The sequence below is a fragment of the Antedon mediterranea genome, chromosome 10, assembly GCF_964355755.1.
Source record: "Antedon mediterranea chromosome 10, ecAntMedi1.1, whole genome shotgun sequence".
Lineage (NCBI taxonomy): Eukaryota > Metazoa > Echinodermata > Crinoidea > Comatulida > Antedonidae > Antedon > Antedon mediterranea.
In genome coordinates this window covers 20,297,053-20,358,000 of record NC_092679.1, presented here as the reverse complement: position 1 = coordinate 20,358,000, position 60,948 = coordinate 20,297,053, and the positions used below count along the sequence as shown (strand labels likewise).

Below are 60,948 nucleotides of genomic sequence, written 5' to 3'. Positions count from 1 at the left end.
CGAGTTACAGTAATGTTGTATTGTATTGCTGGTGGTGGGGAAAACGCGATGCCTCACGACCGAAAACTTAGACCTATATGGGGATGCGGATACAGTTTTTTCTTAAATACCGTGTTTTTGTTTTGTTTTGTTGTTGTTGTGAAACCCATATTAATTAATAATAGTGCCCGATATTTTATCGTTTAAATATCTTTACCTTCTAAAATCATATTTCATTAATTATTTCTACATGCGGTATAACATCAAAGCTAATGTTAATGTTATCTCAGAAGAAACATCTCTTTATTTTGTTTTCGTCTTTCATTTATATCCCTTTCTCGTCTCTAAAGTATCATAGTAATTTTAATATCCGTTTTTCATTAGCTCTGGTATTTTTTTTATTATAGTTCAATGCGTGTCTAAAGAAATGAAATTATTCCGAAGAGTATCTTTTTGTTGGACGAAATGATCGAATCATACATTTCTCTGATCAGAACTCTCCTAAAATAGACGACTGAAAGTTCAATCGAAATGAAGGCCAGAAAAAAATGTAGTCTATAGATTAAACTAATTTAATATAACTGACGTTATATGATATTTTAATCAAATCAAATATGAATGTAGATGTTATTATATATATCACAGAGTGCACTTTGCATAGATTGGGATAAATTAAATTTAAAATGTTTTCCTTAGGACGACGTCAGTGTTTTTAGAACGAAGAAGAGATAATTAATTAATAGTGACGTCATGTGTTCTGTCGTACTTTGTAAAGCTCTGTCTACACTATCAAACTAGTTTGACAATAAAAGTGTGATTTGTCCAAATATAGTAGTGATATGCCCAAATATAGTAGTGATATGATATGACATCAAATACGATAATAATATTCCCAGATATGGTAGTAATATGACATGATCGTGTCCATATATGGGCACATCACGTTTCTTTTATAGTGTAGACAGAGCTTAAGCCTTTGTACAACATGTATGCATTACCCGCACATTAAAACACAGATGAAAAGCTTGCCGTCGCAGTTAATGCACATTTAATACGTGATTATTATTTAACATGTGTGTTGAGACCTATATTTTTACTTTCACATATAATTTGATGAACTTTTGGCATCGTGCTTTTTCTGACCGTGAATTGCGATCCAACCCCATTGTATGAACAATTTGAGTATAAATACTGTATTTTCATCAACCGGACAAACCGTGTGCTGAAGGATCAGAAAAAAATGAATTGAAACGTATCGGTAATGTTATAACGATTCGACCTGGTTTATAATATAAATAAATAATTATAATTTCGTTAAGATATTAGCTTAGTTAGGCCTAAATACAATAACCAGGGTTTTCTGAAATAACGCATCGGAAAACTAGATTTCGATACGGAGATAACATGCATTTCAGACGAAAGTTGTACCGTATTGTATTATGAAAGGTTGAGTAAAAGTGGGCGATTTTATTTGAATGAAACTTTTGTTGATTAAAATAATTATTTCAAATCTACGAGAATTAATTAATCTCTCTTGACTTTTAATTATAAACATAATGTAATGTAATTTTGAATGTCATTTTTTTCTTTAAGAAATTGTTGTAAATGGGTAGATAGACAGAATGAAATGATCTCATTTTCATCTTCTAAATATTGTATACATATATCTACCATCTATGCTCCAGGCGCGGTATCGCCTGCTGGGATAAATAGGTCAAAGGTAACAATCCAACAACAACTGACACAATTCTGAACAAGACAAGTCACGATGATCTTCAATTCCATCTTCTTATTTCCGACACCTTCTAACCAACAAAACCTGTGCAACATACCGAAGTTAATTAAAAACATTGATACAATTAAAGATTGAAATTATACATCGCAGACATGCAGTGCCCCCCCCCCCCCCCCCTTCACCGGGGTGCCCAAGCCTATCAGAATATGATCAAGATAATATGAACAGCCAGGGGAATTAATTACGCACATTACTCGGTGTATATAACTGAGTATAAATTTTATGTGGAACTTTAAATTGTTAATTTATTTTACTAATTATAACTTAATTAGTAAATTAATTATGAAGGATAGTTTGTTTCAAGAAGACATCTGGCAAACTGAACCGATTTTGTTGTGAGAATAAACTTATCTACTGTATCTTGCACTAAACTATACGAGAGCCAATTTTATCTTTTAAAAATCCCTAACCTTAGATGATACAGGCACCACGCGTGTGAACATATGAGATGCTGTATTACGGAATTGTCTATGATACCGGTACTGGGCAAATTATTCAGCTTGTGGAGAGGTACAACACTGACAATCTGGTAAATTAGTGACACAGTGACGACAGAAAGTGTTATTTATAAATCAATAGTTTTCGAAGAATTCATAACGAAAGACCAACGGCTTAAAGTCTCATTCAGTAATCACTGACGTTAACTTCTTAAACTGTATAATGACAACTAATAAACGACAACGATTTTACAAAATAAATGAAATCAGTAGATACAGAGTGTAGCTGCTCGAGTTTTGACATATCCGATGTTGATACATTACTATTTTTTATCTGACGAATCTTCACAAATCATTGCCGGATGAATTTTAATGATTTTATCAAATTTTGAATGTGCTAAACGAAAAATGTATAGTGTAAATTTATTGCCTGAAAACATTTGCAAGAATTATGTTAGGCCTATACTGTTCAAATATAGCTTTATGCAAGAGAAAGCGAAATTAATTTGAAATTTCACTCCTCCTTGCCTTATGTATGCACTTGGATTGTCATATTGAGGCCTTGTTCGACAATAGAATAGAAGAGTAGGCCTAAAGCTCTGTCTACACTATCAAACTAGTTTGACAAAAAGTTTCATGTGCCAAAATATGGTAGTGATATTCCCAAATATGGTAGTGATATGACATCATCATGTCCATATATGGATATATTTTTTGTCAATTAAGGTTTGATAGTGTAGACAAGGCTTAACATTTAGTCTTCCCTGGTTCGTCGCGACGGCCAGTAGGTCTGCATGGGCAGTATTTTCTGGTAGTGATACTTCTGAAGTTCTATTGACAGTACATTTATACAAATTGTCTTACTATCACCATAGTCACGTGTCTATTGTCATTAAAATACAATATTTAACTCATCAGTTTTGTATCATATTCCTTATGAAAAACAAGTGAATTGTGACTAACATATGTTATTTTTTATCAATTTTTTTAGGTCGGAAATTAACCGATCGAATTGAGCGCATAATATTTCAATTTCGGAATCGGTGTGATGAAATATATTCGAGTGAATACCATTATAGATGACATAAAAAAAGAAAAGACCAATTAAATAGTAGGCCTACATCCTCGTACAAAGGGCGTTCCATAGGTCCGTTAGCATTATATTTTAAAAACAAAAGCGTACGAGTTAAAATTAATTAATTTTATTATATAAAATTAAATATTTAAGTATGCTGAATGAGTCACATTGTTTTCAAAAAATTGCATTATTCCATGACAGAGCCTAATTAATCCAAAAACTTTTACTATTTACTTTTACTATTTACTTTTACTATTGTCTCCTACTTTTCAAAATCATTTTATTACTTTTTTATTTATACATAAAAAAAAGTTACCTTACTGCAATTTACCACGAAGGCCGCTGTATACATAATTCACACAAGTTGTCATCACGGAACTTTACATGCAGCTAGTAATGTTCGATTTCAGTTAAAACATCCGATAATTTATAAATTATTACCAACATTTTAATTTTCAATAGCCATGGGTCCTCTTTTGAAAATGACGAAAATGCATTTTTTATGCAAAATAAACACTTTGATAAGGCCGTCATAAGAGTATTAGTGTATTAAAATTTTAAAGGAAAAAAAACCTCTAAACAACCTCGGTAACAATACACAAAAGAAATATTTTTAAGCTTTTTGAAAAGTTTGTATGATGAAGGAAGATATCTTACACACTTAGTTAATGAAATACTACATCAAACTGACAAATTACTCAATTAGACTAAAACAAAACGTTTTGGTTTAAGAGATAATATTGTGGATTGTCATTATATCACTGACATAAGTGACATAAGTTGACACGTGCGTGCAAAAGCTGTATCGTTATCATCACAATTTAAACGCGCGCGTCAAAGTGGTTGTTCCTGTCTTCACTAACATTTGTACGCGCGCGTCGCAGTGGATCCTCCTTTTGACGTCACTAACATTTTAACGCGCGCATCTCGTAAAATGCACGCGCGCGTTTCGTCACTGATGTTAAACAGGAGGAGGAAAATATAAATCCGTCAAGAAGCGACAGAAATGAGAATATAGTATTATAAATGAAAAGTTCATTATTTATTATCGTGTTTGTTAAAATAAATTAACTGTATAGATTAACCTTTTGTGTGATTTTGGAATAATTGGATGATGTCTTTTACCTTATCATTATGAAATGGAAATTGAACCTGAAACATTAACAGGAGAAATATGTAAACCAAATTCCCTTATGCCATTACATTCACACATCCATTCCATGACTATAGTTTTCAATCGCTTCAAATCATTAACCACCGAATTTCTAATACATAACTGTGGTGGCATTCACCTTTGAAGGTGTGTGAAATTATGAGAAGGAGGAGCCGAGGAGGGAAGAGTATAAACACCTTAAAGCTTTGTTCCCACCCGGACGCAACGCAACAGAGTGGACCAATCACAAGCGACAAGTTTGGATGATCCATCGCATTGTGACTGGTCAAATTACGTACTTGCGTTGCGTTCAGGTGGAAACCAAGCTTTGAGCATCGCGACGGTTTATGAAAATACAGTAAAACTCCTATTAAGTGGGAACACTTATTTTTGCCTATCTATTTATCTTTCCGCGCCAGTTTGCGGTAAGCTGTCGTCTGAGCGTGTCAAGCCGCTGGCAGTAATTGTTTAGATATAATAATATATCTATAGTAAAAAGTATGATCTAGTAAAGTTTGTGTCTTGTCGTCGGCAGCCTAAACTTAAGAAATACCTGCAGGCTCGAGACTGTCTCGTTTATTTCGCAGACTATCATTTCACGGGTTCGCGCGCCGAAGAGTGGATATTACCGCGTGTCAGGTTTAGCTATCAAATGTGTTGGTTTTGGACGTGACTTGCACATTGGGATTGAGTGAGGATGAGTTATTGATTTGCAGACAGACGTTTTCAATCATTGGATTATGTTGTATGGTGTTAATTTAATAGAATTCTAGGATGCGTCTGTGATTTATGTAGCATGGGCATCAGTGATTTGAAGTTCTGTTTTCCTTGAAAATGACCAAATTACTTATGATGAAATTTTGTTGTAATTTGTGATGAAACTCTGTTCGAAATAATTTATCCAAAATAAAAAGTATGCAAATTTCAATAAAACATCTTTTTTTTTAATTTTAAAAATAGGAATAGTCTAATTATCTTAAATAACAATAGTACATACAGTCGTCGATCGATCCAAGTTTAACTGAGTTTAATTAATTAAAATAGAGAACTCTGCTTTAATTACCTATAGGCCTAACTGAATGAGTTACGTCAGGAGTTATTATCAGTTTCGTTTTATAATTTCCCTTCTAAAAGTAAGTTCATTAATTGAATGGCTTTCAGAAATATTACTCATATTCATATCTACATAATCTACATTTGTTGTGCCTTTAAAAAGAAATAATTCATTTTGCTTCTGTTTTGTGTATTTAATATGTACTTCGGGCCGCTGGCCTATTTGCTGTGTAAATAAATTTATAGGGAAGAAGAAGAATTTAAAATCAGTTCAAATTACCCAGAAACATTATTATAAAGGGTTTTTTTATATGTTCACATGCAAAAACAGAATTGTAAATTTCTTTATGCATGGATCCCTGCCATCAATTATATACTGTAATTGTAAAAGTTGTAAACAATGACTAATTAAATGTGAATGAATGGATGGACTTTATTTCAAAACAGTCCAAATATTACAAAGCAATTTATTATAAATTTATGAAAATAACAGGGATCGAAATTAGAAGTAGAAAAAGTATATCGTGACAATCGCATAGCAGAAAAAAGCCAAGAATATAAACACATGTCTGAAATACCCCTTAGAATAGAAATTACATTTATATAAGATATAACAATCGTCTCTATTAACTTCAATTTATATTATATTAGTGTCCTCAAAACGTTGTCTCTGGTGTACAAGATGTCGTGTATATAGATGCTCCCGACGGCCGTTGCAATAGAATATTGTAATTTATTTTTCGCTAATTTACAAAAGTATCTTAAAATGTCGGGTTTTTTTTCTTAAAATACTAGGGCCTATACATTTTGTTTTAATTTGTATGGGAGTGTGTTTTGATACATTTAAATAACATGACACATGTGAATTTCTTGGAAATCGAAAATCCATTTTAGGTCCACTTTCAACGAATAATTAAGGAAACCTAACCTAATTTATGTTCATTGGGAACATTTCGTTAACCATTCCTTCAATAAGAACACAACCGGTTATAGTCTGCCACCTTCACCAAGGGTAGGATATTCGCGCTTTTTTAATCGAATACCTTTCTAGAAAAAACATATTAAGATGATATAAAGATGAGTAGTTAGCAGATATTGGAATGCTGGCTATGGGCCTAGGCATTCCTAGCTGAGTGTCAAAATGACCAGCTGGATTGATCATCACTTTTAAAATTCGAGCGAGATTAGACACTTGCAATACAGGCATAATGTGTTGTTGTATGGAAGGCGAATGCTGTCAGAAATAATTAAATGAAAACAACGAAGCTGGGGAAGGAGTAGGCCTAGGTTGTTGGTGAGACTGAGGGAGGATTTTTTTTTTTTTTGTTTATCGGTTCATCAGGTATTGTCGGTATTTAGACGAATTCATGTTTCCAGACCGGAGCGATATCTTCCAATATCGAATCGAACATCCTCTTTTCATTTTAACTATACCTCTGTGGGGTTGTTCAATGTACCAGGGTATACAATATCCGATAACTAACTACTGATCATGGTCGAATGAAAAAGTGCCAAAAACTAAGTTATAGAAAATACAAGCTTCACTTTCGGAGTAGGCCTACGTTCATGTGTTAATATTTTGTCGATTGTGGCATTTCATATCTGATTTATACTTTTAATTCGAAATTATTAAAATGTTCAATTCACTCAATTTACCAGTCAAGCCCCACAAAATATCTTTAAAGTGCATTATTTGTAGACGTATACTCTGAGCTTAGGATCATTAGTTCTTGTTCGAGAAGAATTCTACCGAAAGCGGGCGATAATTGATGGACGCAAGCAAAGATTGAGATGTTAATTATCACCATGCAGCTAATTGTAAAGCGGTGATTGTCTGATTATAGTTGCTCCACATCGACCATAAGATCGCCTCTTCATCTTCCATCTAAACATGTTCAGCGTTTAAGTAATATAACTGTATATATTGAAGAAATATTGTTTCGGGTGGGTGTACTGTGGATGGATGATGAGTTCTTGAGATTGGAGTAGTGCCGTATCACATACCGATGGTACCAAGACCTATATTATTGCCTATACCATTGATTCTGTTAAGCTAGGTAACTTTAGCACATGTGTGATATGGTTGATGTGCCTATTTCCGTCAGTAGCAAAAAAAAACCAGAATTACTTATTTCGTTGTTTCTTCTCAAATCTGTTATTCTCCTCTGCTCATCATTCCTCTCTTTATCTTGTTCTCGTTTATACCTAGTTAATCTATTTTGAATAATATTTACCTCTTATAGGCCTATACTAGTCTGGGTTCTAGAGGGAGTTTTGACTGAATACTAATAAAAAGGTAAATATGTTGGCCCAAATAACGTTTCATACGTAAACTACTTGAGCTTGTAAACTGTATTTGTATTTCAAAGAAACATCGAAAATCCTCGAAATAACTACAGACTTGGGGCAAGTTTACTTTTATACTTACAGTGTATCTAATAGTAGAATTGATTCTACTAGATATAGTAAACAGGAAGAATGTACATTTTGAACATTCTGATCAAATTAAGGCCTAGTTTTGATTTCATCATATCCTTTACTGTATTTAGTTCTACTGTTGGCACAGATTTGTTAAAACTCTAATAATAGGTTTGTCAAATTTGATCAGAAAGTCCAGATATAGATCCTTCCTGTTTACTATATCCAGTGGAAAAAAATCTAGCACATCCAAATTAATCAAACCGTATTTTCAAGAATAATGCAAATCTCAAGCTGAGCTGCAGATTAATGACTGATAGCACAAATGAACGAATTAATAGTTAATTATAGAATCAGTGAGTAGTTTCAACAGATCCAGGTAATTAAATAAAATCCATTGACCTCTAAAATATATATATAATAAAAAGTGTAGAAAATTCGGTAATAAATATACACATCGTAGTAGGCATCAAGGCAATAAAAGTAATAGGACTTCCACACGCAAAATCACAATTCAGCGTGATTTTCTTAATGAAATAGAAAATGACAAGCTTTAAGGATTTTGGTCTAATTCTGCAATTTATCTTCGAGTGACATTTATCACGCCAAATGCCATGGACAAGAAGCACGGAATACAGCGTTTGTTATGGATTACAAATTTCTAATATTCTCGAAATTACTTAGGTGGTCACACTCCAAATAAATGAATACGATTTAGATGGTTTGATTATTAAGGACGTTCGCACGATGCCAAGTATAATAAGAGAAAAACATCGTCCTATTCAAAATAACAAGGCCATATACACCGGGCTGCAGTCGCGTGCTCGAGTTAGTGTTTACCGATCAACCGACAGACCGACCGACCAACCGACAGACCGACCGACATAGTGAGCTGTAAAAATCGTAATTAATAATCTATGCGAGTGAAATATTATGTAGCAAAGGTAACCACCTCCTTAAATACTGTAATTTTTGTTTGAATGGAGGAAAAATAGTCGAAATCTTCACCCACTCATTAACATAACTTATTTGAAAAAAGGAGGAAATGTATACTGTCAGTAAGCCATGTGGGAGAAAGGTTGTAGTGTGTAGAAAAGAAACTTCCCGTGGTGTTTATTGTCGCTAGACATGATACCGTACAGGATGGTAGCATGGTAGGCGTACAATCTTTTGATTGTATAAGCGCTATATAAATCACAACATTACCGTAACCGATCTAATACGGCAAAGAACAAGGAACGGTAGTGTCAAAGCAAACATTGTCTGTTAAAAATCGTCGATAATTTTAGCGCGTAATATGCCACATCGATACCGTTAACGAACGACGCTTCTAGCCTTGTATATAATGTTGTTACGAGTCTCTTTTCTCCCACATACAGTGCTCATAAATGTCATTATTCACATAAATGTCATCTCTTTAAACAATTCACAAGGTAAATGTTTCTGTCAAGAGCAATTGGGAATTTTTTAAATTAAGTTAATTATCCATACCGTTTTTTCGCTTTAACAGACCTTACATGATAATCATATCAGATCATGATATTTATTACAAAAATGTATTGATAACCTGTAAAATATTTCCGTCACTTGAATTCAAAGTTAATTTGTCTATTGGATAGTAAACAGATAGGATGGACCTAACAACAGGAATGAGCTCCGAAGATCAAAGGGTTTATCTGTGGCATCGACATGATCAGTTCGACGTCGCTTAACAGACACCGCGCGCCGCGGAGAATATGTACATTGTAGGCCTACAGTATTGTATTGATGGCATTTGTCGCAACCAGACATAAGGTCAAAGGATTGTTACGAGTTCCTATCTTGACAAGGCGAGCTCGGTGTCTTTGGATAGACTCTCTTCACAGGCACGTGGGGTTCCCCCATTTACGACCCAGCGGACCGCGCCTCACTAGTACTTCAATGTGTTATATTTATGTTCGTTCGAGCAACTACTAACCTAAGCATCTTCCGTTTTTTAACAATCAGCGGTGATTGATTGATGATATATTTCTGTTTATATCTGACTCGAACCACGTAGCGACTTATAACTTTTGCTTATAAAGCAGGTGATAGTATAAAGGAAGAGTTTATATAGAAAAGTATAACAAAAGAAAAAATTACAAAATATGATCTTTTATCTGACATGACCCACAAACGTTGACTTAATTCTTGATCGAATAATAAAGTAATTATAAGAACAGGTGATAATATAAAGCCAGGCTTTGTATAGATTGAACAACAAGGGCTTAATAATATAAAATATAGAATATCAACAATATATCTTTAGGATGCGTTTAATTATCGTTTACAACCTTACAGTTACTCTCATTTATCAAAATATAAACATTCTGAAAAAATGTCATAATAAATTATGGGTGACGTCATCAAGTAGAGACGATGAGTTGATACGTCGCACGACAAAACCATAAAATATTCATATCGTTGGAAAAATAAATCGTAATGTAGTTGACATACGCGCGCGTACAAAACTGTGTTATCCATCAGTATTTAAACGCACGTGTCAGATTTTTGTAAAGCTCTGTCTATCAATCTAGTTTGACAAAAACTGTGATGTGCCCAAATATGGTGGTGATATGCCTATATGACATCATCATGTCCATATATGGGCACAGTTATAGGCAAAGTTTGATAGTGTAGACAGATCTTAACGCAATGGTATATCTATGCTATTTTAAATACGTCAGAACTGTTTGAAATGAAGGCGTTACATGTTTTATAATCTAATCCGTACGTGGACAACGGATTATCCGAATGAGGTTTCGTCACTTTAAACGAGCGCTGGGCATCTTAAAGAGTTGCCATACTAAGTGAAATCAAATCTTTTTACAGCTAGCACATAAACATACACGTCATAGAAACAACGTTAAAAGCATAGAATGGGTGCGCGTAAAACACGTCATAAAACAGCGTTAAAAAGATCGGAATGGGTGCGCGTTAAAGATGTGTGATAGTCACATACGGTGGTGTGATGATACAGTATTATATTTCTCATATAATCTTTCTTAAATAACCATTCTCAGGAATTGGGCCGCATGCAATAGTTCAAATGATCGATATAACATAATTTGTTATAACAAACAGTAACAAAGTTGTTACGCGCGCGTACACAATTCGATATAACACTCCAGATACGCACAAAAGTGACACGCGCGTTCAATTGTGGATGAAAAGTGTACGCGGAAGTACGCGCACGGAAGTCAACTTTGAAATTAGCTCTCAGCCGTTCATGTGTATTGTCAAATGAAGTTCTTTTAACCAAACTCTATTAAAACAGAGATAAATTAATCAACTAAAATAATTCAAACATGTGACCTTTCGCTTAGAAAACGTGTATGTTACCGTAACAACTATTATAATCAATTTGGTCGGCATTTAAATCTGTATAGAAATGAAAAACTTTGCATACATCAGCCACATATAATAAGTTACCTCATAAAGTAAAACGAATTTATATAATCGATTACGATTTTGAATTTTAATGTTCTATTAAATAATAATAAATCATGTTCCCGTATTTTCAGTACGTGTTGGGTGAAAGATTCAACTTCAAATTAATCATAGTTCACGATTTGGACAGTGTGTCAAAGGAAATGTATATGTTTGTATATTATTTTGTATCAACACGATAAGGTGCCGCGCCTTTACATATACATTATATAGAAATACATTTTATAAAAACAAATTGATACTAAAAAGCATACATCCATATTTGTTATATCGTGCAAATATATCCATTACCGTTAGACTCGCGTGTGTGGACAATGTGTAGGCCTCCTACTCCCAGCATGTCACTCACGCGCAACACGATCGTATAGGGCCGGCCTATCCCGCGCGGGTACGGGTATGTATAGTAAACAGGAGTACAACTCACCGTAACAAATAGTACTGTATGCAAATTTAAATAATACAATAACATTTTGAATTTCAATGAAACAATCTAGACTACAACACCTAGGCCCATCACGAGACTGATGGAATAACAGGTTACTACTTACATTTTGTACGGCGTAATGTGTTACCTCCCATAAAGTCCTCCGCAATGACCATCGTATACCAGACGCATTATACGCATGCGTACTGTGACAATGAGCCTTACATTGGAATGCTTTTTATTGGTCATTACGCCATATATGCGTTTATGTCTTTGTCGATCACACGTTACTGCTCTGTTTACTTACGAACAGTCCCAATATGTTACACCTGTAATAATGAATTCGTATTCAAATATTTCTACAGCTTAACGTGTCATTTTGTCCATTCATTTTTTTGATTGTCATGCTATTAGCTTTCCCGTTTTTATATTCAGATCAGACAACTGTATTTTCTTAGTTATATTATATAACAGTTTGGGACCCGTATTAAATGTATGTGCATTGACATAGCGTATTCCCTCCCCACCCCCTCCCTCTTTCTCAAACTTCTGCAATTACATTTCGAACAAGGACTACTTTACTTATAAATATTATTTATTATCAAGTATTAAAATACACACAATGCATAACAATGACGTATGTCATTATGATATACGTATAGTACTATTACATAATTTTTTAAATATCAATGTACATGACACATTACATAAACACTAAAAATGTTCAGAAAAAAATAAATCAACCTACATTCTAATTATGACTCATCGAATTTAGTTTTAATTTTTAATCGAATTTTGTTCCATGAGCTTATAAATCAGGTTGTCAATAGCATGAGCATTAGCCCCACCCATTGACTGATGCCCCGTAGCTTCTGCTTTGGTCCCAGTTGCGATATCAGTAGCGGTCGAGTAATACCAGGGATAACTCAAAACATCATGGCCACCTTCAAACTTGAATTCCCGATCGTATACTTTTACCTGTGATATTAAAATAAACAAATATGTATTCACAAAAACCACCTGAACGAATAGTATATCAGATTAGCATTAGTTATTGTTATAATACCTTCTTTTCGCATGATGCAGGTGTATCCTAGATAATATTGTAAATAAGAAATAAACAAATTTATTTATCATTTATCTTTGCTGGTGTTCTGTTGTACACAATAACCGTTTAAAACATTCATTCTAATATCATTGGTCGGTTTAAGGAATTTCTTCATATCTGTCAAATTTATATATAGGTTGTTACTGGTTTTTTTATCTTCTTTTTACAAATTTATTGTAAATTTATACTTGCAATTCAGTTTTGTAACTGCAATGGTGAAGATAATAAAGTGAAAGGCAAAACATATTAAAAAATATACTAGGCTGGCATTACCAGGCCAGGAAAGAAATCGACTACGCTTCACTATAATGATTAGAATGAAAGGAATTTGGTTAATTTAGATAATACTTCATATTATATATTTTTAATACTAGTAAAAAGGTCTTACCGTTCCACGCATATTTTTCTTAAGATCATTTTCCCTCATTCGTCGGAGCCCTTCCGCCGACCAGTCTCTTGAGGGCGCTGTAGGGGTTAATGGCAATATAAATTTCGTAGGTTCGGTGGTTGCTCCAACTGGTTTTGTGGTTGGTTCCGTAACTGGTTGTGCTACCGGTTCTATGCCATCAGAGTGTGGCTGTGGTGAAGGCGTGGTTACCTGTTCGAATAGGGGAAGTCGTATTTCATCAACTTTATAAGGGTATATATTGGCAACTAACGCCAACAACACAATACTCAGTGCTATCAATGGCCAATATCTGTAGACAGACTAGGAAACAGAAGAAAGAAATAATTACTTGGAATTTGGTCAAGAAATAACCAGATTGATTCGTAGTCAATACCAATGTTACACATGTCAATTAAACCAGGGAAGATTTAAATGTAATTTAACTTTTCCCTGATTAAACTAATTATAATGTCGAGTGGATATCGTATACCGTAACTTAAGAGGCCTTATAAAAATTACAAAATAATTTCACCTTGTTTAAAACAAATCTACACATTGTGTATGAAGAATTGTTTGACGCTTGGACTAGATATTTACGTACAAGTTAATACAATTCATAACAACCTAATTTGTTTGTTTTTCCATACAATTGTTTCAGTTTCGGTATGAGTGACGTCAAACTCTGCTATGCGTTTGATCTATGGTCTAAGCATGATTATAAACAATTTTAAAACTGCCTAAAATGTTGTGAACGTCAGAGAACTTTGAATCGACTGAAGGAAAAGAAAGGCGGTGTTGTTTTTTTTTTGAAAATTATTTAGATGTCAAGACTGATAAACCGATCAAATACATATTATATAGGCTGCATTAGTTAATTAATAATTTAAACAAAACATACTGTTCCACTGACATCACTTTTCTTGGTAATATTATTTTCCTCTCTTTGTCTGAGCTCTTCTTGTTGAAAATCCTGGGAAGGTGCTGCCAAAAGAGGATTTGATTTTGATTGTGAAGCTAGCCGTCCATCCAAGTCTGCTTGAGGTGAAGGTGCAGTTGCTCCTCTAAATTTGGGAAGTTTTTACAATATATTTAACGTTTTTAATACAGTATAATAGTGGTAATTTATTTTCTTATACAGGCCTGATTGGATGAAGACAGTTTACAAAACCGAAATAATAAATAAAATTCCATGTTTTAATAATCATTAATTCTTACCTAATTGCGAGAGTCTTGGAAGCAGCAGCTGTGGAAAACAGAAGAATGATTTAACTTGTGTTTTTCATAATATTTGTTCATTTTTAGAGAAGATACTGTAATATATACGAGAACTTTTTTAAATGTTTCAAACCCGAATGACATCTTCCACCAAAGTGTATTTATGTGCAAGCTATTATATAGCAATGGTTACTGGACTCTAAAACTCACCAACTTCCATTAAAAAAATGATTAATATTTTTTTTAAACTCTCCAAGTTCCCTAAAAACTTACTTTACTAATAACACTAATTTATAAACAGAAATGTATATTATATTAAGTAAGAGTCTGATTTACCTAGTAATTTACTTCCTGTCTTTTTGTTTAGTAGATTTGAAAAAATGTTGATCTTTTCCATGGTATCTTCTAAGAGTTCCTGTTTCTCAAGGTGGAAAACAACATCCCATATATTGTTAAAGCCATGGTCTTTAAGTTTATAAAAACCAATAACCTTTAGTAAATCATCACGCCCAACATTCCTGAGGGCTTCAAAAAGTGCCTTTCGATATGATGTTAAACTGGTTCCTAATGTTTCACTGCATTGTATAGTCCTTTTATAATCGACTATACGATCTTTTGCCGATGTCTGTTCAGTGGTTTCAGCAACTTCTGACAAAAGTGTTACATCAGATTTTGAAATCTTTCCAAGTTCAACAAGTTCATTGAATAATTCAAGTCCTGTAGTGCTAACTTCTAAACATCCAATGGGTATAATACCATGCAGAAGCATTCTTAACCAACGATACTTTAAACCAACATAGTCTTCACTTAGGTCTGTTAAAAATCGCTGATCTATATGATCCTGTAATATAACAATTATCTATATGAAAAAAATGTTTGACTTATATGACATTAGGCAAAGTTCCTATGATATGACGACGAGTCATAAGCATTGGCAGATTAGACATGAATCATGCGATGTACATTTGTAGACCTATGTGTGGGTAATTGGAACACAAATTTAGAGAGAACGGTTAGTGAATGACTTTTAAAATACATACTTACTTTACATTGACTAAAATATCTTAGTTCAGAATCAACTAGCACCACCCTGAATAGCACCCATTTATTTAGACGTAGGCCTACACCGAGGAAATATCATTTTACATTGTAGGCCCACGTCGATGGTAACATAAACTATATGCCTAGTAACATCACTCGAAATAGACGAGAATATAATGGAATATCAGATTCAAATATAGTTGTAAAGATGCTATTTTTTTGCTATTGGTAAACTGTAGGCCTACTTACCATGCTTCAAAGTGTTCCTAACCTGATACTGTATATTGTATTTAATCCACCATTTTAAACACAATTCATTCTGCGTACAATTGAAATGGTCATGCATGAATTAATTTCAATTGATTTTATTCATAAAAGGAAATTCCAAAGAATAAAAATAGAATTTGCTATGAATGGTTTAGCATGCTGGACACGTTTTCAGGTTCGCCCTTTTTAACATGATCTACCATAATTCGTTGATTTGTATCTCCGTCAGTAAGTATTTAAATTTAAGACACGCTTCATTCCATTCGTCTGGTATTTTTAAATAAAACGTATCCCCCACCCTCCCTCTTTCTCAAACATCTGCAATGCAATTCGAACTAGGACTACTTTACTTATAGATATTATTTATTATAAAGTATTAAAATACACAAAATGCCTAACAATGAATTATGCCATTATGATATACGGTAGTACTATTACATAATAATTTTTAAAATATCAATGTACATGAAAGATTACATAAACGATAAAAAGGGTTCTTCAGAAAAACTAAATCAACCTATATATTCTAATTATGATTCATATCAAATTTAGTTTTAATTTTTAATCGATTTTTTTGCCATGAGCTTATAAATGAGGTTTTCAATAGAATGCTCATTGGCCCCACCCATTGACTGATACCCCTTAGCTTCCGCTTTGGTCCCAGTTACAACATCAGTAGCGGTCGAGTAATACTTCCAAAACTCATGGCCACCTTCAAACTTGAATTCCCGATCGTATACTTTCACCTGTGATATTAAAATAAACAAATATGTATTCACAAAAAAAAAAACAGAATAAAAATAAAGAAAGAATAATATAAGATTAGCAGCATTAATCATTGTTATATGCCGCCTTGTCGCATGCGGGTGTATCCAGATAATATTTTAAATAATCAATAAAAAATGTTATTTATTATTTATTATTCCTGGTGTTCCATGGTACACATTAACCGTTTATAAATTACTTAATTAATTCTAATATCATTGGGAGGTTTAAATAATTTCTAAATATAGATTGTTACTGGTTTTTTTTTTCTCTTTTTACCCACTTTATTGTGAATTTTATACTTGCAATTCAGTTTTGTAACTGCAATGACGAAGATAATTGGGCAGCTATCTCAGTTACCAGGCGCATCTCTTCTTATTATTTAATCAGAATGAAGGAATTTAAATAATAATAATTCCTAACATTCAGATATTATACTTCATATAGTATATTTGTAAATTAGTTAAAAAGGTCTTACCGTTCCTCGTTTATTATTCTTAAGATCATTTTCCCTCATTCGTCTGAGCCCTTCCGCTTGCCAATCTCTTGAGGGCGCTTTGGGGGTTAATGGTAAGTTGAATTTTGGAAGTTGAATGGCGACGAACATGATTAATATACTCAGTGCTATCCATGGCCAATATATACGAACAGTCTAGAAAACAGATGAATATCATACAAGAATAATAATTTAGAATATGCGTAACGTAATTGAGACGAGGAAACTCTGATTGTGTCATTTACAATCACGACTTATAATGACCTCAGTACAAAATAAAACAATATAAACATTGTACGAAAAATGAATGTTGACTTCACTAAGCCTATTATACATTTTAAAAAGTTCATACTCTCCTTACTGTATGTATTCCTGCTAAGTACCTCGCCACATTTGGTCTTTTGTCCAGTTTGAGAAAACGCTGAAGGTTTGGTTCGGATTGTGTATCCAGTAGTTGAGGTGAAGTTGTGGTTGCATCTCTAATTTTATAAAGTTTATTATACCGTTATTATAGTTTAAGATAATTGAAGACTCGGTGTCGGTTTCAGACAACGAGATTGGCAAACAAATATGTTGCATTTATTAAATCCAAGTATCAATTATTGGCCTATATATCTTGAAAATCAAACCCCTTTCATCTAGTTCACAAACATTTACACTTTTTTTTTGTTAGTCTGACTAACAAAATTATAAATTGTTGGTAAATTTCATTTTCTTACCTTTTCAGAGTCTTAAGAGCAGCTGTGGAAAAATAATTAATGAGACAGTTAACATCTTTAACACCTCACTCAATTTAGAATCGAAAAAAAAGTTTAGAGATGAAATAAAAACCAGAAATGTATAATTCCAGTAAGAGTGAGTCTGACTTACCTAGAAAAACACTTCTTGTTTTTTTGTTTAGAAGATCTGCGAACAGTTTGAACTTTTCCTGGGTATCATCCAAAAGTTCTTGTTGTTCAAGGTGGAAAACAACATCCCATATATTGTCAAAGTTATAGTCTTTCAGCGAGTAGAAACCAATAACCTTAAGTAAATCGTTAGGCCCAGCATTTCTGAGAGCTTCAAAAAGTGCTTTCCTATATGGTGTTAAACTGGTTCCTAATGTCTCACTGCATTGTATTTTCTTCTTATATTTGGCTATACGCTGTTTTGCCGATTTCTGAGAAGTTGTTTTAGCAAGCTCAGACAAAAGGGTAACATCGGTATTTGAAATTTGTCCAAGTTCAGCCAGTTCGTTAAACAGTTCAAGTCCTGTAGTGCTAACTTCCAAACATTGAATGGGAATAACACCATGTAGAAGCATTCTTAACCAACGGTACTTTAAACCAACATAGTCTTTGCTGAGATCTGTTAGAAACTGCTTAAATTTGATCTGGTCTGTATCCTGTAAAATAATAAATGAAATATCAATGAGAAAAAAGATGGCTACATTTACATTTACATTTAAAAAATGGCTTAGCTTACGACGAGCAATATTGACAAATGTCTGTGTTAAGCTTGTTTTCCAGTAGGCGAACAAAGTAATGTGATTAACTTTGATTTCGAACGTACCAGGCCTATTGTTGTTAAGTGTTGCGGTAATGATTTTAAAACACAATTCACAAAACAACAAACGGCTACATGACTTGGCGTATTGAAGGAGGTATAGAATAATATCAATGTCGTAATAGTTACAACATAAATAGTAATACACTGTTGAAGTGTGTAGCAGATACAGAATTTGAATATCCATTCAAACTTGTATTTTAGCTAAACATCATCCTATCCGTACAGTAGGCGCACAGAAGAAATATGATTGATAATTTTCTGTTGTCCATAACTAGATAGACAACAGCCTACTCGAAGCCTACAGCCTATTTGAAGCCTACAGCCTATTGAATTGAATTGAATTGAAATTTATATTTATACTGGGTAACCTCTTCAGTCAAAGACTGGTCTCCCAGAGGGCCCAATTGGTGATCAGTGGCTGTGATGTACTAATACACCGGGGTAACCCCCTACTCGTCTCGAAAGATGTACTAGGTTCTTTAATTCGAAGCCTACAGCTTATTCTAAGCAGAATAAAAATGGCATCTCATATATCTAGATTAGGTCTACATAAAGTTTGTTTTAAAATGGTATTTTCACTCTCTTAATCCTAAAAGTGTTTACAATTTGTTCAAAATACGTTGTACTTACCATGTTTTACAAGGTGTACGTGTCGATATGATTACGAGGAAGTCATACAACACAACAATGATATTACCTATAATCCACTGAGTGTGCTATGTACACAATTCATATAAAGGGGAATTCCGGAGTATAACAATACAACTTATTAATTATTCAACCAGAAGAATGGTTTGGTATGGTTCCAGTAGACTACAAATCATCGGGTCATTCATTCACTCATGTGCGGTGGTAAACCATTTGAACTGATATTATAAACTATCATTTTGGATATTATAATTGTTATCACTACGGGAAATATACAGTGCAGTAAACCACGTACACAAGTCAAGAGGTTGGAAGCAATCATGGGAAAAATCCAGGGAAAAATCATGGGAAAAATCCAGGGTAAACAAATAAATATTATACATGATTGATTGGTTTTCCCTTTGTATTTATTTTATTGTATGTAGTTGTATTTTATGTTGCTTTGTTTATTTGACACCGTTCCAAAGGTTAAAAGCCAAATAAATAATACTAAATAAAATTTAAATACTTATGGACCGTACGTCATATGTACATTACAAACTCTTTAAATAACAGGATCAATGGGTGGTGTTGCGTATGAATGGGGTTGGGGGACATACGTATTGTAGACGTTTGTATACAATATAAGGTGAGATCAAGCACCCATTTGAAGTCAGTTGAGACTAAGATTTAAGGTGAACGTGTGTTTGATGTTATTGACTATCATGGATAAAATGGACTCACTGATCTACGCGATTTATCAACATCCTAGGTTTATGGAAAGAATAGATAACTTTTAACTTTTATAAAATCAGAATGTTCAGATAGCAAATGTATTTTTAGAAGACTTTTATTAACATTTTATTATAGCATATTTTTCAATGTATTTTTCTATATTTTTCGGTTTTATTGTATCGTCCTGTTGACAGGGGCTGATCAAGCACATCACAAGATATTACTTTTGCTTTTCCGCGACTCCCCTGTTATACTTTATTATGTTTTTTTTTTGTTATGTAGAAAGATTAAACATTTAATTGTAAAAAACAAATTAATCAATGTACAATGTTTCAAAACTGTTATATTCCAGTTAATATGTGAAAATGGTATACAACAACTGTTAGGAATCGAAATTGCAATAGTTTCCGTTTTGTATATAGGCCTATGGAATACGTATTCTGAAATAAAGTGATCAATCAATCAAATACTTACATTTATAGAATATATAGAATAAGACTATATTATTTACATCAATTGATGTTTGATTAAGTTCTAATTTCTTATGATACCCTGCGCCATTAGTTTATAAATGAGGTTTTCGATAGCATGTTCATTTGCCCCGCCCATTGATTTGTAACCCCCAGCTTTCGCTTTAATCCCAGTTGCAATATCGGTAGCTGTTGAAAAAAACTTCCACCATTCATGGCCACCATCAAACTTGAATTCTCGATCATATACTCTCACCTGTAATGTTAAAATAAATAACAAGTTATTTATCTTCTTTTTCTAACGTTGGAACAAAGATCGTTATGAACAGACCTACAATAAAATACCAGGCCAATTAAAAATACATAATTAAGCTACAATGAAAACACGGACATTATTAAACTATCGTTTTGGAGGCCAACGCGTCTTCACAAAACCAGTGTCATGTGAGACGACAGAAATGTTTATTTATTAGTGTCAAATTGGAATATAATGTCAGGGGTTCAGAACAAGGTCCAATAACTACTCCTTTCTATTTCAAAAATTCAGTTATACTTAATAGATAGACAGCCTACCGTCCCAGAATAATTTCTCTTAAGATCATTTTCCTTTATTCGTCTGAGTCCTTCTTTTTGCCAATCCAAAGGAGCATTGACGTGTGGTGAAGAATTGGTTTTCTCTCTATATTTGGACAGTATTATCGCATTAAATAAATATGGACTGATGCTAAAAGCGTTTCAAATATTTTTTAATGGGACTACTTTTCGGACAAAGGGATGAGAATTGTCAATTTAATTAATTTAATCCAATTCCAGCATCATGGTGTAAGCATAAATACATTAACTACATATAATATACAAACAATTTGACCATTACGTCATTGCTGGACAATTATATTTATTTTTCAGAGGTAATTCATTAAGATTACTTTTGGTGAAGTCATTATTCTCACCTTCTTTCCAGAGTCTTGGGAGCGGCTGCTGAAAGGAATAAATGGAAACATTTAACGTGTTCTACAATTTCATAAATACATTTTAAGATTAAAACTCTAATGAAACCTTTCCCCAAGTTTAAATATGCTCAGGCAATAGTTGTTCATAATAATCTATGGTAAGGGTATGCTATCCATTGAGAAATCAATGCACTTATAACTAACTTTCTAGACCAATGATAATGATACTCCCAATTTAGAAAAGATTAACAGTATACTGTCCGAGATCCTCTTAATCTTCTCTAGTCTAATTTACCTAGTAAAATACTTCGTGCCATTTCGTTCAGGAGATCTGCAAATAGTTTTAGCTTGTCCTGTGTATCGTCTAAGAGTTTCTCTTTCTCAAGGTAAAAAACAACATCCCATATATTGTTAAAGCCATAGTCTTTAAGTTTATAAAAACCAATAACCTTAAGTAAATCATCAAGCCCAACATTCCTGAGGGCTTCGAAAAGTGCCTTTCGATATGATGTTAAACTGGTTCCTAATGTTTCACTGCATTGTATAGTCCTTTTATAATCGACTATACGATCTTTTGCCGATGTCTGTTCAGTGGTTTCAGCAACCTCTGACAAAAGGCTTACATCAGTTTTTGAAATTTTTCCAAGTTCAACAAGTTCATTGAATAATTGAAGTCCTATAGTGCTAACTTCTAAACATCCAATAGGTATAATACCATGTAGAAGCATTCTTAACCAACGGTACTTTAAACCGACATAGTCTTTGCTGAGATCTGATAGAAGCTTTCTAAATTCGATATGAGTATCCTGAAAATAATGTAAAATGTATCGATAAAAAAGATAGGCATATAATACCATTAAAAGAACAGGTCAATTTAAAAATAGAATATCAAATATATTACAATGTGCATGCTCAGTTGTTATATTCTTACTTTATGTATGCCTAATATTTGTTTCTGTTTTTCCCTGGAACCACTTCTGACAAATGTTTCTGTTTCGTTATCGAGTGACGTCAGAATCTGCTCCGGATGTGGCCGTTGATCTGGTTGGTTGATCTTTCTAAATTCGATATGATTGTCCTGAAAATAATGTAAAATTTATCGATAAAAAAGATAGGCATATAATACCATTAAAAGAACAGGTCAATATCAAAATCAGAACGCTATCAAATATATTAAAATCTGCATGCTCAGTTGTTACAGTACGTTTTTGTCGAAAAGAAAAAGTCATGACATGCTTACTTTATGTATGCCTGATATTTGTTTCTTTTTTTTCTTGGAACGACTTCTGACAAATGTTTCAGTTCCGTTATCGAGTGACGTCAGAATCTGCTCCGCGTGTGGTCGTTGATCTGGTTGGTAATTCCAGCATTTTAGCATTACATCACGTAACCGTACGTCACATTCAGCATCAATTTCTGGATGACCATAATTAACCACGTGTTGAATGATATTTGGCACATTCAGATCCTCATAGGGCCTTCTCTGGTGATACAATTCCCATAAGACTATTCCTAAAGAGTATACATCTGATTTGAAATGATCAACCCCTTGTGATCCATTCATTACTTCAGGAGACATCCAGATAAATGTACCGCATCCACTATTCGAGGTAGTTGAAGTGACATCATTTGACAATCCGAAATCAATTAGCTTGATATTATCTCCAAAAACTAAAAAATTCTTAGATTTTATATCTCTATGCGATACGGCTCGATCGTGGATATACACGACCGAGCGTACGGCCTGTTTACACCAATCTAAATAGTCATAGTGATTTATAGGCCTAATATTTAAGAAATCATATAGGCTTCCTTTGGGTGCGTATTCAAGCACTAACCCTGTTGACGTGTCACGGTCAATAGTTCCTAACAGTCGGATAACATTTGCGTGCCGTAGCTCTTTCAATATATCCAACTCCCGTTTGTCAACTTTGATATTTTTCACTGCTACTAAATTGCCAGTTTTTTTCACAATTCCTAAAAACACATTGAACTTATAATCACCTCCCAACTGCTGCTTGATCTCGATATCTTCTTGTTTAAATATTTTCAAGTTATCCATTTAGTGCCCCTGATTTGACTATATTGTATACAAACGCGTAATCAATACCACGAATTAAATGCATGGATTGTTTTCAATACAAACTGGAAATACAAAAGAATAAAATAAAATGGAGCCGTAGTGGTATCCTAGATATCTAGATCGATAACTAAGACGACCATATCAAACATAATTATTTTACGTAACTGCAAATCGACAACAAATTCAAAAGTACTTGAAGGTGCGCTCACACCCTCTAGGATGGTACAAGGGATATTTAATAATTGCGGTAAACTTGAGCTTTCCAGAGAACGGTTAAAAACTGCTTAAATTTAATAATTATCCTGTAAATAAATAATTCATCAATAAGAAAAAAACGATGTGCGTATGGCATGCATTATTCTGCATAAGAAGTTGCTATGCTCGTAATCATTATTGAAATTACAGACATGAATCCTGTATTAACATTATAATGTTCTACAGTTTGTAGACCCTCTGTACGTGTGGAGATTATCGAGTTATGTCTAGGAACACGAGTTGTCAACGGTTACTGTTCCTGAATTTTAAAATAATATAGGTTTTTTATGTGGCTAAAATATCTTACTGTTCAGAATCACATTGAAACACACCATTTCAATCCTATGTAGGCCTATATGAATACGAATACGCAATATAATTTTACACTGAAATAAACATGCCTATAGTAACATCACTCGATAAAGAGGATAATGAAATATCAGATTCAATATTAGTTGTACAGATGGTATTATTTTGCTGCTGGAATAATTTGTAAAAAATACGCTGTACACACTTACCGTGCTGATATATTGTATTTAGCCTTGGCCACCATTTTAAACAAAATTATGTTTACATACCACTGTTGATATGCATGATGAATTAATTTCAATACGTTTTACTGACAAAAGAAAATTCCCAAAGTATAAAAATACAATTTGCTATGAATGATTTTGATTCTAACTGCTGGTGCGAGAGAGAGAGAGCCTACTTGTGAGTAACGTAGGAAATTACGACAGTATTTTCATCATTGAAAATGCATATCAGCCAAGTGAACCATGATTGCGTCTTAGGAAATAGTGTAAGGTAGAAGCCATACTAAATATAGATTTGGACGTATTTCTTTTCCTCCCCTCTTATAGTTATACATCTAATCATGGAGGTATAACAATCTATTTTTATCTCCCTGATCTAATATGCAGTATAGACTACATTACCATGCTCATAGCGCAAACATGTGCTTATGTTTTAGAAAGTTGTACTCACTTATCACCTTAATATTTATTTAAATTTAATCAAATGAAACTCCGTCTAATTAACAAATAAATAATAGAATAACAGAGAAATATATATTTATTATACAAAGCTTTACCTTAGAGAAAACAAATAAAAACAAAATCATTCTTCTCAAATCAGACTAAAAGTTTAGTATTATACAAATAATGCAAATTATTAAATATGATTATTATGGTTTAAAAGAATACACAAATATAGATTTTCTTGAAACTAAATATAAAATATAAAATCATAAATTGTAAAAACAAAATAGTAATACTATATAATAGAAAGGAAATAAACCAAAATGAAAAAAAGGAGTGGAGTGAAAGAACATTATAGTTGGTATTCGTATTGTTAAGTCATTGTTGGAATTCATTGAGTATTACATTATATTACACATTATCACACACTGTATCATAAATCCAGAGTAAACTTAGCATTTGCCCTTACTAATCAAAATATTGTCAAGAACAACTAGTTGTTGACCGTCACCAGATGCTAATCCGCCAATCAGATAGTGATAAGTATTGGTATTAACAGGCTTATCGATAGAAAGACGCTTCCATTCCCCTTTGTTATAAGGAATTTGGATGACTTCCTTGTCTTTGTCATTAGTAATACGATATAACTTAATTCGTGAATCATTGTTACTATTGTAAAAATCAAATGCAATACACACATTGTCCCATTCGTCTGGTATTTTTGGACTGTTAAGCCAGCCTTCTTTTATGGATTCTTCATCACTTTTTGCAACATAAATGTAATAGTTACCTGCAAATATAAAGTAGGACTTACATGACACCATTTCATACATCATCAGTTAATTAAAGGATCAATTCATTTGTCGTTATTGGTAAGCAAAAATTGTATGAATTTTCTGATTTACAATGTATGACATCATTTTACCTGATCCTCCTGAGTAATTTTTTCCTAAATCGTAGCCGACATTATATCTTTCATTTCCTAACATCCATTTTTTGGCACCATGATGTGTCCAATTAGCACACGGAAATTTGTTGTGGTTGAAATCATTATGAATACAATCTAAATACAAACAAAAGAATAATAGAGAGGTTTCGCAATCTTACGAATACGATAACGAAAACGGATACGTCAAGCACACGTATTCGTTTTCGTAAGCCATAAAAAAATCTGTTTCGCATGGCAACGAAATATTGAGGCGCGTCCAAAATATGACTGCGGTAAATTTGAGCGAAGCGCAGGTACGTGTTGCTTGGTGCTTGGCTGCCTAGGCCTAGCGTAACATCAAAGCCAGTGAGGACTTTAAAAACTGCTATTTATCAAAATTGACTTGTCTTTTTAGTAAATTACTTTAGTAAATTACTTTCAATAAATCTATAATTATATTATAATCATGAATCATGAATCATTCCTGATTCAAATGCAAAATGTGCAAAATAGATAAAAAAAACTATACTCGTTTTGTAGTTACGAATATGACTGGTGATGTTCGTCAAACAACACGAATACGCTTTACGAATATGAAATGGGGATCAGCTCAAAAGTTTCACAAATGTATGACGTATCCGTTTTCGTTATCGTATTCGTAAGGTTGCGAAACCTCCCTATTAATAACAATATTTTACGAATATTTGTAAAGCTTCAGTCAAATCATCTTCCTCTCTAGTAGGCCTACCACACAAAAACAAATCACAACTGCGCAAACTTATAATTTAGAGATTTAAGATTAAAGAACTGGGATATTTTAAGGATTTGCTTACGATTATTTTCCTTCATATGCCCTGATAAGTGATGTAGTATTGCAAAAGCAACCAATAACAGTGCAGGTATCCAATACCAGTTGTTAGGCTAGAAAACAGATATAAGACAAAATTAATTATTATGGTTTAGAACTTTGTTCAAGCTTATCCAAAAGTCACAAACACGAATCAATGAGTTAAACCTAAAAAAAATAATATAAATATATAAATAAAGATATTTACTCATGTCATCTACTGTATATAACATATAAACTAACTCAAAGACATTGTATAGGACCTGCGATATAAACAGCGGTAGGGTTATTCACATATTATGGCAGTGTCCATTATATAATTATGGTCGAAAAAACAGTTAAAAGATGAAAACAACAAGTATATAAGACTTAAACTTAGTTTATAATATCCTTACTGTAAATATTTGTTTGCTTTTCATTTTCTGAATTATTCTCTTCTGAAGAGGTACTGCTTCTCTAAATTAAGAAAGTTTAGTCATATTTTTAATAATTTAGGACTATAACCAAGCTACTGTATATATTCTTAACGCAACAAGTCATACTTGGATAAGGCAATCCCAACCTGATTCTTTTTTTTAAACGTTATTTTTAGCCATTTTCTTACCTATTATTGACAGCATCTGTGAAAAAAAAAGACAAGGTCGAGTTATCCGTTTTCCATACGAGAATGTTAAAGAATCGAATTAAATATTTCACCAAGTTCAACTCTGTAGAGGCATGTTTTCAAACAATGGCAACGAATATTTTTTACACTCATTGGAAAATTATCCAATTTGAAACTAAAAATGTACTAGAGTACAGTAGTATAATTACATTTGATCAAATAAGATTAAGTCTGACTTACTTAGTAAAATATTTTGTGCTTTCTTGTTTAGTAAATCTGCAAACAGTTTGCACTTTTCCTGGGTATCATCTAAAAGTTCCTGTTGCTCAAGGTGGAAAACAACATCCCATATGTTGTCATAGTTACGATCTATCAGTTTGTAGAAATTGATAACATCATGTAAACCATCACGCCCAACATTCCTGAGGGCTTCAAAAAGTGCCTTTCGATATGGTGTTAATCTTGTTCCTGTTTCACTGCATTGTATTTTCTTCTTATATTTGGCTATACGCTTTTTTGCCGATGTCTGTTCGGTGGTTTCAGCAACCTCGGACAAGAGGGTGACATCAGTATTTGAAATCTTTCCAAGTTTAACAAGTTCATTGAATAACTCAAGTCCTGTTTTGCTATCTTCTAAACATTGAATGGGTATACTATTATGTAATAGCATTCTTAACCAAAGATACTTTACACCACCATAGTCTTTGCTGAGGTCTGATAGAAACTGTTGACATTTGATTTGATCTTTATCCTGTCAATATAAAAGTTATCAATAAGTATTTATATCAATATGAGAAATATAATACAGATGCACAGTGTGTCACGGTAATAAATGTACGCGTAAAATATATAGTTGTAAATACCACAGCACCCATCTTCAAGCTTAGGTTTTAGAAAGTTGTACGCAGCTGCCTCTGCCATACTTTACCAGTTATAGAAAAAACATAACTATAATATAATTGAAAGTCTACAATATAAACATGTGCAGAAAAATAATAGACAAGAATCATTATTGTTTTACACCTATTAATACGTTATTAAGAAACAATAATTATTCATTAGAAATTGTTTCACTTTGGACTGTAAGATTTAGCTTCGTGAAGTCTACAGTACAAGAAAAGTTCATACTATCCTTACTGTATTCTCGTTTTTCCTGGCTCTACGACGAACAACTGTTTTTAGTTTCTGCACCACATTTGGTCTTTGTTCTGGATCGAGAAAAGAAGCAAGAGGAGATATATATATATATATATATAAGATCAAAATTAATTCGTGACATCTGACAAATGTGCTAAATTCTAAAATATCAATTTAGATACAATCTTATTTAAAATATAATAGCTAATGGTCTCAAGAGATAACCATATTTTATATGGTGGTGGTGGTGTAAACAACAAATCAAATGTGTCATTGTTTATTACAAGCTACTAGATTGTTTGGTGTAATTAAGGTAAACATTTTCAAATAGCAGTTGAATTTATGCCAATTAGGTAATTAATAATGGGCTAACGGTAATCACGGATACAATAATACCTACATAAAGCATTTCAGGAGTTTGGCCTCTATGGCCTGGTAAATTTATCCCTTTTTTAGATTATCCAGGTATAAATTAACTTATTCCTCACCTTTTCCGTTTAACTTATTAAGAGCATCGTTGTATATTTGATGGTCAAACTGTGTCTCCCAAGTCTGTTCAAACTCTTTTCGACGTTTCTCTGTAAAAAGTATTTCTGCTATATCTTTCAGAAGCTGCCCACTTTGATGAAGCTTCCATAGTTTTTCAAGGGCACTGGGATCAACTAAAGTTACATGGAATACTATAGATCCTTCTGTGATCGTTACCTCTTTAATGCAACCACGAAAATAGAGGTAATATGCAATTATTTCTCCTTTGTCATTACAGGTAGATAAAATCAGTTTATGTTCGTCAGAATCTTCAGTTGTTCGTTCTCTTAAAGAAAACTGTACTTCAGTGGCTTTAATAAAACATAGATATAACTTTACAGTACACATCTAGTTTTTCAACACAATACATAGGCCTAATTTTAGTTTATACCGTTAATCTAGAAATTAACTTTAACGTATTAGAATACTTGTTAAAAAAACAAAGAAAAATACATACAAATTCCAAGTAGATAATTCTTTGCGGTTTGATTAAGACAATCTGAAAACCTCGATATTTCGTCTGGCCTATCTTGTAAAAGTTTTTGTTTCTCCAGATAAAATACAACATCCCAAATAGTTGAGAATTCGTCATCACTCAAACCATAGTGAGAAATAATTCTACTTAACTCATCTTTTTCGTCGACGTTTCGTGATGCCTCAAACAGTTGTTTCCTGTATTCCGACAATTTTCTTTCCGACTTTTTTTGACCACTTCCCTTCATATACTCATTTACAATGACTTTTGCTTTTTTCAAACGTGAAAGCTCAGCAATTTCTGATAATAGATGAACATCATCAGGTGCAATAACCCCTATATTGTCAAGACAATTTAGTAACTGACTTGTTGATTTTGAAGTGAGGTCACCTATAGGTAGATAGTCAAATAAACAGAATCTCAACCATTTGTAGTTTGATTGAAAATCATAACATTTACTGAAATTAGATTTCAAGGTACTAAACATGATATTGTCATCATATCTTGCCATTTCACTTAAACGTATTTTGTTTGCAAGGATGCTTGAACATTATTTCACGTCACCAATCGTACGCAAAGATGTATTGAAACTTGAATGATATAAGCGTATGGAAATGGTTTGCATAAATATTCATTTTTTTCTGATATTCATCTTTTCTGTAAAGCTACGCTGAGTATTGTCAGAAACTTCTTAAATGTGATACTATTTACATCCATCTATATCCTGTAAATTATAAAAACTGTATCAATAAAAAATTCAAAAATATTAAAAGGCATGGTGAAGGGATTACAATGTACTGGTGTACTGCTTTGATGTTGCACATAATTTTGTGTTATGTTCCTCCTGTGCTTGGAGGATGACTGTTGTTGATGAAGGATTCTGGTGGTGAGAGGATGCATTACCCGTTAAAGCTTTAGTCGTGTACAGCGCCACGTACCGGTGGTTCCGGGGACATTACGTCTAGATACAATTATTATTTAGTTGGAACGATAGTGCTTTACTGATACAATGCTCGGGACATACTGTACGCTACTACGGTTTACAAGTGACGTACCCTCCATGCCCATGGAATTCTATTTTATTTTTAGTAACGAATTAGTTGGTAATCATACACTGTAGATATTTGATTTTGGTCTTGATATTTTTGTTTGTAATGGACCGGATTAGGAATAATGTCTTTGATCTTTTTTTAGATCTATTATTATATCTGCTGGAAGACAGGAAAGAAGTCTCAAAACATGTCACACAAGAATGCTCACGAAGTGAAATATAAACATTAACACGTCTACCTTATAGTCAAGTACTCAATTTATTGGTTCAATCAGCATTCTCTATTTTGACGAACCACAGAATTGTAACATTCTCATTTCGCTGTTCACATGTTTATCCACTGTGCTGCATTTGTAAAATTGTGACAACATTGTACAACAGGTGTCACCATCCAAAAACAAGTAGATGCTGGTAAAGCCACACTACTACAGTATTATGTATTTCAAAATGGTACCAACGGATAGCTTAACAATTGAGCGTCTACTCCTAACAAAAGGTCGAGGTGTTGGTATGGTCGTAGTGCTCAACAAATCTCCATGGGCTCCTTGACTAATAGTCAGAGAATAAGCAATGATACAATATTTAAATGGTTAGCAGATACAAAAGTTATAATTAGAATACCCATCCAAACTTTTCATTTTGAGCTAAACATTATTCTATCCGTAGACGCACAATATAATTTATAGGCCTACTTTTACTGTCGTCGGTTTAAAAGATAGACTAAAACCTAGTCGAAGCTTATTTGAAGCAGGATATATGTCATCTCAGATATCTAGATCATATAGAGTTTGTTTTAGGATGGTACTTTAATTTCTAATTTCCTAAGCTTATATGATTTAAAATACGTTGTACTTACCATGTTTTACAAGGCCTACGTGTCGATGTGATTACGAGGAAGTCATTATTCAACACAACAATGATATTACCCATAATCCACTGAGAGTGTTATGTACACAATTCATACAAAGGTAAATTCCAGAGTATAAAAATTCAACTTATTAAAGTCCCATTCCCTACATTTTTTATATCTAATTTAAGGTCACAAACTACATTTAATGTAAAAATAAATAATATATGGTCATATTGCAATAACTTTAAACAGTTTAAAATGTGAAAAATAAGTCGGCACGCTATAAATCCCAACATGCATTGCGCGCATATTGATATTTTCGGTTTTCTTTTGTGATTCACCCACTTTCTATTGATCGTCTTTCTATTTCACGATTATATAGCACTCTGAATCCAAAACAATCCTATCTATAGCCTATGATTAAGACGTTCGCCGAGGTATTGTAATTACACTGATAGGCCTACGTCGATGGTAAGATAAACTAGGTCTAGTAACATCACTTGATAGAGGAGGATTATAGTGGCATATCAGATCCACTGTAAAATAGTACTGTAACCACGATTTATTGTACTTAGGCCACCATTTTAAACACAAAAAATGTTTACCACTGTAATGCTATGCATCAGTTAATTTCAATCGATTTCATTCACAAAAGGAAATTCCAGTAATAAAAAAACAAACAAATTATAATATGAATGGTTTTGATTCTGACTGCTGGTTCGTTTAGGCTAATTCCTTCATCGTATAAAGAGAGAGCGTACTTTGTAGAGTAGCGCAGTAAATAACGACAATAAAGGTGTCTCAACATCAAAACGCGCAAACGTATTTTTGCAAGGATTAAGAAAGTTGAAAACACTTGTATCGAGTGCAGCCGTACCTCTGTTATCAATTTAATTATATATTCTAATAAAATAATGAAAACGAAGTCTATGAAATTAATAAATAAATTTAGGCAAATAGGCCTATATCAATATAGGACTATATAAATTGTTGCCTTGGAAAAACTATAATTGAAACATTATGGATTGAAACAATTACAAAAACAGATTTCCGTAGCCTAATGTTAATAGTAATATAAGATAAAGGTAAATAATTGTGTAACCTAATACAAAATAGTAATGCATTTTATTTTCTAATAAAAAAGTAAATAAATGCAGATAAAAAAAATTGTTGTATGAATATGATATTTTAAACTATGTATTAGTACTGGTATTTACTATTCAATCATTGTTCAAATTCATGGGAGTCTACCTGATAATAGATATGAGTTTTAGATCTGCGTTGATTAGTTTGGAACTGTGTAGCGTCAAACAACAACAAAATATAAATGAAAGATATGTTAATATTGTTGCTGTAATAAACCAAAAATGAATAGATTATACTAAACGTTGCTATCGTACATCCATTTTCTTATCAAGTTCTGTAATCTAAATAAAGCTAAAAAAAAATTAACAATATTATTATTTAATTATACATCTTAATATCTACAGTATACGTAAGCTTGTTTTTAAGTTCTCTTACTGTAAAAACTGTAATGAACATTTTATTTATTTTGTAGATATTTTAAACCGTATTTTAAAAAATAAATTTGTCATTTTATATGTTACTGAAAGTTTCAAACGAAATAAAAGTGGGTCGTCCCCACGAAAGAGAAACAAAAGTCCAAAAATTATTAAGAACTGTTTTCAGGCGTCGGCATTTAGTTATAAAACCAATACTGTATCAACTACACTGGGTATACGTTTGCAGATCTAAAATATACTATTGCATCTATAATCTTTTCACACTTGTTCGTTTTATCATAAATCCATATTTACTGAGCTGTATGATCAAGGCAAGCACCCTCACTAAGATAAATATCATCAATAGCAACTATCGCTGTATCGTCACCAGATGCTACTCCACCAATAATCAAGTAGGACGTATTTAAATAAGGGAGGAACTCTTCCCAGTTTAAACCGACATTGCTGATAGCATGGAGAACTGATTTCTCCATGCTGATATTAACACTTGCAGATTTCCATCTTTGACTGTAACTAACATGTTCGCTGAACACGTTCTTTGCATTATAAGGGTGCTTAAAATAATCTACAGTAATTCGTAGATCTGGATTTCCGTCACTAATATAGTAATAAAATCTAAGACATGCTTCATCCCATCTGCTTGGTATGTTTGGACTATTAATATAACCCTCTTTTCTGGTTCCACTGTCACCGTAATTTATTGCAACAGAAATGTAATAATCATCTGAAATTATAAAGTAGGTATTTTCAACATCTCAAAACAATTATATTAGGCCTACATATTTACGTATGTTCAGTTTACGAGTCGTCACTGATTGAATTGATTTTCAATATATGAATAAAAAATTATTTACCTGATCTTGAGTAACGGCTTCCTAGATCGACATTGTCATTGTTTCTTTTTTTATAATACCTTTTATAGGATATCTCCCAATTGGCGTTACGATCATGCGTCCAGCCAGAAGGCAACATTCCATGCTTAAAGTTACAACAAAAACCCGCTAGAGAATTTTTAAAAAAAGTTCATGCAGATATTAAAGCATTAATAAGTGACACATTCTCCCACATACGCACAAACGTATCTTTATAAAATACTCTTGTATATTCTTATCTTTCAAAAGTTAAGATTTTAACATATCTTTCATTTATATTTTGTTGGTCTGTTATTGGTACACACTTAATGTTACCTGTTACTTTCACTTAAGATAAAATAAAGGTTTTTAGATATGGATTTAAAACCACAAGAGATGTAGGCCTTCGTTCGAATTATTCTTTAAGAATTAGATATCTAAGATCACGATACTACTGTAGATGATGACGGTTTGAGGGTACGGAACGGAACAAAATATCTGTGACACCGGCGGTCGGATGTCAGTTTTTGGAAACCTTGTTGACGTTGTGCACTCTAAACAAATATAATTCCATGACTCTATACCTACCTGGGGCTTCAGGGTATACAGATACCTCGGCCTTAAATCCTTTGGAATAAATCGCTATTTTGTTATTACTAGATATGATCAGGTCTGATGGGAGACTTGCTGCGGGGTTAACTAGGAACCGATCGTACCCAGTAAACTTGCCAATAATGTTTCCGTCACTGTAAATATTAACATAATCAAAGCGACCCTCTAGATAGAAATCGTATAATTTTACAGAGAGCAAACTTCCAGTGTAAGTAGTGAATGTCCAGTTAATGTACTGGTTGCATTTAAAGTATTGTGGATATGCAGGCAATGTTATATTAGTTCCATTACCACAGATAAATGTTTCGAACATGTTTGACTGTGAAGGACCTAGAAATAAAACAAAAATCGTACATTCAATTGTCAGATATAAATACAATTTAAATTAAATTCTTATAATGTTATATATTACAATAATATTAATCAAACTAAAAAAAATATTAAATATTTCGACCTATATTTTTTCATTTTCATCTTTTCGAAAATATTGACGTTTTCGTAGAGGCTGACATAAAGCAAAAACGTATTTAGAAATAGCCGTCTAGGATACCTATTATAGCTTGTATCATAATTTTATGTAATAACCTTTCGACCGATAGCATATGTTTCATGTGTTTTATCACCAGTGGTTGAATAATACTTCCACTTACCTGACATTTCTTGACCATATACCACCTGTAATATTATTATAAACACGAAATAAGTATACCATAAACAATGCTAAATTAATTATAATCGTTTGTACAAGTAGGTCTATTAGCATACAACAGTTTAAAGGTAACTTACTGGCTCTGTTGTTCCTGCAACTGGGTTTTCTTCAAATTCTATAACAGCTTGTGAAAATGATTTGCTTTTGTCAAGTTGTAATGAATAGGCGGCACACAACGCTACTACGATTACAAAACATGCGGCAAACAATTGTGGAATCTAGGAAAACATAAATAATAATAATAATATTTATTGTTTGGATGAAGAAACATGATAAAACAACCCCAATAAATGAATGATTGAGTGACTATGATTTTGACTTTCTATGCCTTAAATACAAGACTCAGTTCATACTATCCTTACTGTGTTCACTCGTTGCTTTTGTTGATTTGTTTCAATTTCGTTTTCAAGTGACGTTTGATTCATGCTTGGTGTCCGGTCTGGTTCAGATTGTGTATCCAAGTTTAGTTGAAGTAGTAAATGCGTGGTTGCATCTCTAAATTTGCAAAGTATCGATTAGATTTGAATTATTGAAGAAAATGTGTAATTAAGGACCTGTAAGCTTTCTAAACTCAAGATTGATGACCTATGTCCCATGCCACGCTTGGATGAGTTTTCCCATATGCATTTCATCCGTATTTAACCAGGGAAGAGTGAAATCATACTCTTCCATGATTTAACCATCAAACATTACACAAACATTTGTTTATGTCAAACATATTTTCTGAAAAGACATCATATAGTATTATATTAAAGTTCGTTTTCTTACCTTAACTTCAACGTTTTGAGAGATGCTGTGGAAAAATATGACAGATGATTTAAATTACCATTTGTGTCAGAAAATTTAACTCTGGGCAATATTTTTTACCCTGACCATATAGGAGAGAAAGGGGCTACACAAATTCTTTCAATTAATATATTTTAATCAAGTAAGAGTGTTTACCTAGTAATGTACTTCCTGTCTTTTTGTTTAGTAGATCTGCAAACCGTTTGCACTTTTCTTTGGTATCTTCTAAGAGTTGCTGTTGCTCAAGGTGGAAAACAACATCCCATATATTGTCAAATTTATGGGATTTAACATTGTAAAAACCAATAACCGTATGTAAATCATTAGGCCCAACATTCCTAAGGGCTTCAAAAAGTGCCTTCCGATATGGTGTTAATCTTGTTCCTAATGTTTCACTGCATTGTACAGTCCTTTTATATTCGGCTATACGATCTTTTGCCGATGTCTGTTCGGTGGTTTCAGTAACCTCTGACAAAAGGGTCACATCAGTAATTGAAATCTTTCCAATGTCAACAAGTTCATTGAATAAGTCAATTCCTGAAGTGGTAACTTCTAACTCTCCACTATATACATCATGTAGAAGCATTTTTAACCAACGGCATTTTGTACCAAAATAGTCTTTGCTGAGGTTTGTTAACAATTGTTGAAATTCGATCTGCTCATTTTCGTGTAAACATAACATTCATCAATAAGAAAAAAAAGATAAGAATATTACCATTAAGAAAAACCAAGTGATTAAATTGACTCGAATGATGTATTTTGCGAAAAACAGTGGCACAAGTGTCAAACGAGCCCAAGAAGAAGAAGACACTTTAAAACGACAATAAATTACAAAAGTAAATCAAAAGTAATAAAAATAGATCAGATTATGTACAGATTAAACTTAGACTAATACACCGAACTAGTGACAAGAATATTTCCTTAAGATATGGATAATGCATGTTCAATTCGTTAAGATTTTGACGTACCGTCTTCTATACCTTAAATAAAGAAAACAACTACTATCCTTACTTTATGTATATGTTTCTCTTTTTCCTTTGAACTATCTTTCGTTTTGTTAATTAGTGACGTCAGAATCTGCTCCGCATTTGGTCTCTGGTCGGGTTGGTAATTCCAGCATTTTAGCATCACATCACGTAACCGTACGTCACATTCAGCATCAATTACTGGATGACCATCGTTAACCACGTGCTGAATGATACTTGGCACATTCAGATCCTCATAGGGCTTCCTCTGGTGATACAATTCCCATAAGACTATTCCTAAAGAGTATACATCTGATTTGAAATGATCAACCCCTTTTGATCCATTCATTACTTCAGATGAAAGTACCGCGTCCACTATTCGAGGTAGCTTTGCAAACTTGAATAACAAAACTCGTTATGAATTGTTGGTTTTAAATGCAGGTTCATGTATGGTATGGTATTCCTATAAGTCTATAAGAATAGAAAGCGTCAGAATAACACAACGCATTACAACAGAATGGACACTAGAATAATTATATACATCATATTAGAGACAAGGCCTACAGTAATAGTAGTGAACCATACTTACGTCACATGAAATAATCTGTGTAGAAGGTGAGGGGCACTTGTGTGCTAAAAACAGGGTGTCATCGGCGCAGATCCGTGGCAGCAGTGGGGGACGTATAAAAATGAAATACTTTCCACGGCTCTTTGAGTAATTTATATGTCGTTTCAATCGATTTCTGAGCACGCAAGAATACAATTATTTTGGGTTACGCACTTTTTAGGCATTGGTCCTGATGCGCCACTGGGTATATTCACGCAAAATCTATACTTTAGTCTTAGATACTGTATTTTCCAAAATTACATACAATACGTCATACGTGTCATAGAATATAGTAGACTGACACACTGAGTGTACTAACAGCTACAGAATCGGGTGTATTTTCCCGATTTTTGATACAAATCTAACAGGATTTTGAAAATTTAGTAGGCCTATATATTTGGGTAATGTACTACTAGTATGAAATTTCAAGATCGGTGAAGATATTCTGTTAAGATTGATGTTTTTTATCAGTATCTGTGTCATTAAAAGCTAGCACGAACTGTCATTGGGATCACCTTTTGTCCAACCTGTGTGAGCCCATTGTTTTGACCGGTAGCGTCCCCTTGAAATTGGCGCGTAGTGATGGCGTCATCTGAAAGGGGGCTAGCTGGAACCGAAGACAATTACATGGCGATCATGATGATAACTCGATTGCTAATCATGGTGGTGCTGATGAAGATGATGACACCCAATTTGATCATCATGATTCCACTGGAAAAGGTCCAAATGATGTATTACTATTGATTAATGAACTTCTGTGCTTTGTAGTCAATAACATGGGTAGTATGACATTTGATCGGTTACATGCTATCTGTATGGCCAATTTTCCAAATGATGACATAAAGAAGGCCAAGGAGATGTTATGCGTCTGTGTAGGTGATCCTGAAAATGCGATTCCTAAACCTCGACGCAAAGCTGATGGTATACTAAATGATGTGTTGGGCTATCTCATCCAATGTGACCTGTCTAAATTGCCTATTTTTGCTGCAGCAAACCTTAATAAAATACCGGTTGTGCCTGTGGATGCTATTGATGCCCCATTGATTTTCAGAGAACTACAAAGGTTGAGGACAGAATTCCATTGTGTTAAGGCCGACATAGCCTACGCTACTAACCAGCGATGTAAGCTTGCTCAACAAGTGAGGGATGTTATGGATTCCCACAAAAAGTTAGCTGATCGTGATTTGCAACCTATTACAAACACTGTAAGTAACAAACTGTTTTCTAACGTAGTAGCAACCAATACCGGCCCAGTTGCTAATAGTAAGAACAGCAACTCCGCTTCGGTAACACAGTTTGTGAAATCAGCTACCGTACCAGTATTGAAGAGGGGAATTACCCGTCCAGAAGTAAACAAACATGACGTAATGACTCCGCCTTCCAGTGATCCGGACGCTCGTGATTGGATGGATTGTGATGACGGCTTTCAGTACCCAAGACGAAAACGCAAACGGGGTAATTTCAAGCGTGGAACCGGTGTTGATATTGCTTTAAAAGGTAGGGATCCCCCACCTTACAAGATGTATGTAGGAAATCTGAGTCCTGATACTAAAGCGGACGAAATAAAATCGTATCTAAAAAGAGTAAAGAAAATTGACGTTACTGTGGAAGTGTTGCCTAGTAAGCGTTCTGACTATACTTCGTTTATGGTTGAATGCGGTTTTGCACATAATAAGAATAAGAACTGTATTATTAATGAAGCGGAGCTCTGGCCGCGCCTCAATCTGTATAATCAGACGGTATTATGAACCGATAAGGCAAACAATACATCATGATGGATAGTGAATCTAAAATTAATTGTATTAAACTGAAATGTGTTTCTTTTAACTGTAGGTCATTTAAATCTCGCAAAAAATCTTTGTATGAGTAATGATATTATTGCCATTCAGGAGCATTAACTGCTTGATGACGAGTTACCTATATTAAAATCATTACATGAAGAGTTTGATTGTTTTGGGATATCGTCTGTTAAGAGTTCCGATGGCTTACTTGAAGGACGCCCCTATGGAGGCATTACCATATTTTATAGAAAATGTTTGCACGACTACATCAAAACAGTTAATTACAACGACAATAGGATTATTGGTTTGCCACCCGATTCTGCTACTGTCCACAGGTGCTATCTGTAAAACTATAGAAAGTTATACACGTTGCTGTCTGCTGCTGTACTTTTAACACATGGTACACTGTCTGTAGCACAGTGTGTGTTGACAATTTACAATGATGTACAACCATGGAGTAAAGACTTATTCTTTACTCCATGGTACAACCATAGGCAGGTTTTCGTACTGCCATGCAAGAATGGATAGGTGTTTTCCGCCGCTTTTAGGCCTTCTCTAGTCAATTATTGTTATTATTATACGAATTACGTAATTAGTCTAGTAGCTCATCTACCTTTTTAGCAGGGCATAATGAATATTGTAGCTAGGCTAGGCCTACTAGTTTAGCGGGAAATCAACCAATTATTTGGTTGGATAAGAGTTTAGGGAGACGAAGACATAATTACGACCCTTTTATTTAAATTTATTTGGATAGACCTCCATGTAAATTCATTAAAGGCTATATGATTGTTTTATATTTTAATATGTGATAGTAGAAAATCATTGTGTATAATGAGGACTATGAATCTGATATTTACTTGCATTCTCATCTTTTTTAAATTGTATTTATAATGCTGGTAATGAATTTACTATTGAAAAAATCATGTGTCCACTTATCTCAAATTGTGGCACACCTCTAACCTTGGTAATAATAATAATAATAATAAGATTTTTATAGCGCACATACCACTCCAGAGTGCTCAAGAACTGACTGTGTTCTATACGAGTACATTTAATTTACCATATAGTAGTGTTTCCACCATACTTCAACCTGGTAATTTAATACATTTCATCGGGGTAAAATTATCACCTTTAACATAAAGTATCCTCCTGAAACATGTATTTGTACTGTACTGCATCTACTATTCATTTTGTACTGCATCTACTATTCATTTAATTACTTAATACTAATTTGGGTGATTTATGTCTAACTTCAGGAACGAATTTCTGCACATAAATTATAATTTATATAAAAAATAAACCAATGTTTTCCTAAAAATTTAACCCCTAGGTTGATAACTAACAAAGAAATTATTGAAATTGTGTTCTCACAATATATGTGTACTGTATCTACATATGCATACTGCTGTACTTGTTTTTAACCGCATAATGGCATTTAAAAAAAAGAATGTTTTATAATTACAGTATTATGTTATTTCCAAATATTAAAGGTCTGAAACCGAAACTAAATGTTACCAAACTATGTTTTTGAAAATCTCTATGATATAATATAACAATATGAACATAATATTAAATTATATTGACTATTTTTGATAATCATCATGTCCTTATAAATTCATTTATATTTATTTTGTGTAATATAGTTCATATATTATGTATTAAATAAATTGGTAAGGCCCTATACTGTTTATATTTAAGGAAAGTTTATATACACTATTATTTTATGCTTACCAATATTAGTATTAATTGTTTATGTAACTTGTCTAATTGCATTGATTTTTTGTATAGGCCAATGGCATTAATGTTTTCTCAAATCAAATTAGCCTAATAATGCCATATTTAGAAACATAATTCATTGATTTCTGATATTCTGTACTTGTGTATGCATTACTAAAATAGTAGTTATTTTATTTCATTTATAATGTATGTATAAACTTTTATTCATTTTTTTTTTACATTTTTAAGTTTAAAAATTATTAAAATACCTATCTACCTTTCTGTTATTGTTACTATTATAATATTTTTTGCGGCAGATTGATTTCAATAAAAAAAATTGTAAACAATTAATTTGATTTATACTGTACTATGTTAGTTCAGGAGATGAAGTGTGTGTTGGTAGAATCTGGTGTGTTGGAGGTTGGTGATGTGAGGTGTATTTTTGTCACTTTAAGACCTAAATTAGATGTTTTCTGAAGAAAAGAAGTAAGTGGATAGGCTTTAAAACAACTCCAAGAAGATTCACACAAAAATAATTACTTCCCAATAAAATAGTATGTAACAGTGTATATTACACTACATTGAATAAACTCGAGCGGAAAAATAACACACATAAAAAATCATTCATTTCCTTGTCGAAAAACGCCCTCTCTAGTTTTCTATTAATTTATTAATAATTATTATTAATTAATGAGTAATATAAACTTATTTTTAACATTTAATGCTGGAAGCTGATTCTACTCCTAACAAGGTGTCATACCTCCAAATTTCGTCAACGTATTCAAAGCACTTCAATAAATATCACATTGAACATTAAAAATTAGGGTTATGGATAGAATTTTGCTTAAAAACATACAAAAAACATCGATAAAAAATACTTTTCGAATTTAAAAACATTTGAAACTTCTTTTATATGTTCAATATAGGTTGCTCTATTCACAGAAACAAAATTTCATTCATGAACGTTTTTTGTTGGTTGTTTTTTTCAAAATCGTGATTAGGTTTAAAAAATGCATTGGAATTGTATGGTCTTTCATAAGTGTACATTTTGTGAAAACGTAAATTTAAAAAATCAGTAATATGGCTCGATAGTTATTTTTTTTTTGCAATATGGATGGAGCAACCTATATTGAACATTTATACCAAGTATCAACTGTTTTTGAATACGAAAACTATTTTTTATCGATGTTTTTTGTATATGTTTTAAGCAAAATTCTATCCATAACCCTAATTTTTAATGTTCAATGTGATATTTATTGAAGTGCTTTGAATACGTTGATGAAATTTGGAGGTATGAAACTTTGTTTGGAGTAGAATCAGCTTCCATCATCAAATGTTAAAAATATGTTTATATTACTCATTAATTAATAATAATTATTAATAAATTAATAGAAAACTAGAGAGGGCGCTTTTCGACAAGAAAATGAATATTTTTTTATGTGTGTTATTTTTCCGCTCGAATTCATTCAATGTACTTTAATATACACTATTACATACTATTTTATTGGGAAGCCTATTTGCTTCTTTTCTTCAGAAAACATCTAATTTAGGTCTTAAAGTCACAAAAATACACCTCACATCACCAACCTCAAACACACCAGATTCTACCAACACACACTTACTTCATCTCCTGAACTAACATAGTACAGTATAAGTCAAATTAAATGTTTTAAATTTTTTTTATTGAAATCAATCTTCTGCAAAAAATATTATAATAGTAACAATAACAGAAAGGTTGATAGGTATTTTAATATTTTTTAAACTTAAAAAGGTAAAAAAAGAACTGAATAAATGTTTATACATACATTATAAATGAAATAAAATAACTACTATTTTAGTAATGCATACACAAGTACAGAATATCAGAAATCAATGAATTAAGTGTCTAAATATGGCATTATTAGGCTAATTTGCTTTGAGAAAAACATTAATGCCATTGGCCTATACAAAAAATCAATGCAATTAGACAAAATAGTTACATAAACAATTAATACTAATATTGGTAGGCATAAAATAACAGTGTATATAAACTTTTCTTAAATATAAACAGTATAGGGCCTTACCAATTTATTTAATACATAATATATGAACTATATTACACAAAAGAAATATAAATGAATTTATAAGGACATGATTATCAATATAATTTAATATTATGTTCATATTATTATATTATATCTTAGAGATTTTCAAAAACATAGTTTGGTAACATTTGGTTTCTGTTTCAGACCTTTAATATTTGGAAATAACCTATAATAATTATAAAACATTCTTGTTTTCAATGCCATTATGCGGTTAAAAACAAGTACAGCAGCATGCATATGTAGATACAGTACACCTTTATGAGAACATAATTTCAATAATTTCTTTGTTAGTTATCAACCTAGGGGTTAAATTATTAGGAAAACATTGGTTTATTTTTTATATGTGTACAGAAATTCGTTCTTCTAGCCTCAGATCATTCCTGAAGTTAGACATAAATCACATAAATTAGTATTAAGTAATGGATATCAGATGAAGTACAGTACAAATACATGTTTCAGGAGGATACTTTATGTTAAAGGTGATAATTAGTTTAAATGTTACCCCAATGAAATTTATTCAATTACCAGGTTGAAGTAGTCTGGTGGAAACACTACTATATGTACTCATGTAGAACACAGTCAGTTCTACCAAGGTTAGAGGTGGGTGCCAACATTTGAGATAAGTGGAAACATGACCTTTTCAATAGTAAATTCATTACCAGCATTATAAATGAAATGTTAAAAAGATGAGAATGCAAGTAAATATTAGATTCATAGTCCTCATTATGCACAATGGTTTTCTACTATCACATTATTAAAATATAAAACAATCATATAGCCTTTAATGAATTTATATGGAGGTCTATCCAAATAAATTTAAATAAAAGGGTCGTAATATGTCTTTGTCTCCAGTTCGTGGAAAATGAACAAAAAATATTCAAAATATCCTGCCAGTTTGCGTTTAGTACAACCTGCTTAGTTTTTAATACGAGTACTGCTTTCTATACACATAACTTTGATTTCTGCAAAAAAAAAAAATCTCTGTAATAATGTACTTTTTAATTACTGTAATAATCTAGACATAGATTATGTTGACCAGGCCAGTGAGAGGACGATCGACTGTACAGTACTACCATAAGTCCTCTAGGTGGATACAACTTATTTCTTGTCTACAAAGTGTACAGTAGTATGCTAATAGTACTATTATTAGATTAGGTAGTTGGAGTAGTTTGGAGAGATACATCTATTTATAAGAGAGTACCGTACTTTATATTTATAGATATAATACCAATAGGTACCATGTATTGGGATGCAATTCAACAGTTATGAATAAAAAAAACTCTGTATGCTTTTTTCTGGCTGTGAAATATAAAATTGTTAAATGAAAAAGAAATTTAGGGTGATCATCCCAGTATTTACAGTCTAAATTTGATCTTTATGCACAATAGGCATAAACGATTTTTTAATTAACAGGTATAAAAGCAAATTAAAAGCCCTACATACTCTGTATGTTGGAGGAAATAAGCATATTTGAGAAATAAAAATTATTGATTGATTGATTGATTGATAAGTGCAAATAAATCCTTGACCACAGGATGTAATTCACTATTTGGAATCAGTAGTACACGACAGTGTTGGACCATAATGTGGTCCAGGTTGACGGGCCAGGAATGATGGTAGTGCCCAGTATACAGTGTAGTTTAGCCTCAAGGCAATACCATGTAGCTGGATTAGCTTGGAGAAATACACTAGAGACTTCATGAGATTTGGTGTGTGACGATTCAGTTTGATAATTAGCTGTGAAAAAAAAATTGTTGATTGATGAAGAAAATATTGTAAAATATAACAAGGAAGTTATACTATAGTATAGTTAAGGGGTAACCGTAAAATATATTATAATAATAAATGCAATGGGAATTACTATTACTACTAATATTATGTATACAATACAATATTACAGTTAAATTCATAGGTCGATATTATTTTATTATTATAAGGAAATCTGTTTTAGAATGAGAAAAAACCGTCCCAACCTAGATTTGAACCCAGATATCAATAAAGCTATTGGTACGAGTTGACCAATTATTTGGGTACGAGTTAGCCAAGTTTGGTACGAGTTGACATGGGTACGTTACGGGTTGACCAGCACCCTAGAATACGGATAAAGATCAACCCGTACCCCATGCCGACTCGTTCCCATCCCATGGTAGAATACTACTTACATGTTAGTTTAGCCTAGTGTAATATAACGATATACTTTTATATTTAAGAAATTGACCTTTGTATCGGAATTCAAATAGGTTCACAAACTTGACCCAGAAAGTCCAGAGGAGAGTTTGTCCAGATGTTTTAACGACCATTTAGTTTATAATATTAATAGAATCCCTAAAGAAAACACTTAGCTTAATTTTGTGACTGTTCTCATCGTAAAACAATTAGATATTGACAGCTTTTAGCAGAGATTCGACAGGGCCAATTCATCATTGTAACCTCCCCAGATAAGATCAATCATTCCCACTTAAACACCCCTGGATCAACTTAGGACCAATCGTTACCCTCACAGATTACGTAGTGACATATGCAAATGAACCGAGGGCCAATATACTCCCAAGTTTCAGAAGGGCCCAGACACACCTCACAGCCACTTCTTCAGAAGAACATCTACACCTCACAGCCACTTCTTCAGAAGCAGACCTACACACTTCACACCTCACCGACAGCATCATTGATCTCCGTTCCTTATCTATACTTATAGTTGTATATTGTACTGAAGTATTATACTGAATAAACAATATATGTGTTACGACAGTCAAGCGAGTCAGAGTCTTCATTAGTACCTCAACAACGCAACATTATATTACACTAGCTGGGCTAACCTACCTCACCTCTCACATGCCCTCCTGAAAAAACGCGACCGAAATTACTGGAACCCTACCCTAGCCTACTAGACCTAGATAGCCTAGTAGTGATCCGTAGTACCATGGAACTATAATAAATGGTAGACGTACTAGTACTGTGTAGTATATGTTAACATGTCTGGCTCTACGAGGCCTTTTTATGCTCATAGGATGGCTTTTTTGGGCATCCCAATGTAGGCCTATGCCTATAGCTAGGACAGATTTCCCATTCCTGCAGGCCTGTAGCCTATGCTCTAGTAGGGCGGCCGGGTGTACTCTGGTCGATTCACCTCTGGTCGACTCGTACCCATGCCAACTCGTACTTAACTTCCTACCCTAAACTCGTATCCAACCAAATAATTGGTTGATTTCCCGCTAGACTAGTAGGCCTAGCCTAGCTACAATATTCATTATGCCCTGCTAAAAAGGTAGATGAGCTAGTAGACTAATTACGTAATTCGTATAATAATAACAATAATTGACTAGAAGGCCTAAAAGCGGCGGAAAACACCTATCCATTCTTGCATGGCAGTACGAAAACCTGCCTATGGTTGTACATCATTGTAAATTGTCAACACACACTGTGCTACAGACAGTGTACCGTGTGTTAAAAGTACAGCATTTATAGCAGACAGCAACGTGTATAACTTTCTATAGTTTTACAGATAGCACCTGTGGACAGTAGCAGAATCGGGTGAATAATGAATGCATATAAAGTGCATAATATCACTCTGACGTACTCTCACGGTCAATGAAACGTCGCGGTTTTCTAGGCGCTGAAGCTAGCTACGAAGTGAACGCGAACGCTTTTTACTGTATATTATATTCCCCGACAAAAAGTACCCGTGTTTTCTTCGGTAACCGTCGGTAAACTTCGCCTGGAAAATAACTACCTTACACATTTTGGTCCCTGGATGGAACTTGATATCACGCGTCTCAACCCAACGTTGAACGATTCGTACAAAGGGATACCGTCAGACAAGTGCGTACCTAGCTAATAAGCGGAGGTCCAATAGCTTGTATAGAGAGGTCCCATTGCCATGTTTCTACACACTCAGCACACCAACTTTTTTTATTAGCTAATACCCTGAGACAAAATAATCACGAGGTGTGCCGTTGCAAATTTACTGCGGTCACCTTGAAATCCAAGATGGCGTCAAAAATGGCCGCCATTTTATAGTGATGCACTTTATTGTCCATAACTTAATAAATATTTGATGTATTTTGTTGAAAATAATGTTGATTAATAGCTATTTACATTATCTATTCAATAAAATAATTTTTTTTTAACTTTACTGTAATGAAATAACATTCTTTAAGCAAAAATATAGAATTTTAGCAAAAAATTCAGAAAAATGTGCGATATATCATATTTATTATGTTAATTAAGGCAAAAAGTCATATTTATTTTTTTTTTCACATATGCACAAAAAAAAAACTGACCCACTATATACTAGCAAATAATGTGTAAACTACATGTGTTTGTGAAAAGGCAAACATAAGTTATTAACGATTAAGTTTGGGTACTTGTAGCAGGGATTTAATAATGTTTAATAAAATTTTGAAGTTGAGGGCGCTATTTAAGTAAGTGAAAGGTACTCTATTTTTGCTTGTAACTCATTAAATACTTAACCGATTATGATGAAAATAGATTTATTTTATAGATAATTAAACCTTCTTCCTTATTAATTATTTAATAGTCATGTTAGATAATAAATACATATGAAAAATGTATTATTTGTGTAAATCTAATTAAAACTATATCTTTTTATGAGGTAAAAAGAAATAGTTTAGGCCTAACCTGCAGGATTTGATTTTTTTTAACATTTATATCGTTAACATCATTGAAACACAAATGATCAATACATTTATACCTGGAACATCATTGATTCACATTCATATACACAAGTGTTTAGTACATTTATACCTGGAACATCGTTGATTCACATTCATATACACAAGTGTTTAGTACATTTATATCTGGAACATCGTTGATTCACATTCATATACACAAGTGTTTAGTACATTTATATCTGGAACATCATTCTCGCATTCATATACACAAGTGTTTAGTACATTTATACCTGGAACATCGTTGATTCACATTCATATACACAGGTGTTTACAGTGGTGGCGCCAGCGGGGGGGGGGGGGGCTACGGGGGCTCTAGCCCCCTCGTCGGGGAGCCTAGCCCCCCCGTCGGGGAACACGGGTACTTTTTGTCGGGGAATATAATATACAGTAAAAAATGTTCGCGTTCACTTCATATAGCTTCAGCGCCGGGAAGAAAGTACCAGAAAGCTGAAGAAAGAGAGGAGCAGGAAGTTGGGGAAAGAGAGGAGCATGAACAGAAGAAGGTAACTGACTACTTTGAAAAAATTATGCAAAAAAGTAAAAGTGTTAGCACAAACAAGAAAGCAGCGAGAGATCTGAAGGAACAGTCCGGAAATGAAGGCAGGACAGAAGAAAAAACAAAGAGTATTGAAAAAAGAAGTTTAAGAAAGAGAAACAAAAACAAGTAATTTAATCTTAATAATATGTATTCTAAATATTGTAATTTCCCTAGGAAGCTCTTTACTCTAATCTTATGAATTTACATTGTATAACACTAAACGTTAGAGGAGCTAGAAATATAAATAAGCAACATAAGCTATTCCAATGGGTAAAAAATCAAAAAGCAGATATATGTCTGCTTCAGGAAACCCATCTAACAAATGAGATTATTAATAAATCAAACTTTGTTTGGGAAGGTGAAGCGATCCATAGTATAGGTAATTCACATAGTAGAGGAGTGTCGATACTATTACGAAAAGGTCTTGAATGCAAAATTGTTAAAAAGTTAACTGATATTGATGGAAGATATATATTTCTTAATTTAATGATAAATGAAAAGGAATTGGACATTATAAATATTTATGCTCCTAATGAAAGCAAAAATAGAAGTGCATTCTTTAGGACCATACACAAACGTTACAATGACTTTGATGGAGGGAAGGGTAATTCTATCATTCTAGGTGGAGATCTGAATTGCATCATGAATAGTGACATTGACCAAAAAGGTAGCGCAAATAGGTCTGATAAATCTGTTTTTACGATTAAAAACCTAATGAAAAATTTAAATTTAAATGATATTTGGAGATCCAAAAACATGAATAAGCGACAATTTACGTGGCGTAAGAGATTTAACAACATTTTCCGTAGGCTGGATTACTGGTTAATATCAGAAGATCTCTTTTCAAATGGAGATGGTTTAGCCTGTGACATTCGTCCAGCTATTCTCACAGATCACCAGGCGGTATCAATTAAAATAGATTTGCATGAAAAAAAAACGCGGTCCTGGTTTATGGATGTTCAACAATAGCTTTCTGAAAAATGAAACATTTACAAAATTAGTAATTAAAATAATTGATGTTTCAATACTAAAAAATAATAGAGAACCTGTAAGTGCAAGTTTGTTATGGGAGCTTGTAAAAACAAAAATAAAAGAATTTTCAATTGCATACGGAAAACAAAAAAATAAAAACCAGAATAAAAAGAAAGAAAAATTACAAAAACAAATAAAAAACTTAAATGAAACAATTATGAATACTCAAAATTGTGACATAACCATTGAAAATAAAATTGAAAACAAAAAAATAGAGCTTGAAAACATTTATAATGTAGAAGCAAAAGGCGCGCAAATTAGGTCCAGAGTAAAATGGATAGAGGAAGGCGAGCGGAATACAAAATACTTTCTTGGGTTAGAAAGATCCAAAAGTAAAAAGAAACACATAAAAAGTTTAATTACTAAAGATGGGAGCTTAGCAACGAGCCCAATTGATATTTTAAAGGAACAAATACAACATTTCGAAGGTTTATACGCAAAAAATGTTATAAACCCTGGAAAAATTAATAAATACCTTTGTAATTCTATTATAAACAAGCTTCCAGAAATAGAAAAAGAAAATTGTGAAGGTTACGTCACTATTGATGAATGTAAAAAGGCCATTTCAATGATGGAAAAAAATAAAACACCTGGATCGGATGGTCTAAGTGTTGAATTTTATGTGTTCTTTTGGAATAATATTAAACATTTAATTTGCGATGCGTTAAATGAAAGTTATAATTCTCAAGTATTATCCTTTTCGCAAAAACGAGGTGTAATCACCCTTTTGTTCAAGGATGGAGAAAGAGAAAATTTGAATAATTGGCGTCCCATTACCCTCTTAAACACCGATTACAAAATTCTTGCACATGTATTAAGTAACAGACTTAAAATGGTTATTAAATCAATAGTAAGTTCAGACCAAAAAGGTTATATAAAAGGCCGTTTCGCTGGTGAAAACATTCGGTTAATAGAAGACCTGCTTTATTATACAGAGTGTAATGATATCGAAGGGGCAATAATTACCGTAGATTTTAAGAAGGCTTTTGACTCTTAGTAGAGATTTTATGTTCAATGTTCTAGAAAAGTTTAACTTTGGAATGTTCTTTTGTAACTGGGTAAAAGTATTATACAATAACGTTGAATGTGTCACAGTTAACAATGGTTGGGTTTCAAACAATTTTAAAATGGAAAGAGGTATTAGACAAGGTTGTCCTCTATCTGCTCTGTTATTCATTTTAGTGGTTGAAGTAATGGCATCTAGAATAAGAAACAAAGATGACTATAAGGGTATTAAACTTCCAAATAATGAAAATAACATAGAAGCTAGAATAAGCCAATTAGCCGATGATACTGTTTTGTATGTTGGTAATGACAAAAGTATTAAGTCAGCAGTCAGTGTAATTGAACGTTTTTGTGAAGTATCTGGAATGACACTAAATAAAAAAAAACCAATGCTTTTTGGATTGGTAAATGGAAGAACAGAATAGATAGACCTTTAGAATTAAATTGGGTAAAACACCCGATCAAAATTTTAGGCATATATGTAGGGTATAATACAGAAGAATGTACCAGAAAAAACTGGGATGTTAAATTAATAGAGCTAGAAAAGACTTTAAAACAATGGAATGCTAGAAATCTCTCAATTTTTGGTAGAATAATAATCCTGAAAAGTCTTGCACTATCTAAATTAACATATACTGCAAATATCACTGATGTTCCAAAATATGTATATACACAAGTTACAAATCTAATATATAATTTTATTTGGAACAATAAAAGGGAAAAGATAAAAAGAAAAACTCTAATTGGTGATGTTGAGATGGGAGGCATTAAAATGCCTGATTTTACTCTTCATGTTAACGCACTCATGTGTGGCTGGTTAAAAAGAATTATGAATGATGATGGTGCTAAATGGAAAAATATTCCAATGTATTATATTAAAAAAATATGTGATGTTAATGTTTTACTTAATATGTCATGTTATAACATTATTGATGTTAATTCTGATAAAATTCCACTGTTTTACAAAAATATGATAAAAGCCTACATAAATTATAACAGAATCTCTAAAAAAAAACCTGAAACTTATAACGATATAATGAATGAGCAACTGTGGGGAAACCACTACGTTAAACTAAAAAAAAAAACGCTTTTCTACAAGCATTGGATTGACAGTGGCATTATCAGTATTAAAGACATTGTTAATAAGAACACTTTTTTAACATCAAACGAAATACTGGTAAAACTACAATGTAAAACAAACTGGTTAAATGAGTATTTGTGCATTATTAAGGCAATACCAATTCAATGGAAACGTATTATTAAGGAGGTAGATATTTTCAATTGTGATGATAATGATGAATTAGTTGGGACTAAGTATGAGATTAATACTACCAAACTAATATACTCATGGTTTGTGAAACAATATTTCATTATTCCAATGTCACAACTAAAATGGGAAGAGTAGCCTACTTCAATGATAACAACATTGATTGGAAAACTTCTTGGTTACGGAAAGTATGTAAAATGAAAGATAAGAAACTAGCACAATTCAATTATAAGATGTTACATAGAATACTGCCTACCAACAAACGGCTGTATCAGTGGAAAGTTAAGGAAACACAAACGTGTGACAAATGTGGAGAAATTGAAAATGAAAATCATTTGTTTTTTAGTTGTAGATTCATTCAGAAATATTGGAGGAAAATGCTTAGTATCTTTGTAAGTTTAAATCACAATAATATATCATTTAAACAATTAATACTAGGAACGGGAGATAAGCTAATAGATTATATTTACACTTTTGCAGCATTTACTATTTATAGAATAAAAATGTTATCTGCACTAAATAAGCCAGTGGGTAAATCTTTATGGAATTCATTTAAAAGCAATATGTTATATAACATTGAATGTGAAACATATAACAATAAAGAAACAAGTATAGAAAAATGGGTAGCTTTAAGAAATAAGATTATGATAATATAGTTTCTAATTTGATACGATTAACCGAAAAGGAATTACAGTGATACGGGTTACTGGTGGTACTGAGCTATTATTGTTTTTTTTTATCATGTATATAAATATATTGTATAATCCGGGTTGTAAAATGAAAACAATCAAATGAAAATGTGTGAACTATTTTAAAACGGGATAGATGATAATGAATCCTGTCAAGTGTATAACAAAATATAAGAAAATTAATGAAAAAAGGAGTAATACAGAATTCATATATGTAAAAATGTTACTTATGAACTGTAACGACAATTACAAGTTAAATAATATGATTTTATGTAATATGAGATAATATGAATGTGAATAAAAGTGGTGTTTGCGCCACAAAAGAGAAAAAAAAAAAGCTTCAGCGCCTAGAAAACCACGACGTTCCATTGACCGTGAGAGTACGTCAGAGGGCTATTATGCACTTTTATGCATTCATTTATTGCCAGCGATCTAACTTACTACTAAACATTAGCTAGGTACGCACTTGTCTGGCGGTATCCCTTTGTACGAATCGTTCAACGTTGGGTCGACACGCTTACGCGTGATATCAAGTTCCATCCAGGGACCAAAATGTGTAATGTAGTTATTTTCCAGGCGAAGTTTACCGGCGGTTACCGAAGGGAACACGGGTACTTTTTGTCGGGGAATATAATATACAGTAAAAAGCGTTCGCGTTCACTTCGTAGCTAGCTTCAGCGCCTAGAAAACCGCGACGTTTCATTGACCGTGAGAGTACGTCAGAGTGATATTATGCACTTTATATGCATTCATTATTGCCAGCGATCTAACTTACTACTAAACAATAGCTAGGTTCGCACTTGTCTCTCGGTATCCCTTTGTACGAATCCAGTGGTGGCGCCAGCGGGGGGGCTATGGGGGCTCTAGCCCCCTCGTCGGGGAGCCTAGCCCCCCCGTCGGGGAACACGGGTACTTTTTGTCGGGGAATATATATACAGTAAAAAACGTTCGCGTTCACTTCATATAGCTTCAGCGCCTAGAAAACCACGACGTTCCATTGACCGTGAGAGTACGGTACGTCAGAGGGCTATTATGCACTTTTATGCATTCATTATTGCCAGAGATCTAACTACTAAACAATAGCTAGTACGCACTTGTTTGGCGGTATCCCTTTGTACGAATCGTTCACCGTTGGGTCGAGACGCGTGATATCATGTTCCATCCAGGGACCAATAATGTGTAATGTAGTTATTTTCCAGGCGAAGTTTACCGACGGTTACCGAAGGGAACACGGGTACTTTTTGTCGGGGAATATAATATACAGTAAAAAACGTTCGCGTTCACTTGGTAGCTTCAGCGCCTAGAAAACCGCGACGTCTCATTGACCGTGAGAGTACGTCAGAGTGCTATTATGCAATTTATATGCATTCATTATTGCCAGCGATCTAACTTACTACTAAACATTAGCTAGGTACGCACTTGTCTGGCGGTATCCCTTTGTACGAATCGTTCAACGTTGGGTCGAGACGGGTGATATCAAGTTCCATCCAGGGACCAAAATGTGTAATGTAGTTATTTTCCAGGCGAAGTTTACCGACGGTTCGGATACTTTTTGTCGGGGAATATAATTCGTTCGCGTTCACTTCGTAGCTTCAGCGCCTAGAAAACCTCGACGTTTCATTGACCGTGAGAGTACGTCAGAGTGATATTATGCACTTTATATGCATTCATTATTGCCAGCAATCTAACTTACTACTAAACAATAGCTATAGGTACGCACTTGTCTGGCGGTATCCCTTTGTACGAATCGTTCAACGTTGGGTCGTGATATCATGTTCCATCCAGGGACCAAAATGTGTACTGTAGTTATTTTCCAGGCGAAGTTTACCGACGGTTACGTCGTGTACTGTGTCGACGTACGCTACACTACAGCAAAAACGAATTATGTTAATTGTTCGTACTAGATGGCACGCTCGCTTCGCTCGCGTACCATCTAGGTCGTGCCCACAGATGGTTCTCGAATACACAGTATTTCCAGCGAGAAAAAAATGGAGATTTCAAATGTACGTACCGCAGGACTATAATACATTGTCGTTTACAGAAACGAATAAATATACACAATGATTTATGTAGTCAACCAAAATTAGCACCCTGAGAATTACTTCCGAGAAAGAAACAAAATGAGTCAAATTTTTTTATTTGGACTCATTTAAACAAACCCAATTTGTGTTTTGTATGTAACATTAAGGGTTGAGGGATGGGGGAAGAAGATAGGTACAAAGAGGAAACATTTTAAAATATATTCTTATCCACTCCACGAAATATTGTTTTTAATGTTTTATAGGCCTATAAATAATATACCACTAAATACAGTAAAACATTTACGATTTAATACGGTACTTTGTTAAAACTCTCACTGTCATAGTCGATTGAAATAGTAAATTACATGTAACGATACACCACTACGACGTTTATATATTTTTAAATTATTAATTAATACAAACGTTGAGAAGCAACTGTCAGTAATAACATTTATTTATTTGTATATTATATGTTTATAATCTAACAGTAGGGCCTACCCACACTCACAGTAATAAAGTTTATTTGTATATATTTTTATATTACATCTAACAGTACCAACACTCACAGTAAGAAATTTGCGATTCAAATTGCGATCAAAAGAGGTTGTATATATTTTTATATTACATCTAACAGTACCAACACTCACAGTAAGAAATTTGCGATTCAAATTGCGATCAAAAGTGGTTAATACCTTAACAGTATTGTACAGCATTGCAATACTATTTATGTTTATTTTCCAAGGGGGCCCATAAATCTAAATCTATACCTCTATGGTTAAACCAAATAATTTGGAATGTTTATTTGTATATTATATGTTTATAATCTAACAGTAGGGCCTACCCACACTCACAGTAATAAAGTTTATTTGTATATATTTTTATATTACATCTAACAGTACCAACACTCACAGTAAGAAATTTGCGATTCAAATTGCGATCAAAAGTGGTTAATACCTTAACAGTATTGTACAGCATTGCAATACTATTTATGTTTATTCTCCAAGGGGGCCCATAAATCTAAATCTATACCTGTATGGTTAAACCAAATAATTTGGAATGTTCCATTCATCACAAATCAATACATTTGTAAAAACGTATATTAAATGTATCAAAATAGTATTTTTTAAAGAAAATCGGCCTGTCTTCAACATTATGATGCTGTACTCGAACTGTTCAACCGGTTTTCAGCTATTAAAAACAATTATCGTAGGAGGAGATAGTAAAGTACGAAGCCTCCTCGCATTTTTGTGGCGGGTATTTTTCAAGATGGACATCCATTAGACAGTGTATACCACGATCGGAAAACACCCCTATTTGGGGCAAATCGTTGAACCTAAATTCGTTTTAATCGTCAATAACTAATTATCTAACTTAATTTAATTAGTAAACAGGGTTACATCAAGTGGTTAAAATCAGTACCGAAAGTACGAACCAACTTTATATACCATCGAGTAAAAATTCTAGAAGTAAGGCGCGATTTACCGAATTTTGCCCTTACGTAAATTTATATATAGATGTTCACCAATTTTTTAATTTACAAGTAACCTTCTGTACCGTGGGGCACCTAAAATAAATATTTCATCCATTACTAAACAAAAAAACATGCCATTTTCGCTTAGCCAACATCTTATTATAGCTAAGTTATTAAATTTTCAATGTCCTGTATGTCATGAATTTCTCACCACTCGGAAGTCCAGATGGTACGCAGGCATACACTTGGGAGGAATAAACTTATTTCCCCGACTGAAAAGGTCTACGCTTGCGTTTTTTAAGCCTCTGGGCCTGATGTTTCCAAAGCATAAAATGCAATTTTTTGAAGACCTGCAGCTCTAGTTTTAAACATTTTCTTAGCTCAGCCCCAACAATAAAGCTGGTCATATTTCGAAGTACAAGAAGTGCATTTTCCGGGACCTAACATCTCTATTTTTCAAACAGTTCTTAGCTCAGTCACAACCATGATAGGGACTTATATATTTTGTTTCATGTTTTGAAGTATAATAAGTCCAATTTCCAGGACCTCCAACTCTATTTTTCTAAATTTTCTTTGAACTTTTATTTTTTAAATTGAAAAATATGGATTGAAACAGTCATCGCGCACCGTTTTTTTGCACGCAGTATTTTATTTATGCATTATAAAAAATGGAAAAAAATGGCTACCCTAAATCTGATTAAAATGACCTCAAATGACGCTAGAACGCGTTGCTTCCGGGGGCTTCGCCCCCCTGGACCCCCACCGGGGCCCCCTTGGCGGCCCCCTGGCCCCCAGCCTTGTGATGCTCGCATAGCCCCCTCGTCGGGGAATGTAGCCCCCGCGTCGGGAAGATCCTGGCGCCACCCCTGTACGAATCGTTCAACGTTGGGTCGAGACGCGTGATATCATGTTCCATCCAGGGACCAAAATGTGTACTGTAGTTATTTTCCAGGCGAAGTTTACTGACGGTTACGTCGTCTACTGCGTCGACGTACGCTACACTACAGCAGCAAAAACGAATTATGTTAATTGTCCGTATGTTCACCAATTTTTTAATTTACAAGTAACCTTCTCTGTACCGTGGGGCACCTAAAATAAATTTTTCATCCATTACTAAACAAAAAAACATGCCATTTTCGCTTAGCCAACATCTTATTATAGCTAAGTTATTACATTTTCAATGTCCTGTATGTCATGAATTTCTCACCACTCGGAAGTCCAGATGGTACGCACGCATACACTTGGGAGGAATAAACTTATTTCCCCGACTGAAAAAGGTCTACGCTTGCGTTTTTTAAGCCTCTAGGCCTGATGTTTCCAAAGTATAAAATGCAATTTTTTGAAGACCTGCAGCTCTAGTTTTAAACAGTTTCTTAGCTCAGCCCCAACAATAAAGCTGGTCATATTTCGAAGTACAAGAAGTGCATTTTCCGGGACCTAACATCTCTATTTTTCAAACATTTCTTAGCTCAGTCACAACCATGATAGGGACTTATATATTTTGTTTCATGTTTTGAAGTATAATAAGTCCAATTTCCGGGACCTCCAACTCTATTTTTCTAAATTTTCTCTGAAATTTTATTTTTTAAATTGAAAAATATGGATTGAAACAGTCATCGCGCATCGTTTTTTTGCACGCAGTATTTTATTTATGCATTATAAAAAATGGAAAAAATGGCTACCCTAAATCTGATTAAAATGACCTCAAATGACGCTAGAACGCGTTGCTTCCGGGGGATTCGCCCCCTGGACCCCCACCGGGAGCCCTTGGCGGCCCCCTGGCCCCCAGCCTAGTGATGCTCGCTTCGCTCGCATAGCCCCCTCGTCGGGGGGAATGTAGCCCCCGCGTCGGGAAGATCCTGGCGCCACCCCTGGGTGTTTAGTACATTTATACCTGGGACATCGTTGATTCACATTCATATACACAAGTGTTTAGTACATTTATACCTGGAACATCGTTGATTCACATTCATATACACAAGTGTTTAGTACATTTATACCTGGAACATCGTTGATTCACATTCATATACACAAGTGTTTAGTACATTTATATCAGGAACATCGTTGATTCACATTCATATACACAAGTGTTTAGTACATTTATACCTGGAACATCGTTGATTCACACATTCATATACACAAGTGTTTAGTACATTTATACCTGGAACATCGTTGATTCACATTCATATACACAAGTGTTTAGTACATTTATACCTGGAACATCGTTGATTCACATTCATATACACAAGTGTTTAGTACATTTATACCTGGAACATCGTTGATTCACATTCATATACACAGGTGTTTAGTACATTTGTATCTGGAAAATCATTCATATACACAAATGAATGTTTACAGATCATACCATCTCAATCCATATCACTATCTTCCAATATCTTCGTCAGTTTCAACATCATCATCGTTTTCTGTGACTAGTTTGGGCATGTTCATGCATAGTTCAGAACAGGTACATATTCCAGTGCAGTGTAAATTGCTTTTATAACACCGACACCTATTGGTTGTACATTCACCTTTACATCCACAGCAAGTCATTGATAGGACAACTGATGGAGCTGGTTGTATATCCATCCAATCAATGTCAATGCTGGAACCTGCTACAATCCACCCATGGCCATGAAGGAACTCTGCCAAATGGATTGTTTGTGCTTTTTTGAACAGTGAAAAGCATTCCGTTTAGAAGATTTACCTCAGCATCTTTATGCGTGTCTGCAAGATTTAGCATCGTTAATAGGTAAATTGGTTTGTGTCTTGCATAGACAGTTCTTCCACAAGCAAAGAACCAAGGTAACATTTCTAACTCGGTATTGAGGCTTAGCTGCCAATCACCTGTACGAGATGCTCTGACATGTCGCAATAGTATGTCAATTAGGTCAATATACATTGACCAAAACTTGCCATTTTCACCAAGGGATTTAATGTAGTTAACATACATTGACATCATTTGTTGATAGTTGGTTGATTCGATTAGCTTCTGTAATGCATCAGAAGACATGCTCTCACGAAGACTTTCAATCTCTGGTTTCATTTGATCAATATAGCTTCTGTCTTCTACTTGGTCAATAAATGCCATAAATCGAAGACGACTAAATGCTTCGGCTGTTAGTGAATGAGCATAGAAACCTCGTTCCCATTGTTTTCCTTCCAACACCCTATCAACTGAGCCCTCTGTTAGAATGCGAGCCTCTATCAGAATGTCACGTAACCCAGCACTTCCAAATAAAAATCCGGGACATGCAAGGAAGCGCATTGCTGTGTGAAATGGACCTTGATGCAATACTATTCGGCCCATTTGAGGATCCTGATTAACTTTGCTAAGGATAACTTGAAAAGCTTTTGTCCAAATTCCCATATCTACAACAACTGGAACGGAGCATGTACCCTTTCCATGATGAATGTCCATAATTTGGTCTGTCATCTCGACTGATCTTTTGAGGAAGGTGTATATCACATTGTAATCAGGAGCTTTATGGATGGTTTGGCAGTAACCTATTTTATGGGGTACCATCTCAGCTGTATCTCTACGCATGTTTGCATTGAAGCCTTTCCATCCAGGAACACTTTGGCGTGATGGGTCGATGTTGTTATTTAAAGAAAACTCCATTCGTGTAAGCTTCCAAGCCATATCAGTTTTATCTGCAGTATCTTTAATACCCAAACTGATTGTTGTGAGCTGTTTAACAGCATTGGGAAAGCGAGATGGATTTGTCTTTTTATTTATAATACAGCTATTGATTTGATCAACAAATGGCCTGATAGATCTACGCCTTGTTCTTGAGTGACTTAAACTAGTTTGTTCTGGAAGTTCATGGCTAGCAATTGGTAGTCCCGGCTGAGCAATGTATCCTGTTGTATCATGTACTTGACGTGTTCCCGAGAAATGGCCGTAGTTGTTGTAGTCATTGTTGTCCCATCCAAATAATGGAGGAACATTTGGAGTCATACCTTGTGGAATGTGGTATCCAAGATCATTATTTCTAATAAGTAATTCAGCATTTGCTGTATCCATTTCTTGTAAAAGAGAGACAATGGAATGTCAAAAATGTCTTTGGCACGCCGCTCAGAGAGAAGTCTGTGCGTTGCTGCTGAAACCACGTGCTATAGGAGGGGAATGCACCACAATCCTCTGAGCTGAGGGCTGAATCATTCCGCTACCTGCTAAATAGTAAAGAGGGATTTTCCATCTCTCGGGTCTACCGGATCTAGGCGCAGGGGTGTGACAAAATATTATTTTCACTCTGCTATGTTCGAGAGACATGTGAGTGAACACGCTCGAAATGCCAACAAACATTGCAGTCATTTGATGAGTGTGTCGCTATAACAATTATTGTTTATCGAAAGTTGAAGACTGTCGTTCAGATTTTTGAACCGTAGTTTGGGCACTTTTGTAAAAGTAAAATTTGACACGATATGACTTAAATGAAAAAACAATCGTTACATAAAAATAAACAACATGATGAGTGTATACACGAATCTATTTAGATACGCTTGTATCGATTGATTATTAGGCCTATAATATAGCATAATAGCACGTTAAGATATGCCTCGCACCTTTTTGAAATTGTAAACTATATGCCTCGCATGCCTCGCACTTTTGGAAATGATAAAATGATGCCTCGCACAAATATTTGGCATGCCTCGCTTGCCTCGCGTGCCTCGCTGCCTCGCACTTTGTCAACACTCAATGAAAACACAGTACAGCAATCAACCATATTTGCGTCACAAGAAAGTGTATTATGGAAACCGCACTAAAATAGGTGTGGATGTGTCCTCCTTATTCCTTCTCCTAGCAGGCCCGTATCCCGGGGGGGGGGGGAGGGGTGCGTTGGGTGCAGACGCACTCCCCCCCCCCCCCAAGTCCCAAAAGGTCCACTATTTCCTCGGTTGGTATTTTTTCTTGTCTTGTTTAACTAAAGACAATATCATTATATATATACAAAATTTACATTATCAATGGTATACAAACAAAAATATGCTAATATAAAATGAAAAAATACCGGTAATTAAATTACGGAATCTGAACTGACTACAAACTCGATGTAAAACATGCGCAGTCGATCATGTGACGACAAGCAATAGCTTAGCGCTTCATGTACAGGGTACGCGGTATTAAAGTGTTTGCTGGAGAAATACAGACAACTTAACCGGCGGTAAAGACGTGTCTGGAAATACAGACACTATCGAATACGGCGCCTAAACAAGGGAAGGCCAACTCAGACAGCGTCTTACGGTATCCCTTACGTCTGGCGGTATCCCTTTTGTACGAATCGTTCAACGTTGGGTCGAGACGCGTGATATCAAGTTTCATCCAGGGACCAAAATGTGTAATGTGTTATTTTCCAGGCGAAGTTAGTTTACCGACGGTTACGTCGTGTACTGCGTCGACGTACGCTACACTACAGCAAAAACGAATTATGTTAATTGTTCGTTTG

At 33.7% G+C, this 60,948-nt stretch overlaps 4 protein-coding genes and 1 long non-coding RNA gene across 6 annotated transcripts; all 5 read right to left on the bottom strand.

Annotated features, from left to right (window-relative positions):
* Positions 1-12,473: 12,473 nt before the first annotated feature.
* LOC140060725 (uncharacterized) lies at positions 12,474-15,878 on the bottom strand. Of its 2 annotated transcripts, none has more exons than XM_072107058.1 (6): positions 15,807-15,878; positions 14,853-15,357; positions 14,517-14,544; positions 14,200-14,362; positions 13,302-13,622; positions 12,474-12,783 (listed from the first exon to the last, which is right to left on the bottom strand). In XM_072107058.1, the coding sequence occupies exons 1-6, from the start codon at positions 15,807-15,809 to the stop codon at positions 12,583-12,585; spliced, it is 1,221 nt and encodes a 406-aa protein (XP_071963159.1). In that variant the 5' UTR covers positions 15,810-15,878; the 3' UTR covers positions 12,474-12,582. The 2 variants fall into 2 exon arrangements, with proteins under 2 accessions (XP_071963159.1, XP_071963160.1); XM_072107059.1 differs by having other exon boundaries at positions 13,302-13,511.
* A 342-nt stretch (positions 15,879-16,220) lies between these two features.
* LOC140060715 (uncharacterized) lies at positions 16,221-19,323 on the bottom strand. Its single transcript, XM_072107034.1, has 6 exons — positions 19,264-19,323; positions 17,956-18,469; positions 17,805-17,826; positions 17,447-17,564; positions 17,068-17,241; positions 16,221-16,570 (listed from the first exon to the last, which is right to left on the bottom strand). Exons 1-6 carry the CDS (start codon positions 19,264-19,266, stop codon positions 16,379-16,381), a joined length of 1,023 nt encoding a protein of 340 aa, XP_071963135.1. The 5' UTR covers positions 19,267-19,323; the 3' UTR covers positions 16,221-16,378.
* An 811-nt stretch (positions 19,324-20,134) lies between these two features.
* On the bottom strand, positions 20,135-23,038 carry LOC140061052 (uncharacterized). The gene is made up of 6 exons (XM_072107465.1): positions 22,656-23,038; positions 22,347-22,493; positions 21,711-22,221; positions 21,416-21,440; positions 21,039-21,144; positions 20,135-20,721 (listed from the first exon to the last, which is right to left on the bottom strand). The coding sequence occupies exons 1-6, from the start codon at positions 22,992-22,994 to the stop codon at positions 20,530-20,532; spliced, it is 1,320 nt and encodes a 439-aa protein (XP_071963566.1). The 5' UTR covers positions 22,995-23,038; the 3' UTR covers positions 20,135-20,529.
* A 1,939-nt stretch (positions 23,039-24,977) lies between these two features.
* On the bottom strand, positions 24,978-28,940 carry LOC140061053 (uncharacterized). Its single transcript, XM_072107466.1, has 8 exons — positions 28,735-28,940; positions 28,247-28,317; positions 27,350-27,860; positions 27,110-27,125; positions 26,901-26,961; positions 26,492-26,579; positions 25,656-25,793; positions 24,978-25,520 (listed from the first exon to the last, which is right to left on the bottom strand). The coding sequence occupies exons 3-8, from the start codon at positions 27,777-27,779 to the stop codon at positions 25,183-25,185; spliced, it is 1,071 nt and encodes a 356-aa protein (XP_071963567.1). The 5' UTR covers positions 27,780-27,860; positions 28,247-28,317; positions 28,735-28,940; the 3' UTR covers positions 24,978-25,182.
* A 54-nt stretch (positions 28,941-28,994) lies between these two features.
* LOC140061054 (uncharacterized) lies at positions 28,995-30,676 on the bottom strand. Its single transcript, XR_011847396.1, has 3 exons — positions 30,540-30,676; positions 29,232-29,973; positions 28,995-29,085 (listed from the first exon to the last, which is right to left on the bottom strand). It is a non-coding gene; the product is annotated as an uncharacterized lncRNA (long non-coding RNA).
* Between the last annotated feature and the right edge of the window lie 30,272 nt (positions 30,677-60,948).

Coding starts and splice junctions, on each gene's coding strand:
- LOC140061052 (XM_072107465.1), bottom strand. CDS start 22,994: ATGTCTCCTGAAGTAATGAATGGATCACAAGGGGTTGATCATTTCAAA. Junction 22,494..22,655: donor AAATATCAGGCATACATAAA/GTAAGCATGTCA, acceptor CATTATTTTCAG/GACAATCATATCGAATTTAG. Junction 22,222..22,346: donor AAATATTAGGCATACATAAA/GTAAGAATATAA, acceptor CATTATTTTCAG/GATACTCATATCGAATTTAG.
- LOC140060715 (XM_072107034.1), bottom strand. Junction 17,827..17,955: donor AACAAGAAGTGTTTTTCTAG/GTAAGTCAGACT, acceptor ATTTTTCCACAG/CTGCTCTTAAGACTCTGAAA. Junction 16,571..17,067: donor AGAATAATAAACGAGGAACG/GTAAGACCTTTT, acceptor TTAATATCACAG/GTGAAAGTATACGATCGGGA.
- LOC140061053 (XM_072107466.1), bottom strand. CDS start 27,779: ATGCTATTACATAATAGTATACCCATTCAATGTTTAGAAGATAGCAAA. Junction 26,580..26,900: donor AAAGCAAACAAATATTTACA/GTAAGGATATTA, acceptor TCTGTTTTCTAG/CCTAACAACTGGTATTGGAT. Junction 25,794..26,491: donor GCATATGAAGGAAAATAATC/GTAAGCAAATCC, acceptor GTTTGTATTTAG/ATTGTATTCATAATGATTTC.
- LOC140060725 (XM_072107058.1), bottom strand. Junction 13,623..14,199: donor AAAGTGATGTCAGTGGAACA/GTATGTTTTGTT, acceptor TCTGTTTCCTAG/TCTGTCTACAGATATTGGCC. Junction 12,784..13,301: donor AGAAAAATATGCGTGGAACG/GTAAGACCTTTT, acceptor TTAATATCACAG/GTAAAAGTATACGATCGGGA.